This window comes from Mauremys reevesii, linkage group 3 (genome assembly GCF_016161935.1).
Source record: "Mauremys reevesii isolate NIE-2019 linkage group 3, ASM1616193v1, whole genome shotgun sequence".
Taxonomy (NCBI): domain Eukaryota; kingdom Metazoa; phylum Chordata; order Testudines; family Geoemydidae; genus Mauremys; species Mauremys reevesii.
This window is the reverse complement of record NC_052625.1, coordinates 137,562,792-137,634,880: the sequence shown is the minus strand read 5'-3', so window position 1 is coordinate 137,634,880 and position 72,089 is coordinate 137,562,792. Positions and strand designations below refer to the sequence as shown.

The window sequence follows — 72,089 nt, the reverse complement described above, 5'->3', positions numbered from 1 at the left end:
ATTGAAAAAATGCCTCAGCCCTGTGTGCAGTAGGACTGCAATTTTCAAAGCCTGCTTGGAGATATGGATGCCCAGTTCCCATTAGTCCCCTAGGCAGTTTAAAAATCTCAGCCTAAAGCTTTTTCTGTTGCTACCACTGATATTACTGGTAGCTACTGAAATATGGATACTAATTTTTCTAGGCTAGGTAAGGTCTTTGTGACTGCCTGCCTCACGGCTCCGATCTTTCAAGGGCTATCTATATATAAAAAAATGCCTCTACATTCAAGCAGAAGGAAGAATATGTTCTATAAATAGTGAAACGGTTTAGGCTTTAAAATAAGCTAATTGGTTTGGAAGGTAATTGATAAAAGCAGCATAACATTTTCAACGCAGATTTACAAGATTTAATTCATTTACACTGAAAGGAACATACTCCGGGTGCACACAGCCAGATATACAGACACTCAGAAATCAGCAGAGCTTGTTTTAATGACATTAGATTAATTTTTATTGTAAAAGCAACTTCAATTTTCTTGTTCTGTTAGATCACGCAAATTCCTACAAATCATTTCCCTTGCAGATGTGTGATAGAAGCAATGACAGTGGATACACAGAGTTCTCTATGCCTTTATGTGACTCATGGCTAGAAAAGGTTAAACACCTGCAAAATAAATAACCCAGGAAAGACATGGGGAGATAATGTTTTTGTTTTTGCGTATTTACATATGTATGAGTAGGGTGGACAATGTAATCAACAGTCCCTGTCTAGGCTGTATTCTGATAACTCAGAGGTCAAAAGAGGACCCTAGCATTTAAATGAATTGTAATCACAGGATATCTCAGTATTCATCTCTCTTTGAAATGTACTGTGAATGGTGGAGAAACGAATTATGTTAATTCCTATAAGATATGAAATGTTATAAAAGATCCTTGGGTCCTGATTCTGTCATCTCAGATCTGCTTAGACTTCATCAGGGGAAGTTTGAGTCGCAAGACTGAGGTCCCAGTTATACTGGTATGTCCTGAATATGAGATTTGGACATTAGACTCTTTGCAACTACAAAGCTCACCATCTCTGCTATGAATCTGAACCTCAATGAATTGAACTCATGTCTGTATGTATATTGATCTTTTAACCATACTCTCTCTCTCTTTTGTTTTTTAATAAATTGTATTTAGTTAATAAGAATTAGCTGTAGCGTGTATTTGGGTAAGATCTGAAACATTCATTAACCTAGGAGGTAATGTGTCTGAGTTTACCCTGTAAATGCTTTATACAGAGTAAAACTGATTTATTTTGGGTTTGGATCCCATTGGGAACTGGGTGTCTGGGTGCTGTAAATAGGTCTAGACTAGAGAGCTTACAGCAGCACAGCTGTACCAATGTAGCTGCACTGCTGTAAGATCTCCCGTGTAGCTGCTATATGCCAACAGGAGAGAGCTCGCCTGTCAACTTAAGTAAACCGCCCCCAACAAGCAGTGGTAGCTGTGTTGGTGTCTCCCACTGACACAGCGCTGTCTACACCAGCGTTTCTATTGGTGTAACTTATGTCGCTCAGGGGTGTGTATTTTACACTCCGAGCGCCGTAAGTTTTACCAATAAAAGGGCTAGTGTAGACACAGCCTAAGTTAAAGGTGATGATTTTTTTTTGGTTTTTTTTTAGGTTCATAACACCCCTAGGAAGAAAGGTAAATATTGTTATGGGGAAAGTTGCACATTAGGGATCAATGACATATAAGCACCCAAGGTAAAACACTGTAGAAAGTGTTAAATGCTTTAGATGGTAAACATAACCGGAGAGGTGTTATGGATTAAAGCATTCTCCTTTAATGGTCTGGGGGATTACTCTGATGAGCTTACTTTTTATTACAAAGCAATTGCACAAATAGAGGATGGACCCACCCCCAGGCTCACTTTTCCAGACCATATGGTTTCCTTGAGCAGCTTTGCTCTAGGAATTTCCCAGATGAAAAATGCAGGAGCTGAAAGAAGAAAGGGGGCATAGAAGACAGAGGCCTAAAACAGCTGCTTCTGGGGTCAGGGTAGAATTGACCCCAGATAAGCTTTCTGCAAATGGGAGCGGCCCATGTGGCTGCTTGTTACCATTCTGAGGAAACAAGACTTATGCACATTTTGTAAATAAACAAATTATATTAAGAAAATACCTGATGCCACCTCACCAAATTTCTGCTCCAAACAGAAAACTGACCTGGAAAGCTCCAAGTCCTGCTACCATTCAGCAACAGGTCAATAATGCCACATCCCGTACTTTACAGAGCAAGGAACTATGATACAGTGGTACAAATTCAGTAGTGATAATGTCTTGTCATTCCTAATTAATACATTCCTAATTTAAAAAGCTCTCTTCAAACAGAGGCGCACGCCTACTAACATTGCAATGGGTTAATTTAGTTTCTCCATATTTAGGAGGTTTGGAGTGCTTTTAGCAGAGCTAGCAACAACCTTAACTGTCAATGAATGATCATCTCTCCAAAATGTGTTTCTTTACAGAAAAAGACTCTTCTAGACTTCTGTCATGTCTTTTTTCTTTTTTTTTTTTCTGATTTCTGGAAGTTTAGCTGTGACGTGATAACTCCCCCGCCACTTCCCCCCCCCAAAAAAGTTTTAGCTTTAAAGCATGAGAATTAATTTAGAAAGCTCAGTGAACAATGACAGGAGAGCTTTCTTTAGAATAAGAATACTTCCCTCCAGGGATTGTAGGGCCCCATTTACACAGTGCAGCTAAGACTAAAAATAACACAATGAATAAAGCTGCTGAGAGTGGATAAGATTAATCAAACCATTCTACTTTATCTCTCCTCTTCCATGTGACCTGGGTTACTTCTTAAACACTTTTTCTCTAGGCCTAATAATCCTGTTGCTTTCCATTTTCAAGTTATTCCTCTGTGTCTCTCTGTACCATTTCTTATTCTCCTTTAGAATTTCTTTTCTATCCTCTAGCTGCAAAGTGTTACATTTGATTGTTCATAAAGCATTCTCTCTACCAGGACAATTTCAGCATCAGTATGTAACCCTTTTTGCCAGGTGGAGCTGGGAGCAACAATATCTAGGGGTTCCTTTATAACAATACAACACAGAACTAGCTCAAGCTCCCACCCAGTAACCTGGGAAAATTACACACCACTCCCTGGTGCCTCCAAGAGGCAATATTTCCCCTCATGCAAGCACAGGTCTGTGTAGGGAAAAGAAAACTTTTAATAAAAGGAAAAGGAACCCAGCATTAATTTGGGAAAACACCATGAGCATGATTAGAAAATATGACCATGAACAAAACACCCACCCCAGCATATGCTGGGCAATATCCTTTTCCTCAATCTCTCACCTTGCGGTGTGGAAGTCCCATAAACAAACGTCCCCTTAACACGCCACTCCCCTCTCCCTCCACCACACCCCACTCACAGTTGTTGTCCTTGGTCAGTGAACACCCAGCATTCAGAGCTACATTCCCATAAATTCACCTGCCACCCAGGGCGGGGAGGCACCGATCAATGCCTCAGCTACTGCTCCGCCATCAGCCACTCGCTCTGCTGGCCACTAGCTATGCCATCAGCCATTCACTCTACTATCAGCTGTTCTGCCATCTCTGATTACATTATTTCCCTTTCTACTGCAACCTCAGGGATGTCTTGAGGTCCCACTACTTAACTCAGCTCTCAATGATTTCAGCTTTTAGTGTGGGAACCTCACTACTAGTATGGGCCAGGCATTCTCTTTCAGTGACACTGTCCCATAGCAAGTCTAATGGTTACCAGTGATTTCAGCTCTAACGATGCACAACAAAAGACTCCCCGTTGAGTCTTATCATCTCTGTCATTGAACAGTGGAGAAAGGAAAGACCAAATGGTGTCTGGGATTCTTTGAGCAAATCCATACCACCATCCACAAGCATTTCTCCGATTTCCACTGGCCCTGGGAACCCCTATCTCCTGCTTGGTGAATGCAGTTCAGTTGAGGGTGAACCCTTCAATCAGGGCATGCCTAGTACATTTCCGATGCCCTTTACTCACACAAGAGTAATAACAATGTATCACCCTTGCACCTAATAACAAAGTGACGTGTGATCCAACACCAACAAAAAGTGATCATTTGGGCAAAGCCACCCCATCATGCTGCACACTTAAGCAGAGTGGAAGTGTCTATGAAAACAAGGTTGGCTTCTGAAGTCATCTCCCCAACCCATCAGGTGATATCAGGGGATAGTTCATTCAGACCCTGCTTACAAGTAATACTCAGGGATTGAGTAGACTGCCTTACTTATGTTCCCCACAGCAGCAGTGGTGGTGGCAGATGGATTGTACTTTGGCTTCAGCAATAATGGCAAGCAAGTTGTCCTGCTACCTCTGTTCATGCAGTGGGTGAGTAGCATGATTCCTTTTGATGGAATCATCCTGTGTGTTTGGGTGAAAAATGTGTGTTTGGGTGAAAAATGGGTCCCTTTTGATTCTTGAGGTGGTTGGACCTTCCCTGACTGGTGGCAATCTCTCTTAGCTGGTGTGGGAGTTTGGGAGAGGGTCTATGGAGGTTGGTGGGAGGGAAGGGGACTAGGGAGATGGGGGTCACCCATGGGACTTTGCGGAGGGAGTGGGGCTTTTAGATCTCCTCCAGTACTGGCTTTTCAAATTCAGAGGTTGGGAGCCAGGCACTGGCAGAGGAAGAAGCAAGCTGCAGTAGGACACGGGACTTCCACTCAGAGCAGTAGCAGCTTGGCCCCTGCCTGCTCTCCTCCTACTTTGTGTGCAATATTGCAGCAGATGGTTTGAGGGGGTGTGCACATGGTAGAAATGAATGTGTGGAGACTGTGTGGTGCATCCCCGGTGCCCTTCTAGACGCATGGGTGAGGGGACCCAGAAATTGACTTCCCTTTGTATTGCTTCTGTGGCAGTAGCAGAGAGCTGCAGCATCCGGCTCAGCCCCAGCCACACAAAGAGCTGTAGGTTTTAACAATATCAGCATTTGCATCTTTGGGCAGGCTAGTGAAATCACTTTTCCCATTTCCCCCCATCTCTCCCAAATGTAACCAGATCTTCTCCACCATGATCTCACCACTACATTGGGCTTGCTTAAGGATTTTGGGGAGAGCTAGTGAGAGCAATCTCTAGACTAGCTATATCCTAAACTTTACTGTCTCCTTTTTACACTGAAAGTGTTCTGGGGAGAGGTGATTTTTAGGTCAGCCCAACCCCCACCTTCCTGCTGCAGAAGTAAAGCCCAGCTGCAGTTCTTCAGCTGTTGGTTAATAGTTTATATTTCTGAGGCCAGATTGGTAGGGAAAAGATCTAGAAACCCAGTTTATGGAAAAGAAAGCAAGCTGAGATTCTCCTTTGTGAATCCCAAAGGCTGGCTCTGTTAACAAGAGTCATACAGAGTCTTTGTAATTCTGCTGCAGCTCATAAGGAAAACACAGCATAAATAGGGCAATATCATTTAGATGTTTTCAATTCATTCAGATTTAATTATTCTAGGTATTTGTGACACAGGTGGGGAAAATGTGTGGGCTTTTCAATATATACATGTGTATATATGATTTTAACCTTGTCCCTTTAACTAGCAAATCAAGATGAAAGCTATTAAAGGAATATTATGTTTAGCTGCATGTCAATTGAATGGAGAAAAGTACAAGTGAAAAGCAGGGCATGTAATTAACATCTTAGTAATCTTTTTCCCCTTCTGCGGTAACTCCTGTGGATGCTGTATTCATCTATCGTTAAAAATCCTTTTCTAATATTATCACCTACAGACTTGGCAATCTCACTTAAAAGAAAGCTGCTGAAACGGTGTGCTATTCTTAGTTCTGAAAGAAAAGGATCCTTGTCACAGCAGGACTCCCATGTTGCCACAGTTACTCTATTAGTACTTATCCCTTACTTATTTTCCTCCCCATTTGAAATGAACACTGCATGTAGATACCAGATGGATAGCCTCACGTTAATAAACTCAATGCAAACACAGTTGAAGGTCGGAGGATTCAGAGGAAAGAGTGTTGATACATACAGCTGCAATGCTCTATTGAGTTTCTCAGACCCTTTGTATCCTGTTGTCATTCCAGTGATCCTTTATGACATTGTCTCCCATTTTTGACCTAAGTGGGGTGTTGTTCAGGAATTGCTCTGGGCCCAAGGTGCTTGAAAGAGATCCACTTTAATCAGTGATTCAGATCCAGCTGCCTCTGCATGACAGAACTTGGGCTACTGTAGATCCCTCCACAATACTTCCTCTCTGGGAAGCTCAACCACTAGCAGTTAGCCAAAACTCAAGGTTCTGTGAATTGTTTCCATTAGGAGAAGAGATTGATGATAGTCAGTTATTTCTTTGACACTATCCTGTTTATTTACAATGAATGTACAAAGTCCTGTTTCCCTGAACAGTAGTAGGAATCAAATAACTGTGGAGTTTCTTTGATTTCTTTCAGCAAATCCCCTCTGCTCACATAGTTCAAATTCCTGAGCACTTCACTTGTGCCTGTGTTTTGGGTGAAGGCTGCTATTGTCTCAGTTACCAAGTTCCATAAAAGAGTAAAATGACTTTTTGCAACTATCTTAAAGGAAGGATGGCAGTTACATCACCCAGTTTCAATTAGGTTTAACCAGTGCTTAATTTGTAATGAAAGAGGTGCTAGGGCTCAAGCAATTATGCACTGGGGCTCAAGCAATTTTTTTACTTTCATAACTGATGCAGCAAGTCCAGACGTGCCAGGGCTATGGATTGCCAAGCGTAGAGGTGCCAGGGCTCAGGCCTGGCAAGCCCTGGCACAAACTAAGCACTGGGTTTAACCCAACCCATAACAGCATGTTCCCAATAAATTACAAAATAAAGCCATCTATTTTCTTTATCATAAGAAAAAACACATTGTAAGACTGTTCATAGTTTGGGTGCTTCATATAAATATAGATATGCATTAATAGATGCACTTGCAAATAAAATTACAGATCGACTAACAGAGCTAGTCTTCAAGTCTGTCACTGAGTGGGACTAACACGGCTGCTACTCTGAAACCAGAGCTAGTCTTGAGTCTGGTCCTGGAGCCTCCAAAGCTTGTGGTCAGAGGTTTCACCTTCCATATGAATGGCACCTTAAAACACTAACACTGGACCATGAGGTTCTCCCAGGCATTTTTGGGTCAGGCACATAAGTGGTCACCCACTATCATTATTTAGGAGTGTTCTTATCTTCCTTCCTTCCATCTTTAATCTTGTAAGGCACACAGATACAGTGCGAGGCTAGCTAAAACTATTGATTTGATTTGATTTTATCCACTGTGAGCCTTCCCACCCTCTGACTGAAGGATCGTCTATTAAATTAATATTTCAAGCAAAAGGACACAGTAGTTAGAGATCATTTAAAATCAAATCATTTAATACTCAGGCTGTCTAGTAGGTTGTTATGATTTTTTCAGCTCTTACATTCTTTATTAGAAGCAGAACAAAGCCAACTGAACCTGGCATACATTTATAAACTTTGAATAGATATCCATTGGCCGGTTAGAGATGTATCCCTTAGAAACAGTCCACTAAATGTCCCAAGCCCCAATCCAGCAATGAGCTGTGTGGGGATGGCTCCAGGAATGTGCATAGAGCTTTATGGGACTCTGACAATGTCCACCTACTTGTTTCAGTCTTAGCTCAAGGTTCCATCTCTATTTCTTCATCTTCAAGGGAGCTCTTCAAAGAGGAAGGGGTTGTTTGGGGATGAGGGAGGCAAGTAACATGATAACGTGTAACCCAGTGTAACATGATAATGATTCATGAGATCCAGGACTAATGATGGAGTGCTGTTGTCCTTTAGCATGTTTTTTAATTTGGCAGGGCTGGGCCATGAGCCTTTTTGGGTGATCTAGAATCATAGACCTTTTGCTCTGCCTGATACCTAGGAGAGTTCTAGCCAGTGTCTTAATGAGGTGATGGTCTGTCTGTCTGCAGACAGTGGCTACACTTCCTGTGTGTTGACATCAATCCAAATATCAGTAGATTAGGTCAAGGATGTGGCCATTCCTCTGAGGGCTGGCCCTGAAAGTACTTTGGAAAGTTCTAAAACGCAAGGGAGGAAAGGAGGTTTGTGATTTTTGCGTCTGATGCCTTGTCAGCTTGGATGTTGCAGTCTCCCAGGACACTATCCAGCCTGCAGACTTTGGTGGACAATAAATGAGTACAAAGTTAACGTTAGCTTTATGGATAATTTCTCCATGTCAGGTGGGTGAGTTCAAATGACTTTTTCTCACCTGCAGTGTCCTTTTTGATAAATGCTTCCCTTCCAATCCTAAGTGATTTTTGTTCTTTTCATGCTATGACAATCAGCAGGACTATTTCATGTTGTGAGTAGTCTGATTAACCTGGATTTCCTCAACTCTGTGTCTGAGTGGAGTGGTTGGTTAATCTTGTCTTCCAGAGAAACGCAGGCCTTAAAACAGGTAAATTCCTATGTGACATAACTAAATCACAGATTGTTGCAGAAACAGGCAAAATGAAAAATTAAATTACATTCACAATGTTGTATGCAATTTATTGCATATAGCAGTGATATGGGCAGCACATTTACAGCTATGAAAGACATCTTTCCTAGTACAATACTTCGCTGACTCTCTTAAAACATCATCATTATTTCTTCAATGCGAGACTGCAAAAATGTTATAATGGGATTTCAACATTTTCTGAATTTCTTACTGGAATTTTTGGTTGCCTGAATTTGGATAACTATTAAGCTCATACTACATTAAGTTACAGCATATTTTGAAAAGGGAAGCTGTAGGAGAAAAGCAATAGATGTGAAGTATGAGGAAGCTGCCAGTAATAAAACAAAATCCTGCTTGGATACACAGATTCAGCAATGTAACCAATTTTAAATAAAATAAAACCATAACTTTTGGCAGCAACAGATTGGGAATTCCCAATGACTTCCTTCTCAATTTCTCTATGGAGGACAACAGATGGGGAAAGGATAGAGGGAGTAGGTTTGCTTTCTCTGCCCGCTGAACAATTTCCTTTTCTGTTCATGCATTTTTGCTTGTCTGTGACATACAGCTCTATTTATCATAAATGATATGGGCTTTCTGTGTCGTAGAAGCCCATAGGAACCACAGAAGGTTATGTGTATTTTTGCTTCTATAACCACCTGTTGGCTTGCCATCTGGCCAGTTTATTTACTAGTGGTTTGGCTGAGTCTTTTCATATAAGCCAGATGAAATTAAACAGAAGCCAGGTTTCTTATTTTCTGCTTTCCTTTAACAAACTAAAACAACACTAAACATCATGGGACCAATTTGGTCACCTTTACTCATGTCAAACGTGCTTTACCCCACAAGTAGTCCCACTGGTTTTACTGGAACCTCGGGACCCCCTGTGAATAAAGATATCAGAATCTAGCCCTAAAAGAATAAGTCAACATACCTCTCCTTCCAATCTACCTTATTTTCAGATCTATCTAAGGTACTAATATGGCCCCATTACTATAGTAACTGAGCACCTCCTGATCATTAAAGTATTTATTCTCAATACCCTTGTGAGATAGAGAAGAGCTATTATCTCCATTTTACAGATGGGGAACTGAGGCACAGAGATAATATGAGCCTGTCTACATGGGGAAATTTAATGACATTACTATACCCATATAACACTACAGTTATATGGGTATAACTCCGTGGACGGACACTCTCTTCAGTACACCAGTGGTCTTTTTTGGCTTAGCTTTTGTAGAAAGTGACATAAGCTGCACCCAAAAAAGGCCACAGTTATTCTGAATAAGAGTGTTCCAATGGTATAACTATGAGAGTACATTTCTTTGTGCGGTTAAGTCCTTATTGACAGACTAAAGGTCAAGCATGAAGTCTGTGGCAAAGCAGGGAATTGAACCCTTCTCTCCAGCTAGTGTTCTAACCACAGGATGATCCTTCTTCGTGATGAAGGTCTAAATCAGCGGTTCTCAAACTGTGGGCTGGGACCCCAAAGTGGGTCGTGACCCCCTTTGAACGGGGTCACCAGGGCTGGCTTAGACTTGCTGGGACCCAGGGCTGAAGCCTGAACCCCATGGCCCAGGGCTGAAGCCAAAGCCTGAGGACTTCAGCCCTGGGTGGCGGGGCTCAGGTTGCAGGCCCCCTGCCTGGGGCTGAAGCCCTTGAGCTTCAGCTTTGGCCCCACCGGCCAGAGTGGTGGGGCTCAGGCTTTGGTCCCCCCACCCGGGGTCATGAAGTAATTTTTGTTGTCAGAAGGCGGTTGCAGTGCAATGAAGAGAATCCCTGGCCTAAATTATAGCTGAGCTTTCTGTTAAAAGCTGAACTCTTCTAAGTGCTCTCAAATCTACCCAGTTAGTCTGATTCCCTTGAGGTTTGTTGTGCCTCTGGGAGGTGCAGGGTTCTGTTAGTGTTCTAAATTTGGGGACATGTGAGGTGAAATAGAGGTGAAGAGACAAAGAATAGTCTTTTGGCTAGGACACTGGATTGGGACTCAGAACATTTTGCTTCTATTCCTGGCTCTGCCACAAACTTCCTGGGACACGTGACTCCATTTTCCCAGCTTGCATCTGGCAAACTTGTAGTTAGTCAGGTACTGGGAGACAAGTGATGATATTTTCTCCTGATGGCACTGGGCAAGAGTGCATCTGGGAAGGGAAGCAGGCCTGGGAGATTATTTAGAATTTTTTCAGAAACCCCACCATGGCAAACCTCCTTAGTCATCAGTTTACTTTTTGAAATTCAGGGCTGAGATGTATTTTCCCCACAGGACTTTTGGCTAAGTTGATAAAGTCTCTTGGGACTCCTTGAAGCATCCAGACTTCCAAAAATCCACAATAGCAAATATTTCCAAAATACTGACATTTCTAGGTCAAGTTGGCTTTGAGATAATATTTTACAGAAAACATCACAGGCTTTTTCAAATAGTGAACTGTCCTGTCAGTTTTATTTTGAGTTCAGTGTCTGTAAAATAGACTGTCCAATTAATCTGAAACTCTCCTAGGAAAATTTTCCTCTGCCTGGAGTTCATACTGTCCATGACAATTTCAGATGGAAAGGACTTTTTAAAAGTAATTTGTTGATTGGTGTAGGGATACGGTCAAAGTCGGGCTCATAACAGGTGAATTACAGCCTTAACTTTGGAGTCACTACAGTGAGTCTATAATAAAATCGGTTTGAAAGAACACAAAGAAGCAGAGAAGGAAAATGAGAGTATTAGAACAGAAGGTCAAGGTACCCAACAGGCATCTACGATCCATGCCTCCTATATTGAACAGAACATAGGGGAGGTGAAAACAACAACATGTTGACTGATGCACACCTGTGGCCACAGTCATCTTCCCTCATTTTCCTGTAGAGATGAAGCACAGAATTGAGATCTGCACTCATAGGAGTGTTGCCATTAATTTCAAAGAGAGGCAGCTCTGACTCTGCAATTCCAGACAGTTCATCACTTAGTGGACATCTTGTCTGAAGAAAGTACATTTGTTTGCATTTAAACTCACAAAAGGTAATTTCAATATTTTTAAATTTTTACTTTGTAACATGAAATCAGAATTTAAAATATGTAACTTTCCATCTGTTTTCAATCTTCCTGCCTACACAGTTTTTACATTGCCAATCTTTTTTCTTATTGCATATTTTTACTTCTGCTTAAATTTGGTCTGTTTGAAACACAAACAGCATGATCTTAAAGAGCAAAGGGGCAAATTCTACTTGTTGGAGAGAATCATTGTTAATAACATCTGCTTTAGGAAGGAGTAGGCTGGCTTTAGTCAGTTTTAGCTGATTTTTCCTACAATATATATTGTTACATTATTTGTTGAGTTGAACTTTTTAGGAGGTATGTTCAAATTATCTTTACAAACACTGGCTTGGCTGGCCAAGTGAGAAAAGCCAGTCTGAGGCAAAGGGAAGACTTCACACCTATGCCCTGTAACAAAAGCTATTAAGATATATGGTAACTGGGCTCACACAAAGAAGTGGGTTTTTGAGAAAGGGGGAATTTTCCTGGGTGGGGGGGGGGAACAGACTGGAGGAAGAAGAAAGGGAGACCAGGCTGAGTTGCAAGAACTCCTGAGCTTATTAGAAGAATGTAAGCTAGACCCTGTCCTGTTCCTTAAATTAAGGAGGGAAGCCCCTCTAACCTTAGCTTGTAGCGAAGCAAAATGTAAAATGAGAGTAAAGCTGCTATTTTTTCAAAATAATTTTCTCTAATGCTTTTTTCTCTTTGCTATTAAACATACTTATGTTATGAAGGTTGTTCATCACAGGCTCCCAAAGAGGGAAGAAACACGGGTGTCAAGCTGGACCTGCACAGCAATAAGTGGTTGTTATAGCTGGGATGTTATACCCAGAACCTGGTCTAAGAGTGCGAGAACGAAGAAATGCCAAAGACAGGTAAGGGCATGAGACCTAGTACCTGAGGAAGTGCAGTCAGACAGACCAGAAAGAAGATAGGGGGCAAGCCATGATTCAACAAAGCACATGAGTAAATTCTTAAGTCCATCCTTATTCAGCAAAGAATTTAAGCAAGTGCTTAAGTCCTTGACTTCAGTGGAACTTATTATGCATGTGCTTAAATGCTTTGATGAATTGGGCCTGTTCTTCCACATCTCTAGAATCTTATCCTTGTAAAAAAGAACTTTAAGGTGGCAGCGAACTCAGGGAAAGGATCTTGGACAATTCAAGCTCCCATGTCAATTAATTACACCTCCCACCCCCTTAGTTTTAAGTACAATGATATAGTACTGCATTTATACAGTCATCTAGGATGGCAGGATGGAGCTCTGCAGTGTATGCTAGCCGGGATTTCTGAGCCAGCTGTAGCAGATGAACCTCAAGAGAAGAAACCAAAAATCAGGATGGTGAAATCAACTGATAAGTTTTGCCAGCTTCAATAAGCTTCAATAAGCTTCCTGACACAACAATCATTGCCAGATGTGACAAAATCTGTTGCCTCTTTACCAAACTTATGGCAGGAAAGATCTGTCAATTGTGCTATGAAGTTTTATAATAACCTGCATTTATTTGTGGCCTGTCTGGAATGTTGCCATACAACACACAAGACTGCATTGGTAGCTGAAGTAATCAGCACCTTGAAGTTTGTCTTGTGAATAAAACCACGAAGAAATCCATTAAAACTTGATGGCAAACTCCTTTACGAAGAGAACTATGATAGCCCAAGGATTTATGGGTTGATGTTTTAACTTTAATCCATTTTATTAAATTCTTACTGAATTAATGTAATCGTTGAACCCAACTTTACAGTAAAAGCAAAACAACATGAAAACAGGGAGCTCACGTTTGACGATCTTTTATTGATTATAGAAATTCTTGCTCCATAGACTAATTGTATAGTAAATATTATTGTTATTCGTTGGACAATGAATGAAGGAAAGGTGGAAGTAGTGAATGGAAGGACAGCACTGTCCACTTTAAAAGTTGTTCTGCTTTCCTACAAATGTTAATTAATGCTTCCCAAGCAGATCAATATTTTCTTGTCTCAGAGAGCTTCTGTGATCTCTCACTTTGTAACAGAAACTTCCAAGATATTGTGTGATGGCTTTGTAGTTGATTGGGATTCTAGTGACTGTGTCACTTTAGTCTTCACCCAAGAATGTAATTTACTTTGAGGAAGATAAATAACTCCAACACAATGCCAAAGGCTACTTGTGGTTTCAAGCAGGGTGTAATTAGTCACCACTACTGTGTAGTGGTACTAATAATGACATCTTGAATCCTGACTTGCATGTAAAATAGCAAAGTTTACTCAACCACTGACAACACAGAATAGTCAATAAAGCTGCAGCACTTTCAGTTAGGAAAGGATATGCAGTGGTTAGCTTTTTTGTCTCCAACAACATATACCTTTTAATTATTGAAATTGTCATTTTTTCTTATAAACTAATTAAGCTGCCCCTCTGCCCATCTTTAGTGACTGTCCAGATGGAAGTTAAAGTTCTAGTGCCAAATTCTGCTCAAAATAACACCAGTGTAAATCCCGAATACCTCCATTGATTGTAATGACATTACTCCAGATTTATTACGGAGCAGAATTTGGCCCCCAATTGCCAGCCCTCAGAAAGACTAGGGCATTAATACTCTCTCTCTCTCTCTCTCTCTCTCTCTCAATAAAATAGGTTTTAATATCTAAACCAGGGGTTGGCAACCTTTCAGAAGTGATGTGCCAAGTCTTCATTTATTCACTCTGATTTAAGGTTTTGCGTGCCAGTAATACATGTTAACGTTTTTGGAAGGTCTCTTTCTCTAAGTCTATAATATATAACTAAACTATTTTTGTATGTAAAGTAAATAAGGTTTTTAAAATGTTTAAGAAGCTTCATTTAAAATTAAATTAAAATGCAGAGCCCCCTCAGACCAGTGGCCAGGACCCAGACAGTGTGAGTGCCACTGAAAATCAGCTTGCGTGCCGCCTTCAGCATCCGTGCCATAGGTTGCCTACCCCTGATCTAAAGCTATGTCTGAGCTATTGTGAAGCTCAAAATAACTGCCAAGTCTAGCTGCATAGTACAGTATTTAATGCATTTGGTGTGTTCAGTGCGTTGGGGTATCATAACTATGAAAAGCATCATTCAAAGCCATAATCTATTTCAGTTCTCTCAGAATTGTCTTCTCTGCTGTAAAATCTTTTGTTGTAGACCAACTGGAATCCAAAAATATTTAGGGCCTCACTTCTAGAATTGGCTACCTAGACTGAATTTATAACATTTGTGGTACATTTCAGGCAGTTTATACGTTTTCTCCCCAAGCATCTAACTACATCCTACAAGATAACCATCCAAGATAATTCAGGATTAAGTTTCTGTGAATTTCTGTACCCAAGTACTGCAAGTGTATTTAAACATTAGTTGATTGCATTTCCCATATGATGTGCAAAGCATTATAGATGTCCTAAAAGACCTTCTCCAGTTTACTTCAAGTCAATCTATTTGGCATATTGTCTAGTTCCACAAGTACACCAAACCCCATGAGAGATTTGCACTGCATAGCAGATGGCCCTAAGGACAAATTCTTAAAACAGCTTGTTCTCCTCTAATTCTTAGCATACAGTGTTCCTTTTCCACACTCATCTACTTTGGCACTTGACAAAAGTGGGGGAAGGGATAGCTCAGTAGTTTGAGCATTGGCCTGCTAAACCCAGGGTTGTGAGCTCAATCCTTGAGGGGGCCATTTAGGGATCTAGGACAAAAATCTGTCTGGGGATTGGTCCTGCTTTGAGTAGGGGGTTGGACTAGATGTCCCTCCAACCCTAATATTCTGATTTCTACAGCTACTGATGACATTGGGACAAATTTGTCTGTACATTAACAATCATAGAAGATTAGGGTTGGAAGAAACCTCAGGAGGTCATCTAGTCCAAACCCCTGCTCAAAGCAGGACCAACCCCAACTAAATCATCCCAGCCACAGCTTTGTCAAGCCAGGCCTTAAAAACTTCTAAGGATGGGGATTTTACCACCTCCCTAGGTAACCCATTCCAGTGCTTCACCCCCTCCTAGTGAAATAGTTTTTCCTAATATCCAACCTAGACCTCCCCCACTGCAACTTGAGACCATTGCTTCTTGTTTTGTCATCTGCCACCACTAAGAACAGACTAGCTCCATCCTCTTTGGAACCCCCCTTCAGGTAGTTGAAGGCTGCTATCAGATCCCCCATCACTCTTCTCTTCTGAAGACCAAATAAGCCCAGTTCCCTCAGCCTCTCCTCATAAGTCATGTGCCCACCCCCTAATCATTTTCATTGTCCTCCGCTGGACTCTCTCCAATTTGTCCACATCCTGGACACAATACTCCAGATGTGGCCTAACCAGTGCCAAATAGAGGGGAATAATCACTTCCTTCGATCTGCTGGCAATGCTTCTATTAATGCAGCCCAATATGCCATTAGCCTTCTTGGCTACAAGGGCACACTGTTGATTCATATCCAGCTTCTTGTCCACTGTAATCCCCAGGTCCTTTTCTGCAGAACTGCTGCTTAGCCAGTCAGTCCCCGACCTGTAGCAGTGCATGGGATTCTTCTGTCCTAAGTGCAGGACTTTGCACTTGTCCTTGTTGAACCTCATCAGATTTCTTATGGCCCAATCCTCCAATTTGTCTAGGTCACTCTGGACCCTATCCCTACCCTCCAGCGTATCTACCACTCCTCCCAGTTTAGTGTCATCTGCAAAGTTGATGAGGGTGCAAACCATTCCATCAACCAGATCATTAATGAAGATTTTGAACAAAACCAGCCCCAGGACCAACCCCAGGGCACTGCACTTGATACCAGCTGCCAGCTAGACATCGAGCCATTGACACTACCTGTTGAGCCCGACAATATAGCCAGCTTTCTATCCACCTTATAGTCCACTCATCCAATCCATACTTTTTTAACTTGCTGGCAAGAATACTGTGGGAGACCATATCAAAAGCTTTGCTAAAGTTAAGATATATCACCATCCACCACTTTTCCCATATCCACAGAGCCAGTTATCGCATCAGAGAAGGCAATCAGGTTGGTCAGGCATGCCTTGCCCTTGGTGAATCCATGTTGACTGTTCCTGATCACCTTCCTTTCCTCCAAGTACTTCAAGATGGATTCCTTGAGGATCCACTCCATGATTTTTCTAGGGACTGAGGTGAGGCTGACTGGTCTGTAGTTCCCCGGATTCTCCTTTTTCTCTTTTTTAAAGAGGGGCACTATATTTGCCTTTTTTCCAATCTCCTGGGACCTCCCCCGATCGCCACAAACTTTCAAAGATAACAGCTCTTCAATCACATCAATGAATTTCCTCAGCACCCTCAGATGCATTAGATCCAGACTCATGGACTTGTGCATGTCCAGATTTTCTAAATAGTCCTTAATCTGTTCTTTCACCACTGACGGTTGCTCACCTCCTCCCCATATTGTGCTGCCCAGTGCAACAGTCTGGGAGCTGATCTTGTCTGTGAAGACCTAGGCAAAAAAAGCATTGAGTACTTCTGCTTTTTCAACATCATCTGTCACTATTATCTCCCCCATTCAGTAACGGTCCCACGCTTTCCCTGACCACCTTCTTGTTGCTAACATACCTGTAGAAACCCTTCTTGTTACCCTTCACATTCCTTGCTAGCTGCAACTCCAGTTGTGCCGTGGCCTTCCTAATTACACTTCTGCATGCTCAAGCAATATTTTCATGCTCCTCCCTAGTCACCTGTCTAAGTTTCCACTTCCTGTAAGCTTCCCTTTTCTGTTTAAGCTCACCAAAGATTTCACTGTTAAGCCAAGCTGGTTGCCTGTCATATTTGCCATTCTTTCTGCACATTGGGATGGTTTGTTCCTGCACCCTCAATAAGGCTTCTTTAAAATACAGCCAGCTCTCCTGGACTCCTTTCCCCCCTCATATTAGCCTCCCAGGGGATCCTGCCAATCACTTTCCTGAGGGAATCAAAGTCTGCTTTTCTGAAGTCCAGGGTCCATATTCTTCTGCTCTCCTTTCTTCCTTTTGTCAGGATCCTGAACTCAACCATCTCATGGTCCCATGATCCCTTGAAACATGGTGTAAAAACAGAAATGTTAGATCCATAAATGGGACTTAGAATCAGTGCCTAACTTTTAGGCAACCTGCTACCTAGTGGAACTGACAGCCCTGAGTTAGGTGCCCAGGTTCCCTAGACAATGCATAGCCAGAGTAAGAGGCCTAAAAATGGGATTAACAAAAGTCAATATGATGAGAAGGGAGCTGCCTAAATTAACCAACAGAAAATGCCAAGGAGAGAAGTTTGGCCTAAGACAGGGATCGGCAACCTTTGGCACACGGCCCACCAGGGTAAGTACCCTGGTGGGCCAGGCCAGTTTGTTTACCTGCAGCATCCACAGGTTTGGCCGATCGCGGCTCCCACTGGCCGCGGTTTGCCACTCCAGGCCAATGGGGAGAGTGGGAAGCAGTGTCCAGCACATCCCTCGGCCCATGCCGCTTCCTGCAGCCCCCATTGGCTTGAGATGGTGAACCGTGGCCAGTGGGAGCTGTGATCGGCCAAACCTGCAGACACAGCAGGTAAACAAACCAGCCCAGCCACATGCCAAACCTGGTGGGCCACGTGCCAAAGGTTGCCAGTCCCTGGCCTAAGCCATGCCCCTCAAAGGAAGATAGGCATTTTACAGAAAGCATCCACAGCCATGACCCCCCTCCTGGAGTTAGGCACTTAAATCAGGTTGGACCTTTCTCACTAATAAAAAAAATAAGAGGAGATGGTTGTGCTACACTCCCCACTTTTATCCAATAGTTCAGTAGTAAAAACACTCTCTGAGGATGTGAGAGATGGGAACAGGGATTTGAACTCAGGTCGCCCATTCTGAGCTAATGGGTCTTTCCACCACCTCATCTGCCTCCTCTTGTGTTTTGTGTAAGGTGAGATAGAAGGAACATCTAGTTTGTGAATCTCACCAGGCCTATGGCATGAGCTATGTGCTGAGCTTCAGGACTGAGGCAGCTTTGTTCATACTCATCTGCAGAAATGTAGTTGCTGAGGGAACCGTAACAGCAGAAACTTAGGTGCCATGGGAATTTAGGTACTTACAGGGTTAGGCAGGAGGTGTGGTTTGAGGATATGAATTTTGGATTTAGGTGCCTATATCCCTTTATGAATCTAGCTCCCAGAATATAAGGGCAACATTTTACCTGCCCACCTTCACTGTTATGCAATGTACTATGCAGCTCTGCTATCCTCCATCCCAGAGATGGCACACTTCGTTCACAATATATTAACACCGTGTATGCTGCATTGGGGTCAACTGGGATATAAAATACTTCCTATTTTAAGATAATTTTTCAGGTCTAAACTCTGTCCTTCCCTTATCCATACCCTTCCACAGGCATACAGGGCCCAAAAAGACAACAGATTCAGTGATGTACTATGCAGGCAGCAGAAATCCTGTATTGGAGCGTCAAAACTATGCTCTATGGGGCCCCCAAATGAAGTGGTATTGAGAGTCATTGTGCTTATGGGAAGATGATTGTGGTCATTTGCAGCCACCAGCCAAAGCTTGGCTGCTTCAGTGGCCACAGGAAACAAAAGGATTCTGTTCCCCACCTCACCTTCTATGAAAAACTCCAGTGCAAAGTCCACTGACTCTGGATTTTTGAAAAAGGAAGGATATGGCCCTGGTGTGCTACTTCTGAGAATGGTATGGGCCTACTGAATATTTGCCTAGACTTACAAGAACTTGTATTTTAATCTGTAAAATGTCAGTAAATTTATTTCTCCACCCAAAAACTGATGAAATTTTTTCCATAGTTAACAATCAAAGATTACCACTATTACAATTTGCATTTGTAGTTCACTGCTCCTACTGTAATCATACTGAAATATTTGTCTGAAATTCTTCGGTTTCTGGTGCAAGTTATATACTTTATACAGAGAAAGGAAATAGCTCTTGACAAAGATCACAAGCAAACCACTGCCACTACCCAAAGAAGAAATGAACAAGCCTTGTCAAAGATTTAATAAGGTAAGTGGGGTGTTGTAGCTGTGTGTGCATTAGCAAGGATTTTATTCAGCTGTACGTTTTCTTGATAATTTAGCAAAACTTCTACCCTTACATTAGCAAAACAGTGGATGGCAATTTTGCTGTGCGACTCCATTGACTTTAATGGAAATTTTGCAGCTAAATCTTCAAGCATCATTTTGAACACAAAGGGGTTATTTTGTTTTTCCCATAGCTGACATTGATTGATATGATTGTGCCTTTGCAGCATTACAAACTGTGAATATAACAAGCTCCACTGAAATGCAGTAACTGGAATCCTTTCGGTGGTGATTCTAATATCTAAGAAAATGTAAGATCTAAAATCTAAGAAAATGTATTTTTAACAAGACAATATAAGAATGAGTGTATTTCTTTTCCTTCTCATCCCCTTTCTTCTAAAAGTGAATTTTAGTCCTTTGACAGCTCCGAAACTGGTGTCTGTTTAGCCACATGGGCCAGATTTTCAAGAGATCAGCAAACTGCAGCTCTCAAAGTTCTGAGCTGAATCTGCTGAGCAATCAGCACTCTTGAAAATCTGCCCCAGAACACCTACATCTGGCAAGAGCAGTGCAAGCTTACTAAGTACCTATTCCTGCCTTATCAGTGGGCTTTCACTCTTACCTGTAATAAAAGGGTGAAAGTATAGTTCAGTGCCCCATTCAATCCTTGGGGAAGAATCAGTCTGATGAGACTGCAGACCTGTCTGCTAATTAGTCCCAGTTGTGATGGCAGGTTTTAAAGCTTGGAAAGGGCTCCTAAAATGTATCTTGCCTGGTCCACTGTAGGAATAGGCTAGTTGGGAATAACAGCACATGAAAAGAGATATTTGACAGCATTTCTTCCACCTTATTTAGCACAGCACTAGGTTAGAATAGCCTTGGCTTCAATACATTGCGAGTTCATATTGTTTCCCATCACAGACTATATTTAGGTTTTCATGCACAGTATCTAACAACAGAAGGTTCATTCCTCTGGTGCATAGATTGTGGGAACAATTCTCTGTAGGAACAACTGAAGGGGTAATTGGCTGAATGTGTTAGAAGTACTCTTGGAGAAGACAGCTAAGAGACATAAATGCTACTAATCATAGCTTGGAGCATGAGATGCAGAGCTATTATTTCTGTGTACAGTATTTTCTGTTATTTTACAAAAGCAATACAAAATTAATGTATACAAGTTCTCTCTCGCAGAAGCACTTATAAAAGGGGTTTAGACTGCATAAAAATAGTAGCTAGAACATTTGATAGCAACAGCATTAATAACCACCTCACAGTATCTGCCTTAGCAAAAGCTTTAGTAATAGCACATTTTTTATTTTAAAATTTGAAAGTCAAAGTCAGAAAGGTAAAGAAAAAAACATTAACCACCCCAAACATTAGCAGAGTAAACTATAATAAGAAAATAAAGTGTGGCAGTTCAGAGAAACTCCAAGGTTTTCTGGAAGAATCACACTGCTAAGTCTGAGAACTGTTAACTCAATAACTTAGGGAGAGATCGCTTAGGAATGTCAGCAGTTATTCCTGCACTTGAAATAACGTAAAGGACATCAGGGTTCATAGAAACCAAGAAAGAAGGTGTTACAATACACTGACCAGTCATATTTCAGCTGAAGTGACCTTCAAACCCATTATACCTCTGAGTGCAGCCTTGCTGCACAGGGTCAATGCACAAAGTGGGTGGTGTTTAAAATTCCTAGCTCCTGCGACAAATGAGTCACACCCACACAGGATTCTGACTCCTTACAAGTACATGGTAAGGACCATGTAATAATCATGGGATAATTATGTGTATTTAATAGTTTCTGGGTAATTATGTGGTTCTGTCTTTAAAACTAAAACATAATCACAATATGTTCTGTTTAATAAACAAGTTATATAGTAATTAACCTTTGAATTATTTGATATTTCCAAATGTAATTACCTGCTACATCTGCTTAATTACATAATTACTATGTCTACAATACATGTTGTGTTTGCCATATTGCTACAAGGTAGGGACCCAATCTATAAACCTTACTCTCATGATTAGTCCCATTGATCTGAGGGTGCTCAGCACCTCACAAGATCAGGTCCTAATTGTAGTACATTGGTATGCATGCCTTGTAGGGCACAGAGATAACTACAGGTTCACTAAGATTGCAACTCAGCGAAGGAACTAAAAAAAAAACCCCCATAGCTTCATAAAATAGGAATGATTTCATTTAATTCTGACAAAAATATCTATCAATGATCATATCAAATCATCTTAAATGGCACAAAGGCATAATCCACTTTGAAACAGACATTTCCGTCTTTCCTATGTACTGATACCGTTTGTGACAAAGGAAACGCTGCTCAACAGATTTATGGATGGAAAACTAGATTCTTTCACAGATGGTTTGTTCTTATAAACTATGCGCTGGATTCACTTTCACTGCCATGTGCCAATGATGATATAAAGTAACAGTGAACCCAGCTTAACTAGCTGGGTAAACTGGGTTTATGGTTGCTTTGCAACACTGGAGTGGCACAAAACAGTCAGAGCATACTGGTGAATCTGGCATGCTGGCTTCTTCACCCCTGCAAACAAGGCTGATTCTGCTGGACAATGTAAGTACTGTATCTATAAGGATGAAGGATATTCTTTAAAAATATATACATACAAGTTTCCTGTACTGCTGCCCTAACCTGGTATCTGAAATTCACACTGTGTTTTTGGTCAGCTTTCTACATCAACAACCACAAAGATTCCTGAATAAGATTGCTGCAAACGATACATGATAAGGCAGATTGAACTCTGCTTACTTTTCCACACTTGTATTGCTTTTGAAAGGTTGACAGCAGTTAAGCTTTACTTTTGGCAGTAGAGAAAGCAGGTGCAATTTGGAAGACATGCGAGGAGCAGGTAAGTACAATAACAGTTAGTTTTGTGTCTCACATTACTGTTTACTGGGAAGTAGACAAGATGTGATAGTAAAGTGTATTTCTGTTCAGAAAACTATCTGTAATAGGCCTTTTTGCTACATTGCAAATACAAGCCCGTGAAAGCAAACATGTACTTGGTTATAGTGAATACAAGAAAATATCTATGTTGATTCATCAGGGATACACTAGAGGCTATGAATTTGGATGCCTAACTGCCACTTTAAGTGTCCAAGTCTAAAATTTAGATCTGAAACCTCCACTCAGCTAACACCTAACTCCGTAGGCTTCTGAAGTCCATAGGTACCTAAGGGTATGTCTTCATTACCTGCTGGATCAGTGGGCAGCAATCAATCCAGAGGGGATCGATTTATCACATCTAGTCTAGAAGCAATAAATCGATCCCCGAGCACTCTCCCATTGACTCCTGTACTCCAGCTCGGTGAGAGGTGCAGGCAGAGTTGACGGGGGAGCTGCAGCAGTCAACTCACCACGGTGAAGACACCGTGGTAAGTAGATCTAAGTACGTTGACTTCAGCTACATTATTCACATAGCTGAAGTTGTGTAATTTAGATCGATCCCTCTCCCCCCGTACAGGGAGATTTTGGCAAACCAGTAAAGTGCCTGAAACCACCGTGGCTTATTGTTAAAAGCAACCTATTTAGCAGTCTCAGCTTGACCAAGGCAGGAGGGGAGGGGGTTTGGGGTGTCACAGAAACGGCAGCTTGACCCTGCATCCTTCCTGATAAGAATTGTGTTGAAGTTGCTGATACATGCATTTTTAAAGAGCAGGATGTGCCCCAGGAATGTCTATTGGGATCTCCAGGCTGCAAACGCTGGAAAAACCCATACCTGGTTAATCAATAATCAGAAGGAGCCTCTTGCTTGACCATTGAAACTGCTTACTTAACAAGTTTTCTTTAAGCAACATGTCATTCTATTACTAATGTATAAATAGGGGGGAAAAGCTTGAGATAGTTGGACTCGTTTGGGGACTTTTTTTGGACTCTCCCTCTGGATACATCTTGCGGTCCCCACCAGCAGATGGAAGATTTGGCCACAGGAAGCCTGCCGCTGTGTCACTGGAAAGACACACTCAGCTTTGGTAATTATCAAAGGTTGGGGGTGTTTTACTGACTTGTTGCGGACGTGTGTAAGTGCCTGAGACTAAGTAAAGTTTAGCTTTAAGTGAAAGCACTCTTGTGTTGTCCTGTTTGCGCCAGCCATCTGTTGGTCGGACGGCTGTGTCTCCCCTGATTTATTTCCTGACACCTCCTCGCACAGAGTAAAAGTTACCAAGAGCTTTGGGTTGAAAGAACCCCGGATAACACCCCCAGTGTAGACCAGGCCTGAGTTTCTGCCAGTTAAGTCCTTGAGGAACCTAAATTTCTGTCCACATGCATGTGCACAGCCACCTGTATCCTGACCCTGCTGAGGAGCTTGGTGCCCAGTTAGGGTGACCAGATGTCTCGATTTTATAGGACAGTCCTGATTTTGGGGTCTTTTTCTTATATAGGCTCCCATTATCCCATTACCCCCCTGTCCCAATTTTTCACATTTGCTGTCTGGTCACCCTATGCCCAGCTCCCAGTGAGATCCTCAAACTAGGTGCTCCCCCACCTATCTTGCCTGCAGCCTCTGGTCCAGCAGGCATTCTCAGAGGCTACCTACCAGATCAGTGCCTGCACAAAATAAGGAGGCAGCAGCCACCTCTTTATACCAATAACCCAAAGGTTAGAGGATTCACCCAGATGTGGAAGACTCAGGTTCAAATACCCACATGGACCAGGGACTTTAACCCAGGTCTCCCACCTCTCGGAGAAGTGCACTAAATCACTGGACTATGGAGTATGCTGGGGTCAGTCTCTTGCTTGTTGAAGCTTTTCCATTTTTTATACATTATTTAAATATTTATTGGGCCAGAGAGAGAACAAGTGTGAGAGATTGACTCCACAGCCTGGTGGTTAGGGTATTCCTGTGGCAAACTCAAGTTTAAGTCCCTGAACTATTGAAAATATAAGGGGAGAGAGGTCTGGTGGCATTGGCAGCTCCTTTTTCTCATTTTTTTGTGAGTATGGCATGACCTGGCTAAGGCTCCTAACTCCAGGAGAAGATTCACGACTGAGGCCATGCTCTTTCTGCCTTACTATTGTCCAACTCATTACCTTATAAAGCATTTTGAGATACACTAGGTATGAAAGACAACATAAAACCAGATTCTGTTATATATACATATACTCCTACATTCTCTCCTAAACTACATTACATATAGTCTTCTCATGTGCACTGAGTTCAGTAGGACACAGTACTGGTCAAAGCACATGGTTTATGGAGGACCGATGAGTACTTAGAGAAAATATTCCTGAATAGGAACACAGGGAAAAATATGCTATCACTATGATGGTGTACTCCAGTTAAAGGAAAATAAATGTAAATCTCTTATTTATCAAAGCTTGTCATTAAGCAGCATTCCTGAATTCTGGAGAAGAAAAGTGATCCACAGCTCATGAATACATTGTTAATCAAGCCTTGGTACTCAGAAGGTCATCCTAGTCTGTGTGATTTATTCAGACTCATCCTACAAGCATGCTTATTTTTCCCTCAGTCTTGTAAAATAATTTGCTACTCAGCCAGCCATCAGGACAGTCTGGCTTTAGAGAACAGTGTGAATTAAAGTTGTTGAAATGGAATAGTAAAGGCCGCTTTTTTCCCAGATAGCTTTGGAATGCTGCGAATCTGATGATGTGAATATGCTGCCACCACCCTGTTTGGGGCAAATTGTTAATATGCTGTCATTAGAATTATCATCATGAATATTCTCTTTCACAGCCTGTATGACAAGGCAATTCTCCCATAAAACAGATAATTAACAAATATGTTGATTATATATTAGATCTGTAGGTACACAACGTAGGTAACTGTAGGTAATATCCAATTGCACAACTAGAGAAGAAGCTCCACATTTGACTTCTCCACTTGCACTCTGCCCTAAAATCTTTTTCAGCTAGTACTACTTTTAACATCCCAAATCATCTTCAGCTTTAAACAGTTGCCTTTATAACAAATAAAATAATAAATAGTAATAATAAAAGCCACAAAAAGTATTTCCTTCTTTTCTCCAAAAATTACACTGGCCTGATACAGAGGACTGACCATATTTAGTTCTGGACCACAGGCAGATTTCATGTCTGATCTATCAATATTCACCAGAACTGGAAAAAGTAGCAACATGCTATTGGATTTGATAGATTCCCTGCTTTCCAATTAAATAGACAGAATTTGCTTCTAGCTCTGAAATGGCTTGAGGTATCAGACCTTAAAACTGGAGCACTAATATACATAGAGATAGAAAAGGTATGTTATGTATTTTAATGGTATTTTAAGTTTTATTTACTTTTCATCTGCCTCTGAGATCTAGATTAAACTGAATTTATGAGGCCAAATCCTACTGAGTTATACCTAGGTACCTCCAGAGCAATATACTGAAATCAAGTAATTTGTTCCAGATTTACACTGTTGTAAATGAACAGAAATTGTCCCATTGTAACTAAGAAATTCTGGTTTTATAAATGGAAATATACACAACAAAAATAACACCCAAAATTTTACACTTCTCTAAAATATTTCTAAAATCTTTTCCTATAAAGTAGGTGGCATACAGAGAACGAGTGATGCTGTGGGATGGGATCATCTGCATAAGTCATTTGTGGCATGGATGAATCCAGGATTTTAAAACCTTCAAAAATTGAGACTATATTTTCTCTATGGTGCTTTCAAAACATCCTTTAAAATTTCATATAATGTATTACATTTTAAAGGATGGTTTTAAAAACAAAACAAACCTAGAGAAAAATTATTCTCTCAAATTCTAAAAAACACTTCTCTATATGGGAAAACAGGCAAAAAAACAACCCTTTATGCTATTGCACCCCATTAAGCACTCTCAGGGTATGTCTATGCTACGAAATTAGGTCAAATGTATAGAAGTCAGTTTTTTAGAAATCATTTTTATACAGTCAATTGTGCATGTCCCCACACAAAATGTTCTAAGTGCATTAAGTCAGCGGACTGCATCCACAGTACCAAGGCTAGCGTCGACTTCCAAAGCGTTGAACTGTGAGTAGCTATCCACAGGTCCCTCAGTCTCCGCTGCCCCTTCGGAATTCTGGGTTGAGATCCCAATGCCTGACGGGGCAAAAAGTGTCACGGGTGGTTCTGGGTACATGTCGTCAGACCCTCCTCTCCCTCCCTCCCTTCTTCCCTCCATGAAAGCAATGGCAGACAATGGTTTTGTGCCTTTTTTCTTGGTTACCTGAGCAGATGCCATACCACGGCAAGCATGGTGCCCGCTCAGCTCACTGTCACTATACATCTCCTGGGTGTTGGCAGACGTTGGACTGCATTGCTACACAGCAGCAGCTGTGACGAAGTGGGCCTGTTCTTAATGTTTCCTCTGAATACTGTGGATGCCTCAGTTTCCCCTATGCATTTCCTAAGTCTCCAGTGTGCATAAATGGCTGCCACTCTGTATCCTGGCAACAAACGGCTGGGGTCCTTCCCACGGCAAGGGAATAGCTAAAGGTGAACAAAGATCAGGTGACCTCCTGGCCCAGGAAAGAGACAAAGGCCAGAAAGGAGGGGCTGGAGAGGGGGTTTCAGTTTGTAGCTGGCTGGGAAGTGAGTGCAGACGGGGTTGTCTCACTTGCTAGGCCCCAGAATGGACCCAGCTGAGGGATCCCGTTCTCAGTACCTATACGCTCTGTTTTAGACGGTGTTCCTGTCATCTAATAAACCTTTGTTTTACTGGCTGGCTAAGAGTCACGTCTGACTGCGAAGGGGAGTGCGTGCAGGACCCTATGGCTTCCCCAGGACCCTGCCTGGGCGGACTCGCTGTGGGAAGCACACGGAGGGGCATATGCTGAATGCTCCAAGGTCAGACCCAGGAAGGTGAAGCCATGTGAGCTTCTTGCCCTGAAGACAGTCTGCTCTGAGGGAGAGAAGTTTCCCCAAAGTCCTGACTGGCTTTGTGGGGAGCAGGTCCAGAGCATCGCCTGGAGACTCCGTGACAGCAGCTCATTGTCTTTTGGCAGCAGATGGTGCATTACAATTGGTAGCCATCGTTGTCGTACTCCTGGGTGCTCTTTTAGCCGACCTCAGTGAGGTCGGTCAGGGGCGCCTGGGCAGACATGGGAGTGACTCAGCCAGGTCATTTCCATTTTCTGCCGAGCACCCAAGAGATGACAATGGCTAGCAGTCGTACTGCACCATCTGTTGCCAGTCTAAGATGTAAAAGATAGATGGAGTGGATCAAAACAAGAAATTGACCTGATTTGTATTGTGAAATCAACGGCCTGCTAAACCCAGGGTTTTGAGTTCAATCCTTGAGGGGGACATTCTGTGTGACAGTTGTTTGTGTTTCTCCTTCATGCAAAGCCATCCCTTTTGTTGATTTTAATTCCCTGTAAGCCATGTCGTCAGTCGCCCCTCCCTCCGTCAGAGCAACAGCAGACAATTGTTTCACACCTTTTTTCAGCACAGAACCAGAAGCTGCAAAAGCAATACCATGCGAGAAGGCGACGGCAGCACGGTGACGAGAGTCATAAGGACATAGACATAGACTTCTCACAAAGCACGGGCCGGGCAATGTGCCCCGGCAACGTGCACATCATGCTGATGAGCTCTGCATGGTCACCTGTGCTGATCAGCTCGCCACGCTGGCCAAACAGGAAATGAAATTCAAAAGTTTGCGGGCCTTTTTCTGTCTACCTGGCCAGTGCATCTGAGTTGAGAGTGCTGTCCACAGCGGTCACAATGGAACACTCTGGGATAGCTCCCAGAGGCCAATACTGTCAAATTGCGTCCACACTACCCCAAATCCGACCCAGCAAGGCCAATTTCAGCGCTAATCCCCTCGTTGAAGGTGGAGTAAAGAAATCGATTTAAAGAGCCCTTTAAGTTGAAAAAAAAAAAAGGGCTTCGTTGTGTGGACAGGTCTAGACTTAAATCGATGTAACGCTGCTAAATTCGACCTAAAATCGTAGTGTAGACCAGGCCTCAGATGCGCAACAAAAGGACCTACGGCCATTTAAGTCTGAGTAAGATCTGTATAAGGCTTCAGATCCAGAAGCTTGTTTTTCAGGAGCTTGGTCTCATCTCTAGATTTTATATTATATTCACCGTTTCAAACATCATTGTGGATTTCAGGTTACTTTAGATCTAGTGCATGAACATACTCTGTAACTGATTATGGCAATTTATACTTGGAGTAATAAAAAGGGACAGGGAACATCACAGTTATTTTCAGCATGCTGAAGCCTATGTAACATGTTAACTGCTCTCTGATTAAATCTAACACACAATATCTAAAGGAATGTCTCCTCCTACTTGCTCCTTTGTAGTCAACAGACGGAACCACTAAATTATGTAGATACTGTACATTTTTTAAAAATGAAGAAATTTTCCAGGTATTTGTGACCCAAACTTCTTTGCAATAGGATAATCAAAAGCAGATATTTAAATGTTCTATAGCAGTATTTTAAAATTTTAATTGTGCCAGAACTGGACATATCATCTGTGTAGCCAATTAATCAGTGAGCATATCTTACCTCTTCTTATTTCATAATTCAAAGGATCCAAAGCTTGTAAAAGACTGATGATACATTCAAGAAGAGAACTCCTGTTTCTTAGTAGCTCAATAATTTTTGAAGTTAATGATATTTAGCGTACATAATACATCCAGCAGATATAGAATGTGATCTTTAAATAGAAATGAGCTGTCAAATTCACATACAGATGTAGATCTGAACTCCTCTAAAGTTAGTAGGGATTCAGATTCAGTCATTTCCAGAAGTGACTACTGATTTTGAGTGCCTCAGTTTTGACTCACTTTTCCAACTTCAGAAATCATAAAAGGGCCTGATTTTCACAGAATAGGTACGCTGCCTTTCTGAGGACTGAGCCATAAAGTTTGGATCCAGTTCAGATCAACATATTGAAGCATATCTGAGAAGACAAGTCAGTATTTCTGCTTTCAGAAGATAGGTATGTTTACACCAGCTGGAGTGCTATGCTGTGGCTTAACTTTATGCCACTATTAATGCCCTATGGGTTTGAGTCTGGTTGTCTCTGCCTAGTCCTTAAAATTGGTTCCCATATAAAATGCACCACCCAGCCTGGAACAATTTGTCATAACTGGCAGGTGGTGCTCAAGAGAAGCCCAGTATCAGAGTAACAGAGTGTTTCAGACATGGGTGTGTTTGAATTTGTTTGTTTTTCTTTGCTTCAGAGGGGTGGGAAATATGGTAAGAGTGTCGCTTTTTTCCTTTGTTGAGAGCATGTTGTATAGGAAGATTTTTCAGGGACTTTTCAGCTGAACGAGGTAGTAGCCTAAATGAGATCTGTCTCCTGCTGCTTTATGGCATGACTGGATGTTAGATTGGGAGGAGGCATCCTAGAACCAAGAGCTTTGATTACTCATTGATTCATCCCATCACTGGGCAACCACTAATTTGACAAATGTACTGAAGATTGCCTCACTCTCTCTCTCTCTCTCCGGAACATTCATGACTAGACTGTGATATGCTTGAATGTACTTATTATTCAAATTTGTCAAATCTGTCTTTTAGAATGTTTTACTTCCTGGCTTGATCATAGATATCCAAAATGTATACTGGACGGCTTATCTGGCATTAGTCACCTAAATCACATAGTTTTTTTTTTTTACCTGATTGGATTACAATGTAAAACATTTCTGCCATGAATACTGAAATTCACATAATGCAAAATTTGTGCCAGTAATCTGGACAGAGCTTGACCGTTTGCTCAAACTGAACACAAAAACAACACGGACAAGGTCAAAACAAATCATGTAAAAATTCAAATACATATTCATAGGGAAACTTGGGGGAAGGAGGGCGCTTTTGTTTAGTTTTCTGCATGCTCACCTACTTCTAGTATCTAGGGTGGCCACTAGGACAAAGTCAAACAAAAAGTACACAAGTGTCAAAGGCTCTAGAAAGTTTAACTGTCATAATTCCAGCCATGATGCGTATATAAGGTTCCACTCTAACATAGGCCAGGTCTACACTGGCAAGCTCACAGCGGCACAGCTGTAAGATAGCTCATGTAATCGCTCTATGGAGACGGGAGAGAGTTCTCCCATCGACATAATTAAACCACCTCGAACAAGCAGTGGCAGTTATGTAGGCAGGAGAGTGCTGCCAACATAGCACTGTCCACACCAGCACGTCTGTCGGTGTAACTTATGTCACTCAGAGGGATTTTTTTTTCACACCCTTGAGTGACATAAGTTATACTGACAAAAGTGCCAGTGTATACTTAGCCATAGTAAAACCAGACAGCAAAACCAATATGGAGAAGTGACATTATGCTTTACGGCCTAAGAAGCAAGCATTCCTCTATTCTTTTCTACTCTATATAGATTCCTATACCATCCTCATCACCATAATATCTGTGTGTCTTCCAGTAGTTCATTAAGTGCTGCAACTAACATGTGGCATGTGTGGTTCGCTCTCCTCTGTGTGTGTTTAATGTAGTGCTTTGCTTTGGGGTTTTTTTTAAGTGTATATGTTGCTATGTATTTATGTTAGAGAACACAAGGTCAAAGAAATGCACCTTGCACTTAGAGCAGAGATGGTGATGGTCCTTAGTTCCTGGAGGATTTCATTTCACAGTATAGGACTGGCCTCCAAGAAGCCTCTTCTGAACAGATATGCTGTATGTGATATTAAGTGTATCTAGGGTGGCATTTCATCAATTATTTTCCCTGCTGCTTCTGGTACTGGAATTTTCTTTTACTTTTTGTATGTACTGTAGCTTCTACCCCCCAAGAGACACTCCACAGAATCTGTTGCTTAGTAATGGTATCCTTCATGGAAATTAGTTGAACTTCAAAAGCTAAAAACATCTCTTATTAGGCACAGGTTTCAAGGTAATGAATTCCTCTGAGAAAGTTGATTAAGAAAACCAGCCTTCCACAATCAACATCACTAAGACAGACCTTCGATTGTGCATACAAAGACAATGAAATTTCCTAGTGCCATTATCAAGGTGAGCCAATGAATAGAAAAGATTCTCAAAAGTAAATAAAGAGGTATAAAGAAATGGCCTTTTAAAGACCATTACTAACCATATAATTAAATGTATTGTTGATTAAAGTTGAAACAGTGAGAATTAAAAATAATTCCTGCTACCTCAGAACAAAAAAATTGCCATACAAAAACAAGCCAGAGGTCTGTCCAATCCGGTGCCCTGTCTCCTACAACGGCAACATCAAGTATTTCTGAAGACATTATAGCTATAGGGCACCTACCGAATGGGGGTGATGATCTGTTAATTTTGACTACAATAGGATGCTAAGGGGTGAGCTTGATTAGAGTGTTTAGAAACATACAAAATTGTACAGTACAATAAAATTGATAGCTGGGCACCTAGATCTATGGACTGATGCCTTTTGGTTTTCAGAATCTGAAATAAATTACAAATGTTTATTCTAAAGACAAAAACAAAACAATGATCCAAAAATTTTACTCATAAAAAAAATCTGCAAAAAGCCTCACACCATTATGGTAACAATTGGGCTCCGAAGTTACTCAGTTGCATTAAAGGCTTCTCTACACAGGGGCACTCAGGAAAGTTAAGACCAATTAACTAATGGTGTGAAGTTAAAGAACATTAAACCCCCTATGTGGATGTTCTCACATTCAGAAGTAAAGTGGCCTTAGTTTAGCCCTGGTTTGCACTTAAAAATTAGGTTGACCTAGCTAAATTGCTCAGGGCTGTGAAAAAAATTCATGCCGAGCACAGCAGTTAGGCTGACCTACCCCAGGTGTAGAGACAGCTCGATCAATGGAAAAACTCTTCTGTCAACTTAGCTACTGCCTCTAAAATAGATGGATTAACTACATTGATAGAAAAATCCCTTCCATTGATGTAAGAAGTATCTACACTACAATTCTAGAGTATCACAGCTGTAGCCCTGTAGCTGTACAGCTGTAGTGTAGACAGGCCCTTAATACCAGAGGAAATTCTGGGATTAAGCAAACTAAGGCCCGGTCTACACCTAAAATTTAGGTTGATCTTGCTACATCATTCAGGGCTGCAAAAAAATGTGTGCCTTGTGTGCCGTATTTAGGTCAATGTAACACTGGTATACACAGCTAGATAAATGGAAGAAGGCTTCCATCATAGAATCATAAGGTTGGAAGGGACCTCAGGAGGTCATCTAGTCCAACCCCCTGCTCAAAGCAGGACCTAATCTGCAACTAAATCATCCCAGACAGGGCTTTGTCAAACCTGACCTTAAAAACCTCTAAGGAAGGAGATTCCACCACCTCCCTAGGTAGCCCATTCCAGTGCTTCACCACCCCCCCTAGTGAAAAAGTTTTTCCTAATATCCAGCCTAAACCTCCCCCACTGCAACTTGAGACCATTACTCCTTGTTCTATCATCTAGTACCACTGAGAACAGTCTAGATCCATCCTCTTTGGAACCCCCTTTCAGGTAGTTGAAAGCAGCTATTAAATACCCCCTAAATAATCCCAGTTCCCTCAGCCTCTCCTCATAAGTCATATGCTCCAGCCCCGTAATCATTTTTGTTGCCCTCTGCTGGACTCTTTCCAATTTGTCCACATCCTTCTTGTAGTGTGGGGCCCAAAACTGCACACAGTACTCCACTGAGGCCTCACCAATGCCAAATAGAGGGGAATGATCACAGCCCTCGATCTGCTGACAATGCTTCTACTTATACAGCCCAAAATGCTGTTAGCCTTCTTGGCAACAAGGGCACACTGTTGACGCATATCCAGCTTCTTGTCCACTGTAACCCCTAGGTCCTTTTCTGCAGAACTACTGCCTAGCCACTCGGCCCGTAGTCTGTAGCAGTGGATGGGATTCTTCCTTCGTAAGTGCAGGACTCTGCACTTGTCCTTGTTGAACCTCATCAGATTTCTTTTGGCTCAGTACTAGGCCAAAATTTGTCTAGGTCCCTCTCTACCCTACCCCTACCCTCCAGCGTATCTACCACTCCTCCCAGATTAGTGTCATCTGCAAACCTGCTGAGAGTGCAGTCCACGCCATCCTCCAGATCATTAATAAAGATATTGAACAAAACCAGCCCCAGGACCGACCCTTGGGGCATTCCGCTTGATACCCGCTGTCAACTAGACATGTAGCCATTGATCACTACCTGTTGAGCCCGACGATCTAGCCAGCTTTCTATCCACCTTACAGTCCATTCATGCAATCCATACTTTTTTAACTTGCTGGCAAAAATACTGTGGGAGACCCGATCAAAAACTTTGCTAAAGTGAAGGAATAACACATCCACTGCTTTCCCCTCATCCATAGAGCCAGTTATCTCATCATAGAAGGCAATTATGTTAGTCAGGCATGACTTGCCCTTTGTGAATCCATGCTGATTGTTCCTGATCACTTCCCTCTCCTCAAAATGAATTCCTTGAGGACCTGCTCCATGATTTTTCCAGGGACTGAAGTGAGGCTGACTGGTCTGTAGTTCTCCAGATCCTCCTCCTTCCCTTTTTTAAAGATGGGCACTACATCAGCCTTTTTCCAGTCATCTGGGACCTCCCTGGATCACCATGAGTTTTCAAAGATAATGGCCAATGGCTCTGCAATCACATCTGCCAACTCCTTTAGAACCCTCAGATGCAATGCATCCGGCCCCATAAGCTTGTGCTCATCCAGCTTTTCTAAACAGTCCCGAACCACTTCTTTCTCCGCAGAGGGCTGGTCACTGCCTCCCCATGCTGTGCTGCTCAGTGCAGTAGTATGGGAACTGACCTTGTTTATGAAGACAGGGGTGAAAAACACATTTTGTACATTAGCTTTTTTCCACATCCTCTGTCACTAGGTTGCCTCCCTCATTCAGTAAGGGGATCACATTTTCCTTGACTTTCTTCTTGTTCCTAACATACCTGAAGAAACCTTTCTTGTTACTCTTAACATCCCTTGCTAGCTACAACTCCAAGTGTAATTTGGCCTTCCTGATTTCACTCCTGCATGCCTGAGCAATATTTTTATACTCCCTGGTCATCTGTCCAATCTTCCGCTTCTTGTAAGCTTCTTTTTTGTGTTTAAGAATAGCAAGGATTTCACTGTTAAGGCAAGCTGGTGACCTGCCATATTTACTATTCTTTCTACACATCAGGATGGTTTGTTCCTGCAACCTCAATAAGGATTCTTTAAAATACATCCAGCTCTCCTGGACTCCTTTTCCCCCCATGTTATTCTTCCAGAAGATTCTGCCCATCAGTTCCCTGAGGGAGTCAAAGTCTGCTTTTCTGAAGTCCAGGGTCCGTATTCTGCTGCTCTCCTTTCTTCCTTGTGTCAGGATCCTGAACTCGACCATCTCATGGTCACTGCCTCCCAGGTTCCGATCCACTTTTGCTTCCCCTACTAATTCCTCCTGGTTTGTGAGCAGCAGGTCAAGAAGAGCTCTGCCCCTAGTTGGTTCTGCCATAATTTAAAAAAATTATTGGCAGAGGTGTAGTTCATTTGCTAACTCCGATAAATTCCGATAAAATCAAAAGATGCTTATCATCCAATTCACCCCAATTCTTATTTCTACTACTGATGGAAATAATCCGTCATTTACAAATAGGCAGGAATTGAGTCATAAAGGTCGCTGTCGTGTGTGGAAATGAATCATGTTACACTGTACCACTGCCCATGGCATATGTTCTATTTATTCCACACCAAGATGATTTTAATTACTCAGCCATAGCTAAAGGGCAGCACATCTACTTTATATGGAAATAAAAAAAGTTATGTATCCTCCTTAAGGCTTTCACTCTTTCCTTCATTAAAAATGCTAACATATGTTTCAGATATATTGGCACCATCTCCATAGCAGTTTTAGCATTACTGCATTTTGTTGTACAATTACTGTAAAGGAAATAATGTTTTGGGTTAAACAAAAATAGCTACAAATATAGGAAAGTTTTTAATGGTGCAGACATCCGTCTTCATTATATGAATTATAAAGGAAGCTTTAAAAGTATTTGAAATTATAAAAGCAGATATTAAAATTATAGGCATTTTGACAGGCCTACATTTGAGTGTGAATATAACAATTTCTTAATGTCAAGGACTTTTTCCACATTGTTGAAGAATGTTCATGTTTATTTTCCTTTTTTGTTTTTGAGTTATTTTCATGGGTGTGATATGTACAGAAAATACAACACAATTCTACTTAACAATTTGTTTTTAAAACAATAAATTCAAGGTTTTTCCACATAGGTAAATTACTACTGCTCAGAAAGATTAAACCAGTTCATAATGACAAAGTAGTGGCTCCAGGAAAAACTGACTTTTAAGAAATTCTTCACCATTTTTGCTGCAACAAATTTGTGTTTTGGAGTTCTGCTTTCACATAAAAATAAACCAATAAATCTTTCAAGGAGGAAATGTTGCATGACTTGAAAGTGAAAAATCTCTCACGTTCTTAGAAAGAACATTAAAATCTGGCAGTGTTTAAGCATAAAACCAAATAAAAGAAATTATAAAAGTATCAGGCATAAAAGTGAAAATCAACAGAGGAAGAAAAGAGACAAAGCATTTTCCTCTCCATATACCTAAATACCTTTACATAAGTAGCAAAAACTATCCAAGAATATGCAACATCCCCTAAGAGTATAAAAAAATCATTTTAGCAACAGATTTGTACACATGGAAGTTGTGAAAGCTTCATGCTTTGACTGAACAACACTGAGATAACTGCAAAGTAATAAAAATACATTCATCTTCATTTTCAATACCAAAGAATCTTCAAAATATAATAGAAGAGAACACAGTTCAGTAATGAGTAAAAAAAAAACATTTTTGGAGAGGAAGAATAATATTGTAATCTCCTAGAATTAAAAAGGATCCAATTTATTTAAGATTTTAAACCCCTCTCCCCAGCTAAAATTTCTCTTACACAATTGCGCTAACTTGTGTTTGCAGGATCATAGCCAACGAGAGTAAGCAGTTTATCAATTTTTATCTTGATCCTAAGAATTCAACTGAAATTAACAAGGCACTGCTCTGTAACAGCCAACTGAACACAATAAGCCAACTGGTTCTGTAAATAACACATTGGGGTAAACTGGTCTGATTTATATGCTGAGCAAGTCACCTTTACTTTATTGTACACCCTCTTGGTTAGCTGATTTGTTTTTTCTGCTAACCTCCCAATCCCCAAAGCCTATTCAATGTGTATGTTTCACCCCCGCTTAAGACACCTCTGAATTTGGCCCAATGCAGAGAGTTGACATTAACAGTTCAAGCATTGAGAAGAGAACATGCTCCAATGTGGGCTTAAACACTGCATTACCAAAACAAATCAAATTTTTGACAGATGCAATTTCTACTTCATAGTTTTCACAGATCAGAGATTACGAAATCCCCAAAAGGTCATATTCCCCCTTCAAGGAATCATTTAACCAACCTCACTGGATTACTCATCCTCTTTCCTACTTGAATTATTATATTTTATTACATCCATTCACACCAGTTTTGTTCCTCTGGAAGACAGAGCAAAAATATCTGTTCCTGTCAGTGGTAGAGTGTGTATACTCCCATTATAGGACATTAAAGCACAATTTTTCTGTTTTCAGAGAGAAAAGGGGTGAATAGCTCTGAAACACAAAATCTATACCAAGCCCAGCCATAAACTGGAGACACAGATGCAAAATGAATTAGAAATAAGAGCTGTACTCTAAGAGGAACACAAAAAACAAGTTGTTTTGCTCTAAAACTCCATTTCTGTCTGTCATCTGATCAGAGGATAATTGGTTCAATTATGCCACCAGAAGAATTAAATGTGGATGTAAGAGCTCACTTCAAGGGACCTCTTCATTTTAACAACACCTTAGCCCTGGCGCCTTGGCTTGAAAGCCCACAGCCTTGTCAAATTGGCATTGAGTGGCAGTGCATTTACATGTTCAAAGCAAAATACTCTTTAAAAATGAAATAAAAATCAAGGCAAAATTCCTCCTTTAATATGTTCAAAATACAAATACCCTTTTATCAGTATTATTAGCTGAGAGGAATAGAGATTACACCTCTATCTCAATATAACGCTGTCCTTGGGAGCCAAAAAAATCTTACCACGTTATAGGTGAAACCGTGTTATACTGAACTTGCTTTGATCCACCAGAGTGCGCAGCCCCGCCCACTCCGGAGCACTGCTTTAACCGCGTTATATCCAAATTTGTGTTATATCGGGTGGCGTTATATCGAGGTAGCGGTGTACTTTGAGAGTGGTTTTAGCCCTTCACTAAACAGCTTCATAAAATCTAATCCAGACATGCTCTCCAGATAGTGAGTGGTCCCTATGCATTCATACAGAACAAGAAGCTTCTTTGCACACACAAGCCTTATGCAGCATGCACGCGCACACACGCTTTATGCAGCTCAGAAGGGGACACTTGGAAGAACTGACACCGTACTCTGGAGAGCACAGGGACTGCTTACTCCTGGAGAGCAGGATGCTGAAAAAGGGGGTAGGAAGGAAGCAGGGCGATGACTCTATCTCCTACTTGGAGCAGGGCTGGTGCAATCTGCTCCTTCAATTTGTAGCCAATGGGATTCTGTGTGGAGGGAGCAGGCTGCACTCCTCCCATGCACAAATACAGCTCAGAAGAGACTTTACTTTCCAAAAGCGCAATCTCCCCTGTGGTAGTGTCCCTCTCCACCCTGATGCCCAATTCAGGGCTGTCACTTAAATGTCACAAATGTTCCCTGTTTAATCTGATTCACCTGTCATTTACAAGTTTATGTAGTTGATAAAAATACATACCTGGATTATGATCACTGAGTGAAATCCACTGACATTTTTCCTGTTCTCAAATAAGAATGGATGTTTTCAAGGCAGTTATCAAGAAAGGCAAAGTCAGTACCTGATGTGAATCCAAGAGATGGTTTGGCATTCCAGTGAAAGAAGCTTCCACTAAACAAGCTGATTTGTAATACATAGAAAACTAGTGGGACAGTAGACATGTGAGTGGGAGATGGCAAAGAAAAACAACAAAGAAATACAGGAGAGAAGTAGGGAATTTGACTTATTTGATCCCACTCCAGCCCCACTGCCCAACTCTCCATCATAAATTCTGAACTAGCTTCCCAACCTTTCCCCATTTGTTAAACCATCTCCCCAATTTATAATTACAAATCAGATTATTTCAGTCTTTAGATCGGGGTGGGCAAGAGGGCTCCACGCGCTGCCATTGCCTGCGGGTACCTCTCCCAAAGCTCCCATTGGCTGGGAACTGGGAACCACGGCCAATGGGAGCTTTGGGGGATGCATCCACAGACAAGGGCAGTGCATGGAGCCTGCCCTGGCCCTGCTGCGTGCCACTGCCACCCCAGAGCTGGTCCAGGTAAGCAATGCCAGGCTGGAGCCCGCACCCCGAACACCTCTTGCACACTACACCCAACCCTCTGCCTTGAACCCCCTGCCTGCACCCCAACCCCCTGCCGCACCGAGGCCCCTCCCACACCCCTCGTGAACCCCAATCCCCTGCCCTGAACTCCCTCCCACACCCTGCCTGCCCTGAGCCCCTTCCTGCACACTGCACCCCCTCCCACACCCCAACTCCTTGCCCCAGCCCTAGATTCATGGCCCTGCATGCAATTTCCCCACCCAGATGTGGCCCTCGGGCCAAAAAGTTTGCCCACCCCTGCTTTAGATGAGGGTGTTTAATATTGCCCCAGTCCAAAACATGGTTCATGTGCCTTTTTTTTTTTTGACCCAGAAACACCTATTCCAATTCTCCTTTGGCCGTAGACTCTCACAGGCCTTGATCCTGCCCACTTAGAATGCCTGGGTGCAGCATTCCACTCCCACAGACTCTCACTGACTTCCTTAGGGCTCTGAATGGGAAAATCTGTCTGCCCACATGCTGTAAATCACAGGATCACAGCCATAATTTATAACTTTGATTTCTGGACATAGCAATAGATTTTGGAGTTTCATAGCCACTAAAATATTAAAATGTATGCAATGGTCAAAAAAGATCAATTTTTGCCTGGGCCCATTTTTCCAGAACTTATGTTAGCCTTATATTTTGGGCATGATATTTTATCTTTTCATTCTGCCTCCATTTCCTCATTCACCAGGATTAAGGAGTTAATATCCCATTAGGTTAATTTTCAGAAACAATATCTAGCAAATCAGTAACTGTAGTTTTAGATACACCAATGTAAATCTGCCCTCTAGAAACTAAACATATCTTTCATTAAACTACCACCATAATGTGTAAAAACCTTCTCTACAGGCATCACAAACATTCTGAAAAACAGATTCTGTAGCAAGTTTTGTAAAGTGCACAAAATATTAATGGAAATATTTTTTAAAAGGTTCTAATGTCATCATCAAAACTCTTGAAATTTTGTTAAAATTAAATAGAAGTTACCTAAATGTGACTTTTTGGCTCTAATGTCTTGGCAGAAAGCAGCAACATTTTCAGAAAAATTACACCAACTAAACATATTGTACAATAGCAGCATAAAAAACCCTACAATTAGATGCAATTGCAGGCTTAATAAGCAGAAAACTGACAAAATATTAGAAATCTAATAAAAAAAAGTCTGGGTTTCCACTGAATCCTGGGAGGTAATATTTGTAATTTTGTTTACATTGTTTCTGACAGTAAACTCAGTTCTAATAAATCACGTTCTTCCTTAAAATTGAATAAGATATTGGAAAACATACTCAAGTTATAAGATATGGCAGTTGAAGGAGCCATATTAAAATAAAACAATACATAAAAACAAATAATCCCAGAAAATAATCGTCATGTCAAATAGCTGCAATTTTACACAACTGACCGGTGCTCCCCACACACATAGATGGCACTTGGCCGAATGCGTCTTCTTGTGTGACCAGGAAACTGTGGCAAAAACTTGAAGTACTTGGGCATTAAATCTAAGCATGCATCATGAAATTTCTTAATCCTCCAGTAGTAAATCAACGGGTTCAGTGCAGACTTGAGGTAGCAGAGCCAAAGGAGCCAAGTGCTTATCTCAAAAAAGTTGTGCTTGTGGTAAAAGTGACTGTTGAATGTCGCAATAAGGCTGTAGGTGGTGAAGGGCGCCCAACAGACTATGAAAACAATGAACAAAATCAATATGGTTGTGAAGGCACGAGTTTTAAAGCTCATATCAATGTTCATTTGAAAAGGTCTCTGAAGGCTCATGAGACCAAGCTTGCTGGCCTGGCTGAGGCATATGCTGTCGGGATGGCTGTGGATACGAACTGCATTGTGGCGTACGGTATTGAGTATGCCCATAAAAGAGTATAGCATTACCATGAATGGAATAAAAAAAGAAATTAGTACAACTAGTATTACATACACCTGGTAGCCAGGACTAGTGGTGTAGCCAAAAACACACTGAGGTGCTCTAGAAGGTATCTGCAGGTTTGGGTTCCCCACAGATAATGGAAAAGCCACAACAAAGGATGCAGCCCATGAAACAGCAATGAGAATCTTTGCACGGTAAGGATTCAGCTTATCTTGTCTCTGAACTATAATAAGGAATCTATCAATGCTAATAATGAGTAGGATGGCCACTCCCTCTATGACAAACAGCCAGAAAAACATGGCAGAGACTCTGCAGAAGATATCTCCAAAAATCCATCGCGTGGTAATGATAGTTATCAGAGCAAAAGGCATGTTCAGCACTGCAAGCAACATGTCTGCAAAAGCCAGGCTTGCTAAGAGAATGTTAATTGCAGATCGCATGGCAGCTTTCTGGTAGACCATGAGGCAGACAACAAAGTTTCCAAGAAAAGAAACCAACAGTATAAATATCATAGCAGCAGAAAGAATGATCTGGAGTGGCAGACTCAAGCTCTTGAAAACTTCTTGTGTTGGCAGGATAGCTGTAGGGTTCACTAGTAAAGTACTTATCTCAGTGGTGACCATGGCCCCTGAACTGTGATTCAATGGCTGTGTTGTGCCACTACGAAGCAAAAATTGGGGAATGGTAAAATTCATATAGGCATTTTCATAGACAATAAAAGTAGCATTCAATGTCCTAGAGTGGGCAGATGTCAACATTGCGGAGAAAACCATTGCTTCGGGAGGAATGAATTCAGAGCCAAGGTCCTCAAGGCATTTCAGCTTGTAAGGGTAGTATCATGTTCCTTGGCCATGGACCAAATCAGGATTACACAACTGAAAACAGCAGAGCTCCAACTTTCATGCCAATATTTATGCCTGAAAAAACAAAAACAAACACAAACATAGGAATGAAACTTAAAATGAGCAGAAAAAAATTTGGTTCTTAGACATCACTAAAGGACCAATAATGTAATAAATTTGAGAATCCCTATCTTCTGATATTATCTGTCTGATAATTCTGTAACTGTTCTCCTCCTTCACCCACCCCCAGTCCTGGACTATTAATTTAAACATTCTGAATGTGTTTTGGAATCTGAGTGAGTCCGAGACTGCTAAGATTTCAAGCCAGAAGGGAGATGGAGCACCACACCCAGAAACACAGTCTTTGGCTTAGTTTTATTTGGCATTGGTTTTAGGTACACTTTGAAGTCACAGTATAATGAGGAAGCATAAGTAAGACTATCCTACCTGCTCTAAAACACATAGGGTCAAAAATGCAATCCCTTCCCACAGCTGGAGTTTATTAACGAAATGAACAATAATAAAAACATATCATGAACAAGAAGCCCAAACTTTTATCCAGGCTTCCCCTAACGTTCTTAGCTGTCTAGGCCCTCTCAGCCCTCAAGCCTGCTTCCTCCACTTCAAATGCCCCCAGCAGGAGTGGCCTCCCTCCAGGCTCCATATTGCTGGCAGGTGTTGCAGGGCAAGGACACTTTCAGCTTCTGTTTCCTCTGACAGACCTTTAACTTCTTCCTAGTCAGGTCCTGTATGGTGTTTGTTCACTCCCTCACAGGAAGGTACAGTCTTACTATGAACATAACTACACTGTTGATTCATGAGTTTAATTATTTCCCCTTACTGCTTGAAGGAGGAAGATTAATGTTTTATGTTTCCCTCCTACCTTTTACATTTCAGAGCCCTGCTGGTAGCTCAGGGAAAGCAGACTGTCTTAAACTACGTAGTGAGATTCTTGTAAAAATGCCAGATAAACTAGTTACCGTGTTCTAGATTTCTTCTCCTCCTTATTCCTCGCCCTTCATTTTTATTTTATATTAACTCCTCTCCAACAAGCACTAATGTTAATAATAAACTAAAGCACAAACAGTAGACCCACAGTGAGAAATTGCCCAGAACTTATTGAGAGAAAAAGCCAATTTAGAAATCTTTCCTTTAATAGTCTTCCCCACCAAAAATGTTAGAATTCTGTGTGTAATCAACACCTAACAGGAATTTATCCCACTCTTTTCTGGTTCAGATGAACAATATTTTTGACAGTATGAGTATCAAAATCCTGTTTAGGAAACCCACAAAGGCCTATTACTCAATGAACACTGTAAGCAGTGAAGAGAGAAAGTAGCATCGGTGTTCCATAAGGAGTGATTTGAAAGGGAGCATAAAAACAACAAATAATTCATGATTTAGAATGGTGGATAACTGAAAATAAGGGCCTACGGGTAATGTCTGGTAGGCCTCTGTGGAGAGTGGGAATAGGAAGCCAGGGTGGATAACTAGGAAGGGAAGGAACCTAAGCCTCAGTATTCATTATGAGCAGCAAATGGAGGAAATCCTGGAGATGTTCTGGATAGGAAGTGAGGGATAGAACTCAGTATGAGGGTGCTGCTAGGCCCATCTTCAAGCTTCAATTCAGCAAGGTACTTAAGCACATGCTTATCATTAAGCATTATCCCACTGAGGACAATGGGACTATTCACATACTTAAAGTTAACCATCCAAATCTGCAGGATCAGGGCTTTAAACATCTTCATAACATCTAATCTAGCGCTGATATTTTAAATTTAAATAGCCTTAGGTGTCCAGAAACTATAGTAGAGAATGTTTCACAAAATGCTAGACAGAATATAAACCAATCAATCTAATGTGTTCTTGTTTAGAGGCAAGGGATTTAAAAATATATGGCTTTTATGATTCATTACCCTTTAACTACAGCAGAAAACAACTTGGGGGAAAAGTACGAGCCACAAAGCTTATTTGACATATACTATACCAACTCATAAGCATACATGTGCTGTTCCTTCCTTTCTATTTAAATCCCAGTAGCTAATATATGCAACAGAGAGTGTGAAATTCACTCAGGCGCAGAGTACCAGTGAAAGGTTTTGTGCACCATTTAATCTGTTCTGAAAGGCTGTGCTGGGGGACCTCTGAACCCTCTAGGTACTGGATCTGTGCAATTGGAGACAGAGGACCAATGTTCCCTGGAGGGATTGCTATTCATTGATGATGGGACATCACAAAAACAGGCAACACAGAAGTTAGGCTGGGAGCAATTCAGCCACATGGACAGAGCAATGCACAGGGCTTAAAGCAGATCCATTTGTTCAATTTAATCTACATTCAGTTTCACTCGTTGCAAATGAAACAGGTACGGAGGACAGGGTCTCCTCACTGATTCCAAATAACTTAGCATTGTGGATGAGCTGCTAGGTCCATGAGTAAAAACAGCCATATGGCTGTAGATGCTTTCCCAGCCCATTGGGATAGAGTAGAGAGCAAGAAAGGGCTGAGCTTCAGCCCTCTGCCCTGTCTGTGAGTTGAGGGAGTGGATAGGATTCCCTTCAGCCAACCCCACAGAGTTCCTCCCACAAAACCTGAGCAATCAGGCTTTTTGCACAGAGAGCAAGTTGCAACAAAAAGATGTTTCTGTTGCTCTCTCCTCCCATCATCAAGCACACAATCTTTTCTATGATCCATCCTGTGTTTCCGTCCTCCAAAAAAAATTTGGAAATAGAAACAGAGGTTGAAAAGAAATCAGAAAGAACGGAGCTAAGAGGAGTTCACAGTGGTTTTGTTTCACTCTTCAGTTACTAGCTGCGAAGGCCAAATCCTGCCATTTGAAACTGAGACAGATGCATTGGATAGCAGTTATTGAACTGCTATATGAGCCCACAGATTGAAGATAATATAAATCGGCAAATTTGCTTCTGAGCAATGTGGACAAGTACGACGCCGATACATTTTGGTCACTGTATTCTCATTTTTGGAACATGCACTCTCGTTGATTCTTTTCAAATGCAGAAAAGCTAGAGTCCAAATTACTTTTTCCTTTTCAATGCAGAAAATTACTGGGTACGCACATTTCCTCTGAAGCAAATTTCTCACTCAAATGCAACTTTCTTTATATGAAGCATAATAGACATAATTGTTTCTGATGCAGTGTAAACTCACAGCTAAATATCTCACAAATTTCATTCATCAAATATAATTATTGCTAGAACTCTGTTTGAATTTAGCAGATTTTTAAGCCAACAGCAAAAATCTATCTGTTTAGAATTTGGAAAGTATACCCAACTGTCAAAGATCATGTCTCATATAGAAAGCCAATAACCATCAAAACCAGAACCTCCCTTATAGCCAAATGGTGGAGGATTTTTCTTTATACAGTACTTGTAAATACAGTATTACAGCAACAGTTGTGTTCAAGGCAGAGTAGGCTAGTCTACATTTGGCTGTTGCTCAAGTTTGCCATTAAATTTAAAGTTTTCCTTTTTAATTTTACCTGTTTCTGTGCCAAATTCTAGCCACCTACCAGTGATTTTCTTCAAAAGCTTAAAGTTGACAGGTGATTTAAATACACAGAAAGGAAGAACTTTAACATGCCCTTTTACATGGTCCCACTTGGGTTTTGTTTTGCTTTGTTTTTACAATTATCATGAATGGTTTATTTTAATTCACATTTGGTTGGGTTAAAGATGACCTGTAATGTTAAGTTAATTTTTTTACCATGTTTATTATTACGCAAGCCCTAAATAACCAGGGTAACAAATACATTTAGCACAAACAGGGATATAGGTAGGTAGTACAGATTAGGGAAACATTTTTTTAAATACAAAACCAAAATGTTATAAATAATATAACTAACTTTGTATCCTTTCTTTGACCCCATACCTGTGTAAGTGGGGCCTGGGAGATTTCTCTCACTACATAGGAGGGAAAGGATTTCTTCAATGCCTTAACATTCAATTCCCTGCTTCAGATAGAGCAAGAAGTGGGGCATAGAACCAATGGGAATGGGCAATTTACTTGTTAACCTACCTGATTTTCCACTGGTAAGATAACTGAATTAGCTAGTTTCCAATCATGCAGACTTGCATGTCCAGTATCACCAGAAGAACCATTCACCCATCTCTTTTTCAAACACCAAGATTGGGTAGGACCAAGGCTATGAACAGATTCCATCCACATCTGTTTTGAGTCACCATTTCCATTTGAGCCTGTAGGGTGTTACCTGGTTGGTCTTATATACCATGTTATACCACTGTCTCCTTGGATATCCACAGCCTCTCTCTCCATGCACTCTTCCATAGCGAACAATTTTAAGCAGTCAGTATGGGGTCAATCTAGCAACAAAGCCAAACCATTGTAGTCTGCATCTTTTGATGACTCTACGCATGCACTATACTTTCAGTCCTTTATGGATGTCATCATTTCTTAATCTACCTAGCCATGTCATACCTAGGATATGGCAAGGGCACCTTATTGCCAATGTTTGCAGCTTTTGCTCCAGACACTTTGTCAATACTCATGTTTCACAACCATAATGAAATGTGGGTACAACGAGTGTTGTATATAATCTGGTTTTAGTTGTTACGGATTTTACATTCCAAACATTTTTATTCAGTTACATGAATGGTCTCCCGGCAGTAGCTATCCACTTGTCAATATCATCTTCATGGTAGTTGTCATATGTTATAATGGAATCCAAGTAGCAGAATCTGTCTACTTGTGAGAAGTCTATACCATTAATGACTAATTTAGTCAGTTTCTTGATTTCTGATTTCACTAATTTCACATTAGTTTGGTCTTTTGTTCATTCATTTTTAATCCCCATTCTCTGGCTGGTGTGTACAGGTTAATTTGAAGCTGAAAGCCAGTAACATTTGTGGCTATGCTCAGGATTGCAGTGCTTGTAATGCTAGGCCGTGATTGGTGCACATGATGCAAGAAGGGGCCTTAACATAATTGTATGTTGCTTTGCAGTGCTATTTTTGCTTTCACTTAATAGAATAAATATTGCTTTCAAACACACACAATTCTTTTATTAAAAAACAACAACCAGAGGAGAGAGTAAAATGAAAACATTCATCAGCAGGGAGGGGATATGGGGGAAGAGAAAAATTATCAAAAGGAGGAGAGGTCCCAGGACAGCTACAGATTTGTCTATGTCCAGGGATCATACCCAAACTTCTCCTTTGGAGTACTAGGCACCAAGTGCTGTACTTCAGCAGGGTCAAGCTGCTGAGGGATTGGTGTTGAGTGCAGTGGGAGTCCACACTGCTGGACTCTGAGGAGGGAGGAGTGGAATGCTGTGGGTAGAGAGTGGAGCCAGGAGGTTGATAACAGTGTGTTGGTGGTGTGTGGAGGGCGCATGGTAAAGAGTTTTGCGACAGCAGCTGCAAGGGAGGGTGGGCACGGAGCTGCTTGGTTTGAAGAGCTAGTATCGCCTAGAGTGTGTCCACTTGGCGCTCTATAACTGTTAGGAGCTGCTCCGTGGCTTCTTTCTGGTGTGCCGCGTTCTCCTTTCGGTCATTCTCCTTGTTGTCCCACCACTCCTTCAATTCCTGTTTCTTGGCAGCTGAGTGCATCATAACCTCAAGCAGAAAGTCTTCCTTAGCTCTTCTTGGATGCTTTCTAATTCTGCACATCCGTTCTGCTGCCGATAAGGGAGACTGGCCTCCCAAAGTCATTGCTGAAGTTTAAATGCAACATTTTACAGAAACAAAATTATTTGCAACACAGACAACAGTGATTCAGCGCTTTAAAACACAGCCAGTATTCACACACCTGTCACTAACTGGATGAACCCAGGAAAGCACACATGAGCCACAAGACCCCCACACTTTCCATACGAGGGGGATCATTATGGAAGATATCTCGCTGCTGAGGGTGAGCAGGGAATCAAGGGAGGGTCTACTCCAAGCCTGCGGCTTCTACCCTGGCACCTATGCAACTAGCCTGCGTGCAGCAATGGTCCCCCCACTACCCATCATGGCAAAGTGGTGCGGGAAAGTTACCATTAATGGGGCAAGAAACAAAGCAGCTCTGCCGAGGAACCTGCCGCAGTGGATCTCTGAGGGAGATTCATGTGAAGTGAGGGAGTCAATCAACAGCCTGTTCCGCCGCAGAGACTAGGTACGCGGTTGGAGACAAGCCTGCTTCTGCAACCCTCCTACAACCGCCAACAACTCACTTCATCAATTCCCAAAATCAGATCCACTTACCAGGGGCCTCCTCTCCTGTTTGCGCTTCACCAAGATCCTACTGCTGTGACTGGCTAGGCTCCTCTGGGGTAGAAAAGAACTCCTGACTGCATGCATCTCTGGACTCCAAGTCATCCTCTACCTCTGAGTCCCCCCCCACCACACTTTGTCCAAGATTGCCTCCTCCTGGCTCGGTCCACTCTCGACTGGCACATGAGCCAATGAAGTATCCATAGAAGTCTTCGCAGTGGAGGTGGGGTTGCCAACGAGTATCGCGTCCAGCAATTTGTAGAACCAGCAGTTCGTGGGCGCTGCACTAGAGCGGCAGTTTGCCTCCCGCACCTTTTGGAGGCATTCCACAGCTCCTTCACTTTTCCCCTACACTGCAATGTGTCCCACTCATGGCCCCTTTCGACCATGCATTGTGAAATCTGTCCGTAGGTATCATAATTCCTATGGCTGGAGCGCAGCTGGGACTGCACAGCTTCCTTTCCCCAAATGCTGATGAGGTCCAGCAGCTTGGCACTGCTCCAAGCGCGGGATAACCTGGTGCATGGAACAGACATGGCCACCTGGAAAGATGCACCAAGACCACTGCACATATCACTGAGCAAATAGGAAGGGGACTTTCAAATTTGCAAAGGAATGTACGGGCTGGGGCTGATGGTTGGTCACCTAAGGGCAGGGCAGTAAAGTTCAAACCGATGACCAGAGAGGTGAGAACAGGCATTGTGGGACACCTCCCGGAGGCCAATCACAGCACTGTAATCACCACGGTATCTACATTGGCACCACAGCACTGTAGCCCCTGTGCAGAAAGCTCTACGCCTCTTGTCGGGGTGGCTTTTTTATAGAGCTGCAACTGCGTAGTTTCTGCACACTAAATGCCTTGGCAGCATGTTCACTTTGGGAGTTACAGCGCTCAAAGCTGCTTTAGTGCGCAGAAGCTTGCCAGTGTAGACGGGGCCTAAGGGAGCTAAACAAGATGTTTTCTAAGGCCACGTCTATACTAGAGGCACAGTTAGGGTGCTCTAGCTAAGCTGTCATAGTTTAGATCCTTACTAAAGTGATGGAAGGGAATTTTCCATTGTTGTAGAAACTCCACCATCCTGAATGATGGTAGAAAGATCAACAGAAGCATTTTCCATCAACATAGCTATGTCTACACTGGGGCATAGGATGACAAAGACACAGCACTATGGCATGTGGATTTTTCACACCCCAAGCATTATAGCTACGTCAACCTTTTAGGTGTAGATCAGGCCTAATTGTAGAGTAAAAAATATTGGATTTAGTATGCATCCCTGTTTGACTTCAGTTTTCACTTCAAAACACTATGTCAGCTCACCACTGACTTGCATTGCATATCAAGCTCTGCTATATAGAATCTGCAATATTTGAATCAACTTGCTTCTAAAATCATGCCTAATCAGGTCTCTGAAAAACAACCAGGCACTTGGTCCAGATGGTATCCACCTGAAGTGTTAAAACATGGCAGAACAGGCATAGTCATGCTCCTTTGCAAACTATTTAACCTCATTTGGATGAAGGGCGAAGTCCCTGAAGGCTGGCAATGCTCAATCACTGTATCACTCTTTTAAACAGGTGACCCAACATATTGCAACAGCTACAGAGAAATATGTCTAATAAGCATTCCTGGCAAGGTATTCTGTAGAGTGATTCTCAACCAAATGCAAAAAAGAGCATAGGAAATCCCTTCTGAGTCACTACCTGGTTTTACGCCTGAACCTGGACTCTAGATAAGATATTTGTTTTTTTATCAAATCTTGGAGAGACGCAGAATTCAACGAACCTCTGTTTTGCACATTCATTGACTTTATGAAAGCATTTGACTTTGTAAACAGAGGGGATCTATGAAAAGCACTCAAGTGGTATGATTTTAGCAGAACTATTCATAAAAAGAGTTTATTTAAAATTGAAGTATTTTTCTCTTTTCCTCTTAAAACTAGAACTATATATTTTAAAAGTGAAAAGTACTAAAGCAACCACCACCAATCTGGATTGAGCAATTAGTGACACTTAATTACCCTCTTAAGGAGAATGCCTTCTGCCCTTAGTTCAGCTGATGGTTAATGGCCAAAAAATGCCCAACATGGAAATCATATTACAAACCATGAACAGATATAAAAAGAAAAGAAAAATAGCATTTACTTAGTTCTTCAGAAAGAGCATGGTCTAGTCTTTAGATCACAAGAAAGGGCATCAGCATTCCGGGTTAACAGCTGGTGCTGCCACTCACTTCCTGTGCCCCAGTTTCCTCATTAGTAAAACAGTTATTATTCACCTGCTTCGCAGGGATGTTGTGAGGACTAGTTAGCATTTGGGACACTCTTCAATATCATCAAATGATAAGCTCTAAAGAAGTGCAAAGTATTGCTGAAAACTTGCACTGCCAATGATGTTCCATGGTCTTTGCCTAATTGTTAGATTAACCAATAGGAAGATCCATTTCTAACTTCACAACTTCATTCTCAAATTTCCATTGGATTTGTATCCAATGTATCTAAATTGTATATTTAAGTTTAGCGTCCATTTACACCTGCAATAACACTCTTTCCTGACACAAAAATCCAAAACATACCAATCCAGGCAGGATCCCTTGAACAGAATAAGGAATAGTCTGAATAAGTCATCTTTCGGTGCTCTTTGTGCTAGGAGTCGCCCATGCACTGCATGCACTGCATGCACTGATGTTCAGCAGAATCTTCCCTTTTCGAGCAGCCTGTTAAAAAATAAGTAAGTCAATACTACTGACACAGATATGACAAACACAAGCCTCTCTTGAGGCGATTGTATTTATCGTTATGAATGTTATCTGAATGTTTGTGCCAGCCTTGAAAGTATGAAAACTTCAAAGACCATTACGTTGAGATGTGCCAGATGATACAGACCCGTAGAATATTCATAGCCTTTTGTATCAATACATGTTATATGTATTGTGTATTCCTGGTCACTGGGGGAATCTGGAATCACTAGAGGTTGATTAATGCAAAATTCCAAGGCCAATTATGCAGCCTTTGAAGTTTTACCTCTCAGGGGAAGGGGCATTGACTGGTTTTTACCTATTTTCAGGAGGCTGGGAGACAACAGTTTTGGGGATACAAAGGCTAGGATTAAACAGACTCAGCGGTCTGCTTTCTGATCCCACAAATGGACATGACCTTTCATCCAAGGTAACACCCTACCCTGCTGAAGGTTTAGAAAGACTGGAACCTGCCAGAGTCCACACAGGACTGATGGGCGACTCCTAGTACAATTAGTATGCATTGAGACCTTTTATTTTGTTTCATATGTTTTCTCTGTATGTTTTTGTCCTTAAGTAAATGTACTCTGCTAAGAAAGAGCTGGATAGTCACTTATAACCGCTGGTAAGCCACTGTCATTGTCCTTGAAGAGAAAGCAAAGTCCAGAGGCTGGACGTTAGTCAGACCTGCTTGGGGAGAACCTGAGTCCCTGCCCAGAGAGGGGACAGCTAGAGACCCGAGAGAGCATTCCTGGAGCCAGCCCTGGAGGTTGTCAAAGAGGCAGTTATTCTGAAACTGTAACAACTAAAGTCCAAACATAAGGCAAAACATGGGCAGAAAGGCAGCAGTTTTCCCTCCAGTAAAACTGAAAAGATATTTTTTGTTGGATTGGGGTTAATATTCTGTTAAGTAGAACTTTTAGGCCCCAATTCTGCAAGGTACTTAAGCATATACCTAACTCTGAAGTCAACGGGAGTACTCACGTGCTTAAAGTTAGGAACATGGTTAGAAACCTAACTGTGTTAAGGGCCTGATCCAAAGTCCTCTGAAAACAATAGAAAGAAACAGCATTTAAACACATAGGCTGCTGTGGAATTTCATAAGGAGGGTGAATGAAGTTCACAGAAAGTAACAGACATCAACCCAACCATATCAGAGAAGTGAAAATGATTGAACAGCTACAACAGGGGTCAGCAACCTCTGGCACGTGGCTCGCCAGGGTAAGCACCCTGGCGGGCCGGGCCAGTTTGTTTACATGCCACGTCTGCAGGTTCAGCCGATTGCGGCTCCCACTGGCCACGGTTCACTGCTCCAGGCCAATGGGGGCTGCAGGAAGGGCAGCCAGCACATCCCTCGGCCCGCGCTGCTTCCCGCAGCCCCCATTGGCCTGGAGCGGTGAACCATGGCCAGTGGGAGCTGCGATCAGCCGAACCTGCTGACACGGCAGGTAAACAAACTGACCCGGCCCACCAGGGTGCTTACCCTGGTGAGCTGCGTGCGAGAGGTTGCCGACCCCTCAGCTACAATAATAGAAATGGACCATCTAGTCACCACCACCACCCAGTCGTCAACAGGATATTGCTGTACTTTAACAAATATCTAATGTGACATCTGTCAAACAGGCTAGGAGGCCTGACTATTACTTTTTCATATGGCTCTGGTGAATTCACACTATCCATTTTCAAATGAGCACTTTGGCAGATTCTTCTACTTATTCTCAAAGGGAAATGAGGAAGTATCAGCGAGCCTTGAAAGCTGAAACATCTTAATGCTTTTTGGCAGCTCCCCATGATCTCCATTATTTATAAATATTTTGTATACATAAAAATCAAAGCACAAGGTAAAATTGTTTATGGACACTTGTCTCTCTTTCTGGTTTTTAAAAGGCTGGAAAGGCTTTGACCTGTTTCACAATCACTCTGTCACAGTTTTCCCAAATGGTCAGAAGTCAGTACTAATGGATGTTATTTTGCAATCAGCTCAAAATTAACAATTTGTTTATTCCAATAAATAGGATAAGAGGGAATATTATTGTCATATATAAAAAACACACAGATAAAATGCAGTGCTAAGATTATGATAGGCATTCATCACTAAATCTGCTCCCCGTTTAACAAGATCAGCAACATAAACTGTTAATCTTTTCTCCCAGCCTCAGTAAAGCATCAGCTAAGGGAACAGGTTTGCCAGCAGGCAGAAAATAGTGCCAAGAACTTGGAAGGATTAAATTCAAATTTAACTTGTCAGATCTTCCCACAAGGTAAGCATATGCTCTGAAATATTTTTTTATTTCTTCTCATTACTTGCATGCTAAGAGAAGATGTCATCAGTAAGAGCTGGTAGTGTTTTTAAACCCAATTAAAAAAGTAATCTAAAATATCTGTGACATCTAGGAATAACTTTAACCTCAAGCTGCCAAGTAGGTGGATAAAAATAAAGCATTTTTTAAAGAAATGAAAGTGAATCAGAACAGTTCGTACTGTGTCCAATTGGTATTCCCCATTATATGTATTAAGAAACTCTCTCAAATCAGTAGAATCCATCAACATGAAAAAAAATTGTCCTGATCCAGCAATGAGTTCTGCATGTCTGGAACCCCAGGCATACACAGAGCTGAGTCAATGGGGCTCTGTGCAGGCACACTTGTCTGCCCACACAAAGCAGCTTGCCTAACTTCGGTCACTGTATATTAATGAAGGCACTCATCAAAGAAATTATAAGAATACCCAAATTATTTTGATTTCAAGGTCAAAACCAATACCTTACTGCACCACGAATGAGTACTGCTTTGTGAGATACATCACTTCACTTCTCTTTGCTCTTCAGGATAGGGACTGTTCCTTAGGATATGTCTACACTTAAAATGTTACTGATAGCGCTTCACTGTAGACACTCAATGAAGCGATGGGAGGGGTTCTCCCATCATTGTAATTAATCCACCTCCCAAGAGGCAGTAGCTAGGTTGACAGAAGACTATCTCCGCTGACTTCCACTGTCTACACCGGGGCTAGGTTGGCATAGCTACGTGTCTCAGAGGTGTGGATTTTTCATAGCTATGCTGATGTAAGTTCCCAATGCAGACCGGCCCTTAGTATGTGTTCGTACAGTGTCTAGCACAAAGTGCCCCCAAACACAGATGAGGGCTTTAGACACCACTGTAATACAAATAATACATGCAAGTATTCAGAATCATCCATCATACAAGACATACCAGCATGCTAGTGACTCCCTCAAAAGGCTGCAAAAGCTTTTCAATACTTTGAATACCTTAAACTGCACAAGCAGGGTCAAATACACCTTCCACGCCCCACCTGAAAACCTGGTCTGCACGCTGAGAAGGTGGTAAGTAGGGTTTAGGACAAGTCCACTCTAGATTGCAAAGCAGCTGCAGAGCTGTTCTGTTAAAGCTACTTCAGCCTCTTGCCTGAGGTAGTTTACATGTCACCTATCACACTCTTTTGTGGCATGGGAGGATCAGAGGATCCATGCAGCACACTTTCGGCTGTGTCCACTGGGCAATGCCAAGCAGAGAGAACCTAGACCCAGGCTGCATGCAAGGAAGGGGGTATATCTCTTCCATGGCGCCCCTCTACATTTTTACCCATTTACATCCTCGAAATGTACCTATTCTGCTGCCAGGGAAGAGGGACCTGGCTGGATTTGCTCCTTAGTCATTAATGGTTTAACAAAACAATAGCAGCTATCCATGAATGGAACTTAAAGCACACACACAGTTTGTCATTTTTATGAGGTGACAAATCATTACTGAAATGTCTTTACTTCCATTACTGACAGAGCTAGGCAAAATATGCCCACTTATCTCATTATTGCTTTCATAGATACTTGCCTGACTGTGAAAGAGTAAGAATTGGGGTGGGGGGAGCATTGAGGTAGAAATGGGGGTATTAGAATGAGTGGAAAAAATGTGACAATTTTGTATTCTTTACAAATTGTGGGCAAGGTATGTTACTCACATGGTATCTAGTTAGGATGACCAGACAGCAAATGTGAAAAATCGGGACGGGGGTGGGGGTTAATAGGAGACTATATAAGAAAAAGACCCAAAAAATCGGGACTGTCCCTATAAAATCGGGACATTTGGTCACCCTATATCTAGTGACTGACTGAGCCTCCCAGCTGTGGCACAGAGTGTTTGCAAAAGCCTTTGGCAGTAGCTTTACTAGCAAACTTTGCAGCCACAATGATCCACCAGAGGTAACCACAGGGTTAACAGGGCTCAGCTGTTTTTATCACCATGTTGATGACTTTTTACCCATTTTATAGTTTTAATCCTTGTCTATTATTTAACTGATTTTCCTCCTATTGCCTATTTTCTACTTTTGTTTTGTTTTAAATCTGCACCTGTTATTTTTTTTCAATTTTATTCTTATTTATTTATACATTTCTCTGTTGATTTATACCCACCATATATTTTGATTTTAAGTCTTTATTAAAAGATCCCTGTTTCCTAGGCTATGGCTCTAACCTGATGGTAGTGTCCAGGTTTGGAGGTGCTGAGGTTGGAAGGGAACGCCCCAGCCCATGCCATTCTTGCTGCAACCCTTACTGCAGCCAAAGTTCTGCTACTTCCCAGGACTTTTACCCAACCCCTACCTCCAAGGAAACAGATGTTAGGATTCTTGCCCCTTGTGAATACTGCAGGCCCTATAGCATTTGGGTCAAGAAAGTGGTTATGGTTAGGGTGGTTATGGCTAGCCAGTTAGCATAGGTAACTGTTTCAGCGATAGAAGAGTACAGCTCACAGATTGGAAAGTACCACAGAATCCTTCAGGATAAAAAGGGGACATATTAATATAAAGTTTGTTATTTATTTTGTATCAAATATACAGAATTTTTATTTTCAACTAATACAAAAATACTCTAGCAAGTCATTATTATTCACTTGAATTCCAACATTTACCTTATGCTTAATTTGCTGATCTAGGATAATCTACCAAATCAGATACATACTGGGACATTAACCTATTTGTCTTAATGTAAAAAGGTAGAATCTAAATAAAAGTAATAGGTGTTAAGCCAAGCTATCTAATTGTTTGAATAACTTGTGAACATATTTCACTTCTCAAACCAACTAATAAGAATTATTCTCTCAAGATAGTAAATTTAAAAAAAAAATTGCACAAAAATGAATCCATCTTATGAGCAACAATTCCAAAGAAGTGTGCCCATACAGGAGGAGGGTTAAGGAGAGTTTCCATTTGCCTCACTGTCAGAAATGACCTTTACATACTGGTAGCTGGACAAAAACAAATCCAGTACAACACACAAAAAATGTCTATGCAGTCATGATTGGTGGGGTCTTAAAAGTTATGTTGTTCAATGAGTCTTGAACAATATGCAAGCAGAGAAAATAGGACAGAAGTTCCTAAGAAGTACCAAAAATGTATGTTTAAAGCAACAAATCACATGAACAGGTTAGAGAGTGGGGCTCAGATGGTCCCAGAAAGGCAAGACCCTTCCAGAACCTTCACATGAGGGGGATGGCATGGCAGGGGGGGATTCACATGGGGGCACACAAGGGGGTCAGAGACTGGCACAGACAGGAAGGGCCCCCCCAAGATCCTTGCACACATGGGGTGGGTGGGCAGAGAGGGATCAAACCCCACTGGGGGAGCAGAGACTCATAGATCCCCAGCTTACATAAGGGAAATAAAGGAAAGGAGCTCAGATCACCCCAGCTAGGCAAACCCTCTCCAGAACCTGACTCACATGAGGGAGGCAGAGAAAGGGGATGCTGGTGGCCTCGGATCATGGCACAGATACAGGAAGGTAATATGGGCTAACAGGCACTCCTGTCCCTATTCTCCCCCTCACTCATCCTCATGACCATTCCCAGTGTCCCACACTCCCCTCACACTCCCCCTAGTCCCCATCACCTGATACCGAAGCCATTTCCGCCTACTCCTCCACCCCAAATCACCCTCCCCTCCCAGCCAGCATTTGCTCGTGTAGTTTATTTTCCTCTCAAAAAATAATCTCAGTGCTTTCTAAATATTCTGCTGTACCCAGATTACATTTTCCCAAAATAAAAATCCCCCTTTGATAAAGACAGTTTGGAGCAATACACCTGGTTTTTCTAATTCAGATTTCCACCCTGGGGCAGATTTGAACTCATAGTGCTTGGGGTGGAGCTCTGATTCAAAGCATAACAAATCCTCACAGCCACTCAAGTCCTGTGACCTAGAGGTAGTTTCCCAGATAGGTAGCCTCTCTTTCTGAACACGTTCGGTATCATCTATTAGACATGCGAATAGGCGTGCAAGCCTTCTCAAGTGCCTAACAGGAGAAGCAAACTGCTTTTGAAATAACATTTTAACTTGATTTCCCCCCACAGGCCTGGTGGGTTCTATGTACTCTGTTTGGAGTAACCCTTGAGAGTCTGAGATGCTGGTGTGATGATTTGAGCATTGGTTTAATCTCTATCTGTGAGCAAAAATAAGCTTGACAAATTCTGGCAACCTAAGAAAAGCTGTTTATTTTGGGGGGCTGTGTCTTGGGAACCCCTTGATCAAATGGCCCCAAATTAGGATCTCTAATAGAACTCTAGGCCCCCAGAAGGCACACCAAATTTCAAGGAAATCAGAGTAATCACAAACATTTTAGAGCACTTAAAAGAATATAGCTTTAAACAGAAAGCTGGTCTTAACCTTAACTATAGAAAGCTGCTGTTCTGCTATGATAAACATCTACCAATATGAAACATTTAATATATTGCTGCAAATTGGGCAAAACATTATGGAAACCAATGGGCATAACTAAGGCCCTACCAAATTCACAGCCCATTTTGGTCAATTTCACGATCATAGCATTTTTAAAATAGTAAATTTCATGATTTCAGCTATTTAAATCTGAAATTTCATGGTGTTGTAATTGTAAGGGTCCTGACCCAAAAAGGAGTTGGGGGAGAGGAAGGTCGCAAGGTTATTGCGGGGAGGAGGGTTGTGGTACTGCTACCCTTACTTCTGCACTCCTGCTGGCAGCAGCACTTTCTTCAAAGCTGGGCAACTGGAGGGCAGCGGCTGCTGGCTGGGAGCCCAGCTCTGAAGGCAGAGCCATTGCCAATAGCACTGCAGAAGTAAGGATGGCATGGTATGGTATTGCCTCCCTTACTTCTGCACTGCTGCTGCCTGCAGAGCCAGGCCCTCAAGTCAGAAGCTGCCACTCTCCTGCTGCCTATCTCTGAAGACAGCAGTGCAGAAGTATGGGTGGTATGCTATAGTATTGCCACTCTTACTTCCGCGCTGCAGCTGACCGAGTGCTGCCTTCAGAGCTGGGCGTCCGACCAACAGCCACTGCTTTTCAGCCGCCCAGCACTGAAGGCAGTGCAGAAGTAAGGGTAACAATATCACAACTCCCCTAAAATAAACTTGCAACCCCCCTGCAACTCCCTTTTGGGTCAGGACTCACAATTTGAGAAACGCTGGTCTCCTTAGTGAAATTTGTGTGCTTTTAACATATACTATACAGAAGACCAGATTTCATGGGAGACCAGATTTCACAATCTGTGATGCATTTTTCATGGCCATGAATTTGGTAGAGCCTTAGGTGTAACTGCCACTCTTCATTTAAGATAGCTGTAAGAAACAGTTACACTCCTTCATGAAACAGTAGTAGCCTCCACCCTAAACAAAAGGTACATGCCACCACCCAAAACCAAGGCACATAGTGGCTGCTCAGGAATTTGAATTATGAGGGAGAGGGGCTTGGCTGGGTACTGTTTGTAGTAGAAGTTTGTGTGCGTAAGAGAAGCAGAAGAGAAACTCCTAAGAAGCCAAGACAGAAAGCAGCATGGAACACCAGATGCAGCCTGAATAAGCACTGAATGTGTGATGCTGGAAAAAGAGAGAAAGAGCTTTGAGGCTGGGTTCTGGCTGAAAGGGGGCTTCGAATTGTGAGCAAAGAAACTATATTTCCTGTTTGTTTTCTCCTGTGTTCAGGAGGAAAAGGTCTTTGTACAATTTCTATAAACAAACAGAATTGTATCAAATATCGGACTTCATCAGCAATTTCTCCTCCTAAAGAAAACAACCTGCAGGGCTCCAAACTTTCTCAAATATCCCACCACATCTCCCTTAACTCTTACACAAATAAAACCAAAAGAATTTTCAGACTGCTTTCCAGAATATTAATTAAAATTCTGGAAAGGTCAGGATTACATAATTAGAAGCAGTTATATATTAACTCGAATTACTAACGTGTAAGAAAACATAAGATCATATTTCCCTCACTAATTCAACAACATGTTTCCCTCCAAGAGCTTAAAGATATTTCAGTTAACTCATTTTGCTAACATTAAAATGAGTTTTAAGTTAAGGAGAAGCTTATTTGGTTTTGAATTTAACATCTGCTTCTAAGGAGATAATTTCTACAATTTATTGACTTCTTGTATCTGGTATAAATTTAAAAACAGTAAAGCAATATATGGTGTCAGATTATGGGTGCTCATCATCTGCTGAGATATCTGGCCACAAATGACTCAAGTTGGACCCCCCAATTTCAGTGGTTACTTGAAAGTTATGGCCTAGGACAACTGGAGTACAAGTGAAATGACATCACAAGAAACAAGAGAGCAAACATGTCATCTTTTGAGCAACTGAGAGGAGAGGAGAGTTTAAAAATCTCTTTAAAACCTCTATTTATGTTAAAACCTATTTTAAATTCAAATACATAATTAACATTTTGGAAAAAGAAAGCTTTTGTTAAAGATATCTCCCACCCATTCAATGAAGATGTTATAGTTAATAATAATACGCATTCTGAGACACCCAAAAGGACAGCCCTGCAGCAAAACCAGAAGTGACATCCTGATTTTTTTTTAAAAAAGAAATAAGCACAAATCCAATTACATACAGCCTTTTTGCAAGTCATCTTTAAAGGAAACTTGGATTTTCCAGTATGCTGCAGAACATTTTTTTACTGTAGTTCAGTATGTCACCACTGTTTACCATTTCTGTGCCCCTCTAGAATTCCCATTATTTTCATTTTATGTCTTTTTTTATCCTCTAATTATTTTTTCTTTATTTCAGTTAGACACACTTATCTAACTCTGGCCATAACAGAAGTCTAGCTGGTTAGTAGCAATCCATATTTGTATAGCTGATCAAAACATTTTCAATGCAAATGGAGTTTTATACAAATAAAAATATTTTGTGGGAACGTGTCTTTTAAAAAAAAAAAAAAAAAGCCGAAGACAGTAGAAATGATTTGCTTTGACTTTCTCCTTACATTTATATCAAAACTATTCATTTAGACCAGTGTTTCCCAAACTTGGGATGCCGGTTGTGTAGGGAAAGCGCCCTGGCGGGCAGGGCCGATTTGTTTACCTGCCACGTCCGCAGGTCCGGCCGATCGCAGCTCCCACTTGCCAGTTTGCCACTCCGAGTCAATGGGAGCTGCTGGAAGCAGCAGCCAGTATGTCCCTTGGCCCACGCCGCTTCCAGCAGCTCCCATTGGCCCAGAGCAGCGAACTGTGGCCAGTGGGAGCCGCGATCAGCCGGACCTGCGGACGTGGCAGGTAAACAAACCGGCCCGGCCCACCAGGGGCTTTCCCTACACAACCAGCGTCCCAAGTTTGGGAAACACTGCTTTAGACTCATTTTGTGTTAAAATGTTTCATTTTGATAATGTAAACATTGGGGGGAGGGATAGCTCAGTGGTTTGAGCATTGGCCTACTAAACTCAGGGTTGTGAGCTCAATCCTTGAGGGGACCAGTTGAGGATTGGTCCTGCTTTGAGCAGCGGGTTGGACTAGATGATCTCCTGAGGTCCATTCCAACCCTATGATTCTATGAAAAATGCTACATTTCAACCATAGATTTGTTTTAACTTTCTCTCTACACACACACACACACACACACACAAATACAATAATGTTTTGAGGTTATCAAAATGAAACAGTTTTAACTTATTAAGAAAACATTTAAATGTTTCCCAAACAAATTTTTTCAGAATCTTTATTTCATGAGAAATTTTGTTCCAATTTGGAATGCAAACTAATTTTGAAGAGTCCAGAATCTCCTGAAGAATGGAAATTCCATCTTCCAACAAGTTCTACATACCTGAGACTCTCCCTCAAATCCTTCACTTCATATTTTAGTTCACAGATTGCCTTTGCTAAACCAGCCCCAATAATTTTTAATTCTTCAACAAACATTTTCAAATCTACTCTTGAAATCTCTGAAGGAGCCTCCAGTGCCAGGTCTCCCAGCTCCACAGGCCCAATCAGCACCATATTAGATGCCTGCTAAGAGAAGAGGCCTAGCTACTTTTCCCTATTTCAGACAAATAAGATTTGTTAAGTCATTTCCCCCCACCCCCTTCAGTCCATCCATGGAGCATCTATACTCAGAATCAGATTGCCATCCTGCAAACATACATGTGTTAAAGCATGGGCACACTCCCCATGAAATCAACGGACAACTCATATACTTTAAGTTAAGCACATGTATAAATATCTGCAAGATGGAGGCCTTAATGAGGTAGGTCTCAGCTAAAAGAAGGTGAGCCTTTCAAAAAGTGTTTTAAAAGCGCATTTAGTATCATCTCTCTTTTTATACTGCCTTCTTACAACCTGGTCCGATTCAGTCACCAGTCTGTTGCAAGTGCACCTAATTGCTGGATCTTGTGTGCTTCCAAGCCAACTGGGTCTGAGCAGAGTCTAGTCATCATTTCTAGTTCTGGGTCTATAGGGCACACTCCCAGGTTCAGACCCCTTGACACTCTGCAAACCAACCACCCCAGACTCTGAAACCAGTGCCTCCTGAGTCCACCAAGTCACTTACACACACTCCCCCAGAACTCCAACTAAGCAGTAATTCAGGGGTCGGCAACATTTCAGAAGTGGTGTGCCAAGGCTTCATTTATTCACTCTAATTTAAGGTTTCTCGTGCCAGTAATACATTTTAACATTTTTAGAAGGTCTCTTTCTATAAGTCTGTAATACATAACTAAACTGGTGTTGTATGTAAAGTAAATAAGGATTTTAAAAATGTTTAAGAAGCTTTATTTAAAATTAAATTAAAATGCAGAGCCCCCCGGACCGGTGGCCAGGACCCGGGCAGTGTGAGTGCCACTGAAAATCAGCTTGCGTGCCGCCTTTGGCACGTGTGCCATAGGTTGCCTACCCCTGCAGTAATTCAAGCTGTTTGGGGACAACGTGTCAGGAAAGCCAGGTACAGAAGCTTAGCCAAGGAGTTTCTTTAACCACAAAGACTTTACTCTTAAAAGCATCCAAGAGTTACAGATCTTTGAAAAATAACAGACAATGGAGAGGAACCCTCCCCATGTTTGATCTCACCTCTTCAGTGAGTTGAGGCAGGGGTAGCCAACCTGAGCCTGAGAAGGAGCCAGAATTTACCAATGTGCATTGACAAAGAGCTACAGTAATACGTCAGCGGCCTCCCATCAGCTCCCCGCCGCCCCGCTCCCAGTGCCTTCCACCCACCGGCAGCTTCACTAATCAGCGCCTCCCCCTCCATCCCTGATCAGCTGTTTCATAGTGTGCAGGAGGCTCTGGGGGGAGGGGGGAAGAGGGAGGAGTGAGAGCATGGCAGGCTCAAGGGAGGGGGCGGGAAGGGGTGGAGTGGAGGCAGAGCATGTGGCAGAGCCAGGGGTTGAGCAGTGAGCACCCCCAGCACATAAGAAAGTTGGTGCCTGTAGCTCCAGCCCCGGAATCCGTGCCTATACAAGGAGCCGCATAGTAACTTCTGAAAAGCCGCATGTGGCTCCAGAGCCACAGGTTGGCCACCCCTGGTCTGAGGTTTATCAGCCTTTCAGGCAAGGCAGTGTCCCTCCTGCCTTCTCCCTCTCCCTCTTCTGACATGCAATGATGCTCACAACAGCATGCCTTCTTAAGGATAGTCTCTCTCTCTCTCTCTCTCTCTCTGTCATCCTCTCCCCCAGCCATTCACATCACCATGTAGAAAAAATATTGTTCCATGGAGGTAGGCCAGTATTTGAGAGTCAATCAAAGTCAATGGCCTGAGATTGCAGATTTGATACCTTCCCAATGACAGTCCTTCAACAAGGTGTCAAACTCCTTCCCTGGGCAGGGCTACTGTCTGGAGTGTAGTTTGACAGGCTGTCATGAACACCAAACAGTAACAAATTGTGATACAGCTTATCCCTCTATCATCCTCGCTAGTAGCTCTCTCTCTTCCACACTTGAATTACCTTAACTTCTCCTCCCACCACAAAGGCATTTTTCCATAGGACCCTACCACTGTTTGGTCTTTATATCTTTACCCATCCATCAAACAGTTTTGATGATTCTTTTTATGGTAGATCTTTTATTGTAGTTTCTTAAAGTTTTATTTTATCATTTAATTGTAAACCGTAGAGAAGTGCCCCATGTACCTTTGTTGGCACAGTAAAGAATTCAAGTACCTTTAGTCAATATAAATGAGCAATAAAAACTAATGAAATGTAAAACCCAGGAAATCAATTTTTCATAATTGTATCTATTTTATCTATCTGCCTACATGGGTTAAAAATACCAGCTCCAAATAGTCTGATATTCTGGGGACATTCAGCTACCACTACATTCAAAGTCTGTTTCCTTAGCAACACTATATAAGCCATCTGGCTGCACACAGCTAAATTCTAATACCATATTTCATCTATATCACAAATAGGCTAGAAAGGCATTTATATTTTAAAGTGTGTAGTCACTATGATAATTGAGTATGCTAATAAAACAAAAAAGTTATTGGTATTCTTGGCGGGGGGGAGGAAGAATTACACACACTGGCTTGATCGACTGGATGCCTCAGAAGATTGATAACGGGATACACAGTCTTTCACTGGGCTGCCTGAAAAATCTCGTTCCTCTCACTGCAGTCAGCAGAGCTGCTCAAGATGATAGTCCCTTGGCTTGAAAGGGAGAGAGATGCTGGCAGGTCATTTTCCAAGAAGGACTTTCAATTTTAGAACTCTTCCTTCATCTTCATCCTACAGAGCTGAGATTTTACAGCCTTCAGGATGCACTACAATGCTCACTTGTTTTCTTGGGCCTTTCTGGGAGGAGCAGTTGGAGGAAGTTGGAGTCTGGTGCTACATATGGTGAGCTATTAAATGTAATACAACTAACCAGGCTATAGACATGAGGTGGCTTGGCAGCAGAATTATTTATGGTAAGGATATTTCTCCTTCAGTTTTTTTGGATTTTGGGGGTGTTTTTTTAAGATAACTGTACAGATACCTAGAGCTCGATTGGATAGACAATTTAAATAAACATAAAGAAATAAATCCAGCCCAGGTCAATATTGCCCATACACTGCTACGAACTGATGTTTCTTAGCTAGTCTCTGTGAAATGAGTGAATGGATACAGTCCAGTTCCTGGTAGACAGGTGTCCACATAGTAACTGCAGTGGAAACATCTCAGGGTAAAGAGAGAAGGTTTGCCTGCCCTCTTACAAGTTAGGCACAGTATATTTCCCTGCTCTCATAAACACTTTGAGCATGCCGAGGTGAGTCAGTACTGAGTATTGCCAAAACTCTTTCAGATGACATCCGCCTTCACATCACAAACAACATTTGGAGTCTCAGGGCTGGTCTATACTACAGTTAGGTCATCTTAACTACATCTGTCAGGGACGTAAAAAATGTCATGCCCTGTGTAATGTAATTAAGCTAACCTAAGCCCCAGTGTAGACACTGCAAGGCTCACAGAAGAATTCTTCTGTCAACCTAGCTACTGCCTCTCACGGCATGTCTACATTACAAACTTTTGGTGATGCAAGTTGCACCAATATAATGTCACCAGAGTTAGTATATCACCTGCACATGTGGTACTTGGCTCCCTGCACTGGTGCTATGCGTATTCACCACAAGCACTTGTGTCGATGCAGTGTGGTACACCATGGGTAGGTACCCCAGCATGCAACTCACCACCGTCCAGTGCACTTTTGGGGAAGTTTTGGCAATGAAAGTGGGGGGGCAGAAACGAGTCATGCTTGGCTGCCTGGGAGCAAGGAGTCAACTTCCAAGCAAGCAACTTTCTCCATCTTGTAATGTCATCTATATCCCATAATTTTTGCACCTTTAAAAGAAAAAAAATCTCTCAAACCCATCTGGCCCTCCTCACTGTCCACCATCTCTGACAGAAACACAGCCTGTACAGTTCTGCACTATTGTCATGAGTGTTGCAAGCACAGGGCGCACAATACTTCAGTATTTGTAGAGCCACAAGAACCACTGAATCAGAGGGGAACATTCTGATTTTGTGGAGGACAGACTGATGTGGGACACAGCGAGAGCCAATTCAAGTTGTTGGTGCCATTCACAGAGCAGCTGCAGATGGTGAAGCATTGCTTCTGAGCCTGAGAAACAAGCACTAACTGGTGGGATCACATTGTAATACAGATTTGGGATGACGAGTGGTGGCTGCAGAACTTTTGGATGTGCAAGGCCATGCTCCTGGATCTATATAGCAAGCTTGCACCAACCCTCCAGCACAGGGACATCAGAATTAGAGTTTCACTGTCTGTGGAGAAGCAATTGGCAATCGCACTCTGAAAGTTTGCAACACCAGACTGCTATCAGTCAGTGAGAAATAATTTTGAAGGTAGAAAATCCACTATGGGGGCCCTTGCCATGCCAGCCTGCAGGGCCATTAATCGTCTCCTGCTATGCAGGACTGTGATTCTCAGCAATCTGAGATGGATGAATTTGCAGCAATGGATTTCCTGAACTGCAGCGGAGCAACAGACAGAACTTGTATTCCTATTTTGGCACCAGACCACCTTGCCACAGACGCTGACATTTTTAAGAACACAGGACTGTACAGAAAGCTACAAGCAGGAACTTTCTTTCCCCATTGGTGGATTATCACTGGCGATGCTGCAATGTCAATAGCGATCCTGGGGAACCCAGCCTACCTAATTCAGGAAGCTGTACACCCGCCATCTTGACAGCACCAAGGAAAAATTAATCTATTGCCTCAGCAGGTGCAGAATGATAGTTGATTGTGCTTTTGGTAGATTGAAGGGAGGCTGGCATTGTTTATTCACAAGACTGGATCTGAGTGAAAAAATCATCCCAGTGGTTCTAGCTGCCTGCTGTGACCTGCACAACAACAGCTGGGAAGCAAAAGGGGAAATGTTGCAGCCAGGCTGGAGGGTGGAAGTTGAGCGGCTGTCTGGTGAATTTGAAAAGCTAGACACAAGGGCTATTAGAAGAGCTCAATGCAGAGCTATCCAACTCAGGGAGGCTTTGAAAGAGCACTTTAATAGTGAGTCATAGTAATGCATTGTGATGTACTGTGTTCTACCTCGCCCTGCTGTTCTGGCGCCTATTAGCAACTGCGAGGTGCTTGGTGCCCATGCATGAATGTAACACTGTCAATGCACCTATTACTTTTGTGGCGCTTGCTGTACATTTATGATCATTACACTGTGTTTGTTACTGATCCTCTGAGTTGTGTCACACTGTACAACGAGGAAGTGGATGCTTTCAATACTGCTGGGCATTCTGCAGCATATTTTGAGAGCTAATAAAGATGAATTATTTTCCAAACAATAGAATCTTATTGACTGACAGAAATACTGTAAAAAATTCTGCGCAAATTAAAAGCAAGTACCGTATTTTCCGCACTATAAGGCGCACCGGATTATAAGGCGCAGTCTCAATTACGGGATCTATTTCTGTACTTAACCCATACATAAGGCGCACCGTATTATAAGGCGCATGCTAAAACATACAGTCCACTTCCGAACCATAGATTCATTGATGTTGAATTCTTTTGCAGCTGCTCTATTCCCATTTACAACCGCATAACTGATAGCCTGTAGTTTGAATTATGCCTCGTAAGCATGTCTCTTCACTGGTGCCATTTTCGGGGGTCCTTAGACAAACAAATGTTGTTTTGCAGCATACCGGTAGTATACCTACCGGAGGAGTGGAGAAGGTAAACGTAATGTTCTCTGATTGGTTTATCGCTGCCAGCGTTTACGCGTCCCTGTGTCAGCGAAAAATGGTCCGACAGTCAATCAAGCAAAGCGCTTACCAAAGTCGCACAACAACTTTTTTACAGATTTTGGAACTCAGTGCACACATAAGGCGCACCGGATTATAAGACGCACGGCCAATTTTTGAGAAAATTTAAGGCTCTTAGGTGTGCCTTATAGTGCGGAAAATACGGTACATTAAAACTTAATACATTTATGAAACCAAGCATAAGAATATTGATTTCCATTTTAGCAACCGCTGCTCTCACAGGTCAGCGTACGTGAAGTTGTGGTTGTCCCAAATGCCCCCTAGTGTGGAACGGCAGGGGTAGGGATGCACCCCCAGATTCCATTTGGAATGTTGAGGGGAGCATAGGGAGGTGCTATAATGGAGTTCTCCAGAGGCGGAAAAGGAAGATGAGTCCATGATTGTTAAACCTGTAGGTCCACAAGAGTTTGCAGCAGCTGTGTTTGCTGCTGGAAAAGCTTCATTATGGAGTGGTGCATCTCCCTTTCCTCTTTCTGCTGAGAGTTTCTCAAGTCTGCTCTTTCCTTCTCCATACAGTCTGCAATATTCACCCTCCAGGCCCTCTGCTCATGGTCTGATACAGCACTGGCTTACAGGATCTCACTGAACTTGTCATCCCGAGTCCTCTTCTTTCTCCTCCTTAACTGGCTACGGCATTGTGTGGGTGTGGAGCAGGAACCCCTCAAGGTCATAACAACAGCAGCTACAGATGAAACACACAGAGGTACCACTGTAAGTATAGTCACAGTAGAAAGCAAAAGTAAAGATTTCAGAACTCCCTTCCCTTGGTCCCCTAAAGTTTTAAATGAGACATGCTTAAGGACACTTCTGCTTTGAAGTGCTTGTGCACCGCACCACTCACTGCACCAGCCGTGGTGAGCATGGCCTGCCAGGGGCGAAGGAAACGAGAAGGGAATTGCTCAGTTGCATGAAGTCATGAGTAGAGGGAAATGGTACTAAATACTGGCACCATTTTCTATAGTAGTGGTGATTTTACCTAATATCTCACTCCTGAAGGTGATAAAGGCACCAAGAATACAGCTGCTGCTGGCATCCCGAAACCGCCAGGGCCTATACGCCGTTAGCCTGTTGACCGCGATGGTGACTACCAAAGTTATTGTTGACTGGCACAGGAAAGCGTCCTACCGCGGAGAAAGAAATAGGCATGCCATCTGTAGAAACCTTCAGGAAAGGATTACAGAGTAACTCCATAAAAGTCTTATCAGGATCTCTGAGGGACATCCCTGCATACATAAACAAACTGCTCCACATGACCCTCTGCCCCCACCTAACTCTACAGGGGAACAAAAAGCAGAGAACAACACTACCTCTCTAGTTACACTGCTACCTCTTCTAGTAGTAAATGAGTGAAAAGTCAATAGCTGTGTCCTGCTAAGTTGGGGGCATCATCAGTACTTCATTGTAATGGAAAATACATTTACACACTTACCCAACATTTGTTCCCCTGCATTGGGCTCAGATGTGCTTTACTGGACTGTGGTGGAGTCTCAAACAGGTCTTGTCTTGTAGCATAGCTGGACCACCCCCCTCCAGTCACATGCTCACCAGTCTCCTCCTCTTCCTCCTCCTTGTCCTATTTCAAGGCAAGGGCCTGTGACTCCGGCTCCTTGGAGGTATACACCATGCTCTGTGGAGTGCAGGTGGGGTCTCCGCCAACTATGTCATGCAGCTCTTTGTAAAAGCAGCTGGTCTGTGACTCAGCACTAGATCGACTGTTGGCCTCCCAAGCCTTCTGATATTCCTGCCACAGCTCCTTCGCTTTCACTTGGCACTGTTGCTGATCTCTGTTGTACTCCTTCTCCTGCATCTCCTGTGCAATCTGCTCATGGATGTCCCCGTTTCTATGGCTGGTCCATAGCTGTGCCTGCACAGCCTCTTCTCACCACAGGCCCAGGAGATCGAATAGCTCCCGTCTACTCCAGGCCAGAGTGCATTTGAAGCGTGTAGCTGGCATGGTCAGTTGGGCAGTTGCAGACAACAGTGGAGAGCTGCTCAATGTGCACGGTAAGATGGACAATCAGAAAAAAGACTTTCAAACATTTGAGAGCTTGTAAAGTGTGTGTAGAGGGATGGGGGTGGGGGGAGAGAGAGAGAGGAAGCTTCCAGTCTCGGTCACTCCTGAGCTGTGGAGATCACAATTGTGACCAGAGTGGTCATTGTCAGGCATTGTGGGACAGCTGCTGAAGGACTTTTAGGGACAACATGGGTAATGCAATGTCTGCACGCACTCATGCTATGTCACCCTCATTACATCAACCACGGCTCAGGGAGCTGGTGTAACTGTGTTGCCATAAGAGAGTGCTTACATCAAGTTTAGACATGCGTACAGCTAGGCTGATGCAAGGCAGCTTACATTGATTTAACTTTTTAGCGTAGACCAGGCCTCAGAGAGGTGGATTTACTACAGTACTGTAATAAATGTCTAGACTAGAAACACTACAGCGTTTCCAGTGTAGACATACCCTCAACAGATACTCCAAATTCAAGCCTGGTCCGTATTTAAAAGTTAGGTCAACATAGCTATGTCCATTAGGGGTGTGAAAAATCCACACCCGTGCCCGACATAAGCTATGCTGACCTAACTCCCAGTGTAGACGCAGTTATGTTGATGGAAGAATGCTTCCACTAATGTAGCTACCGTCATTTGAGGAATTGATGGTGTTCCATAACAGAGTGCATAAAAATCGATAAAATTAAAAAATATGTTTTTTTAAATCAAACACAGGTTTGTTTAACTTTTTAAATAAACCTATTTAAAACTAAATTTGAAATTAGCAATCTAAATTTATTATAATCTATTAAAATGATTTAAACAAAAAAAATTATAAACAGTACATATTTATTGCCAAGGTTTAAAGAAAATCAAACCACTGAACTAGTAGAAGTCATTGGCTTAACACCTGGAACCAGAGTTTGCTGACATGCCTAATCCACTTTTATAGCAACAGTCTCTTCTGCAGGTTCATAAAAAACATTTTCTTCATTTCAGTTTATTCAACTAGTTCAGTTCAATGACTAGCTCATTCAAGGTTAAGAAACCAACTGGGAGCTGAAAAAAGTGCGTTAGAGGATGAAAACTACCAGTTCTAAAATCTTGAAGGCCATGAGGATAGGAATCTATCAGTTCAACTGATTAACTACAGATAATATTTCCTTTAAGAAATCAATTTTCAATGCAAAACTTTTGATAAGCTTTTTTCCCCTTCTGCATCTAGCATATTTAATGTATTTTTAAATAAAAATATTTAAAATGCTGTTTTAGTGCATTTTTTATTTCCATCCAAATAGAACTTCACAAATCACAATTAAAAAATTAATGATCTAGTCAATAAGAAATAGATCATTCATCATTTTCTAATTGAAAATGTAAAAATTAAGAATCTGAATGAATGTAAATTAATTTATATAATTACGTCAATATATACATGTATAGATATGGCACAGTCTCCTGTTAGCAAAAGGAAGCACCAAACTTAGAACAAAGGCTATATTTAATTGCAAATCAACATTTTTAATGATTACCAACCAATGACGATCAACCTTTAAGAAAAGAACTAAAAAGTACAATTGAAAACACGACTGAGATTGATTATTTAAATCAACGTTTCCTGCTTGCTGATTTAAGTCATGATCAGTGATGCTACTATGCCAGCACAGTCTCCTTAGCGTAGACAAACCCTCAGTGGTCCTGGAGGCCAAACTAACTTTTCAGCTCTAATGGTGAGCCCTTGAAATCAAAGTTGTGGCATCCTGGGGACGGAGGCTCTTCATTTCCACTACATGTGTTGATTCTTCTCTGTGAACAGAGGGATTCCATCTCCTGGGCTGTTACTACATATACCTTTCTAAAGCACTTACTTCACACACACACAAACCTCTGATGAGAGATTGAGTGCTAGCATGCGCTCGAGTGCACTCTTTAAATGCTTCAAGGAGGATTTTTGGTTAATTTATTAAAATATATATATATATATATATATAATATAAAATATAAGTTAGAATATTTGTGTACTTATATAAACACACTTTTTTTTTTTAAATATATAATACAAGAAGTTACAACAAAATACCCAGGGCAGGACAATACAACTGAATAGCTTCCTAGTTAGACACACCTATATAAACACTGACCAACATACACACCAACTCTTGTCAATAACATCCAAAATGTTTCTGGAAAGTGTAGGGGACAATTTCCTGGTGCAAGTGCTGGAGGAACCAACTAGGGGAAAAGTTCTTCTTGACCTGCTGCTCACAAACAGGGAAGAAATAGTAGAGGAAGCAATAGTGGATGGGAACCTGGGAGGCAGTGACCATGAGATGGTCGAGTTCAGGATCCTGACACAAGGAAGAAAGGAGAGCAGTAGAACAGAGACCCTGGACTTCAGAAAAGCAGACTTCGACTCCCTCAGGGAACTGATGGGCAAGGTCCCCTGGGAGAATAACATGATGGGGAAAGGAGTCGAGGAAAGCTGGCTGTATTTTAAAGAATCCTTATTGAGGTTGCAGGAACAAACCATCCCGATGTGTAGGAAGAAAAGTAAATATGGCAGGCGACCAGCTTGGCTTAACAGTGAAATCCTTGCTATTCTTAAACACAAAAAAACAGCTTACAAGAAGTGGAAGATTGGATAAATAACCAGGGAGGAGAATAAAAGTATTGCTCAGGCATGCAGGAGTGAAATTAGGAAGGCCAAATCACACTTGGAGTTGCAGCTACCCTGAGATGTTAGGAGTAACAAGAAGGGTTTCTTCAGGTATGTTAGCAACAAGAAGAAAGTCAAGGAAAGTGTGGGCCCCTTGCTGAATGAGGGAGGGAACCTAGTGACAGAGGATGTGGAGAAAGCTAGTGTACTCAATGCTTTTTTTGCCTCTGTCTTCACAGACAAGGTCAGCTCCCAGACAGCTGCACTCTGCAGCACGGTATGGGGAGGAGGTGACCAGCTCTCTGTGGAGAAAGAAGTAGTTCGGGACTATTTAGAAAAGCTGGACGAGCACAAGTCCATGGGGCCGGATGCACTGCATCCGAAGGTGCTAAATGAGTTGGCCGATGAGATTGCAGAGCCATTGGCCATTATCTTTGAAAAATCATGGCAATCGGGGGAGGTCCCGGATGACTGGAAAAAAGCTAATGTAGTGCCCATCTTTAAAAAAGGGAAGAAGGAAGATCCAGGGGACTACAGGCCAGTCAGTCTCACCTCAGTCCCTGGAAAAATCATGGAGCAGGTCCTCAAGGAATCAATTCTGAACCACTTAAAGGAGGGGAAAGTGATCAGGAACAGTCAGCATGGATTCACCAAGGGCAAGTCATGCCTGACTAACCTAACTGCCTTCTATGATGAGATAACCGGCTCTGTGGATGAGGGGAAAGCAGTGGATGTGCTATTTCTGGACTTTAGCAAAGCTTTTGATACAGTCTCGCACAGTATTCCTGCCAGCAAGTTAAAGAAGTATGGGCTGGATGAATGGACGGTAAGGTGGATAGAAAACTGGCTAGATGGTCGGGCTCAACGGATAGTGATCAATGGTTCCATGTCTAGTTGGCAGCCGGTATCAAGTGGAGTGCCCCAAGGGTCGGTGCTGGGGCC

The 72,089-nt window shown here is 42.1% G+C and overlaps 1 protein-coding gene across 1 annotated transcript; it reads right to left on the bottom strand.

Moving 5' to 3' along the window:
• Positions 1–40,021: 40,021 nt before the first annotated feature.
• Positions 40,022–50,397, bottom strand: GPR63 (G protein-coupled receptor 63). The gene is made up of 2 exons (XM_039532717.1): positions 50,323–50,397; positions 40,022–41,595 (listed from the first exon to the last, which is right to left on the bottom strand). The coding sequence occupies exon 2, from the start codon at positions 41,449–41,451 to the stop codon at positions 40,192–40,194; it is 1,260 nt and encodes a 419-aa protein (XP_039388651.1). The 5' UTR covers positions 41,452–41,595; positions 50,323–50,397; the 3' UTR covers positions 40,022–40,191.
• Positions 50,398–72,089: the final 21,692 nt, after the last annotated feature.

What these genes read in the sequence shown, in the direction of transcription:
- GPR63 (XM_039532717.1), bottom strand. Translation starts at nt 41,451, where the DNA reads ATGGTTTTCTCCGCAATGTTGACATCTGCCCACTCTAGGACATTGAAT.